This window comes from Bos taurus, chromosome 8 (assembly GCF_002263795.3).
Source record: "Bos taurus isolate L1 Dominette 01449 registration number 42190680 breed Hereford chromosome 8, ARS-UCD2.0, whole genome shotgun sequence".
Lineage (NCBI taxonomy): Eukaryota > Metazoa > Chordata > Mammalia > Artiodactyla > Bovidae > Bos > Bos taurus.
The window spans coordinates 62,268,117-62,340,205 of record NC_037335.1 but is presented as its reverse complement, the minus strand read 5'-3'; the positions used below and the strand labels follow the sequence as shown (position 1 = coordinate 62,340,205).

Sequence of the window (72,089 nt, the reverse complement as noted above, 5' to 3'; positions counted from 1 at the left end):
TCCATTTTTCTCTTCATCTTGGTCACATTTTCCCCTCCTTTCTCAAATATATGGATCATAATAGCTATTTTAATGTTCTTTGCTAAATCCACCATCTCTATCACTTCTTGATTTGTTTATAAAGATTACTTTTCCATCTGGTTATAGAGAGTATTTTCCTACTTCTTTGCCTGTTTGGAAATTTTTTTATTGGATGCTGGACATGATCAATGTCACAATGTTGGTTGCTGGATATTGTTGTATTCCTTTAAATACCATTGGATTTTGTTCTGGAGCCCAAATTAGTTGGATCTTTTCAAGGCTTGAAGCACAGCCATTAGTCTAGGGTTAATTTGGCCTCCCCATTAAGAAACAGCCTTCTGAGGACCCTACTTGAAGGTCTTTCTACTCTGGTTGATGGGAACATAAAGAATTCCTAGTACCATACAAACTCCAGGAACACTTCTGCCTTTTCTTGTCTGAAAGCAGACATCTTTGCTTAGGACTTCAAATATAACATTAAAGGAAGAAATTGTAAAGGAAAAGAGTGGTGGGTTTGACAACAGAAAAATGTAAAGCCTCTTGCTTTGTTTTTCTCTTTAATTCACTTCAATTCAGCTGCTGTTTCTCATTGATTTGCGTGCCAGTTGATAGAGGGAGAATATCAACGGGCCCTGGCTCTGGAGGCAGCTCCACCTATCACTGAGCAACCAGAGGGGGAAATTCTCCTCTCTGGGCCTCAGTCTTCTGATATGGAAAAGAACGGGCTAGACAAAGTGTTCCCTGAGACACTTTCAGCCTTAACACCCTACAGCATGGCCAAGTAGGACCAGTTTCTTGGTCATCTCTTTGCCTCTGTGATCACAGACTCCAGGGATCCCACCTCTACCTCAAAGCAGCCTCCTTATTCCTATTTCCTTTTTAAATATAATTTAGTTTTTATTTGATTTATGGACTCAGTCCCAGTCACTGAACTTCATTTGGCTTGGACGGCTTATTGATTTTCAATAACAGTGGAGCAGAAGAATAAAGAGATGACAGCAGCACTTGGCTGCAGACCCAGGGCCCGCCGAGAGAGGCAGGAATTAATCATCTCTGGGGTGATCATTCAGGCTGTCCCTGGCAGGACAGCGACCCAAGATGCTCAGCCCGCCTGGGATGGCCCAACAAACCACGCAATGATTGTCTGCCTCCAATAACATGAGCTCACCAGACTGCCCTGCCTGGGTTCTAATTCCAGCATCATCTGATGTAAGTCACCCATGCAGCTTCCTCACCTCTAAACAGAGGGCTTTGACAGTGTTCCCAAGGCTAGCTAAAGGGAAGCAGGACCATTTGGATCAACAAGGAGGATGTTATCATGCATAAAGGTGCCAACATTAAATAAATGAATGCAAAGACAGATGATCAAAGGTGAAGAGGATGCAGATGAGCCAAGTACGCACACTGATGTCAGTGTGGCGTTTCCTGGCTGCTTGCAGCAGCTGCAAACAGCAAGGCTGATCTATTTTTACTTCCCTAAAGATATGTACCAAGCTTTCTTTTGCCTCTGGATCTTTGCATATGCTGTTCTTTGCACAGTGTTCCAGGTTTCTCTTTGCCTGGCCAAATCCTGCTTCTCCTTTAGGGCTACCGCCTCCTCTGGGAAGCCTTTCCTGATTCCCCTCACCCTACCTGTGGCTAGATGCCCCCATGTCATGCTCCCCCAGATTTCTGTGCTGATCCTGGAAGGATATTCATCACACTGTATCACATCACATCACACTGTACAGCAATTACATCAACAATGTAATAGTTCTTTGTTACAGTAATAACTATGGTCTGTTTGCTTAACTATATCTCCTACTTAACTCCCAGCTCTATGAGGTCAGAAACTATGCCTGCTTTGTTCATCTAGCATCCTGGTGTATTAAAGATAATAAATATTTGCTGGATAAACGAAGGATAACTGAAAATAATGATTTTCAAAGTTACTCATTGATGCAAAGAATATTTATTGACAATCAATTACATACTAACTTTGTGAGGAGGTGTTAAAACCATTAATTGCTTTAGTTTAATCCTCTCTACATCCTTTCATTGTATGTGTGGTAAAATATTCAGAGAGTTGAGGCAACCAGCCCAAAGTCACACAGCCAGGATCTGACCAGGAATCTGAGTCTCCTAATCCCTAACTCCAGTTCTGCCCCTTTCTTACTAGAAGAGCTCAACTGGTCCCTTCCTTCTCTTTCAAAGACTCCATAGTTTTTTCCTTTGTAAGATGAGTGGGTTGAATCAGACCACTGGTTCTTAATCTTTGAGAATTGATGAAAGCTCTGAACTGTAACCCCAGGGAGAGGCACATATGCACTGAAAAATTACACACAATTTCATGGGTTGAGAGACCCCCATAAAACCTAGCCACAGCCCAGAGCTCACCAATCATGAAGGCCTTGCCAGCTCTCATAATCCCTGTACAATCTATGATTCACCCACTGACATCAGTTTTACAAAGTGGCAAAATTCTTCCATTTGTCTTTCAATGTCTCAACCTCACCTCTCCTCCCCAACTTGGCTGGCAACACTTCCTCCCTGCCATGAGACCCTATTAGCCCCCAGACCTTAGAGCCCCACCAGACTGTGGCTATCATGCTGAGTCCTGCTCCTGATTTATCCTCCTTGGTGTCTCTCTGGGTGAGAAGTTGTGCATAACAGCAGGACTCAGCTCCTGGTAGAAGAAATGGCCAGCTTCAGTCCTTAACAAATAAAACCACTACCATTCAGTAATTCCCATGGTTCATGAAAAATGTGATTTCCCTGCTGCAGCAAATGCGGAGGGTGGGAGACGTAAAAACAGCCCCACTTTGGTCTATGGAAGAAACCGTAACAATATAAATCAGTAAGATAGATAACCTTCTCCTCTATTCATTATCTGGGCAGGCCAGAGCTAATGTGTTTGTTCGTTTGTTTGTTTTAAATCCTTTGTTATCAGCCACCCATCCATCCCCTTTAAGGATGGCTGCACTTGTCTGAAATCCACCAGGAACACTGCAGCAAAGAAACAGAATTTTCAGTTTCTGAAGATATTACAATTCTCTAGGATCTTAAATGTCAAGCCAAGAATTTTACCCCACAGGCCAGTGAGTCTTACATAGGGGCATCCAAGATGGGGTAGATCCCTGATGAAGGTGCTGGGGAGGGTGGTTTAACCAGAGAATCATGCTAGTAAGATCGTTCTGGTTGTGGATGAGGATTCAGCAGAGGGACAGAGAAAAATGAGTGTGCAGGTTGGGGATTGTAGGCAGAAGCCTGATTCAGTCAGGGAGAGGGCTCTTCTTGTTCCTTATTATTCCTACAATGAGAACAATAAGTTGGCATGATGCCAACTAAAACTATATACAGATAGGACACTCCATCACTCTGGAGTATTCAAGGAAATGATGGAAGCCGTTGGTGGAGTTTCTTGGAAGTCCCTTTGCCCTTCTCCATGTCTTTTTCTTCCTGTGTAGAATGCAGTTGGGATGCTGATGCTACAGCTTGTGCAACCACAAGGAAAAGGTCAAGAGAACCACACAGACTTTAATTCTGAAATGCTTGAATTGCTGAGTCAATGCCAAACACTGCCTGCTTCTGGACTCATTATTTGAGAAAAGTCCCTGTGGGGATGCTGTGGAACATCAAATGGAGAAGTTACGTAGACAGGTGGATGGATAAGTCTGGAGCTCTGGAGATTCATGGGCACATACTTAAGGGTGATGGAAGCTGTGGGGGTGGTTTGATGACTCAGGGAGTAGATAGACGATAGATAGATCGATACACAGACACACAAGAAGGTGGTCCTGGAGAACATCAGTCTTCAGTGAATAGGCTGAAAGAAAGGTAACTGCAGATGCAGAGAACTGCCAGAAAGGGGACACCTGGAAACTGTGGGATCCTGGGGACCAGAGGAGGACAGGGACTCCGGAAGTGGTTAGGAGTATACGTGACCAAGGGTCAGTGGTCAACCCCAGAGAAGAGGACTTGGTGGTGATCCTGACGGGAGCTACAGGGACAGGACAGCCTGATGAACCCTCATGAAATGTCAATGCCAGTCTGCCAGAGGACCCCACTGTGCCCCTAGCACCCCTCTGTAGGACCATGGCCACCTCATAGCCTTTTAGCTCCCAGGAAGCCACATAGAGAGGACCATGGAAAGAGAGTACTTTGTTCCCGGACACCTTGACCAGGAGATATTTTGGATATGATTACTATGCACATGTTTTCTCCCTGCTCCCCGCCTGTTTTCAGGTGTGCACGTTGGTCTTGTTGGATTCGATTCTTTGCTTAAAAGGGACAGAACTGGGTGCTCAACCCTCACTCTGCCTCATGCTCTGTGGGCCTCAAGCAACTTACTCAACAAGCTGAAGGTAAAGTAGAGGCTGGAGCCCAGGCCTTGTGATTCCAAATCTCCCCAGGCCTCAAAACCCATGCCTGAAACATTTCCTAGGTCAGGCTTTTAACAAACACATTGGAGGTTGGCATGCTGCCGATGTTTTGCTGGCTTGGGATGGGTACCAGGTTATTTTTTTTTTAATTGGGTACTCCATCATGTAGAAAAACATGTCTTTTTAGGGGGTAAAACATCTGGAGTTACATAGCATGAAAAGAGACTAAAGGCCAGGTTACACACTCAACACACAGCTCTCAGGTTTTAATGATGCTCAAAGATTCAAAATGTTCAGCAAATCTGTTTGTTGCTCTGACTTTCAATGTTTCCCTGGGGAGCTGCCATTTATTTTTTTCTGTCTTGTTTAACCCAGTAGGATTCCTAGGGAGGGATGTATCTCCAAGAGCTTGAACAAACTCCACAGGAAAGCCCCAGATCTCGCAGATTCTAAGTTACAAAAATATGCTTCTAAAAATAGAGTTTGCTGGCAAGAACACAGGGCTTGGCCCACTCAACCCAGCCCCACAGGCAGCCTTTGTCTTGATGTCAGGTCTGCAGATCACTGGAAAGAGCAGCCCATATTGAAGAATGTTTGGGGATTTCTGCTTAAGGGCATAGCAGCAGTCAGGAAGTCCAGTGATGAGTAGAAAGCTGGACACAGAACAGGGACATAACAAAGGGGGAGCTTTACAGGGTTCTGAAAGCTTGGACAGAGTTTGATCAGAGATTTACAAAGTGCCGGTCTTGGAGTTGGAAACACAAACTCCAGTTCCAGTTCACCACTGATTGTCTGGACGAACTGAGAGCCTCTTCCCCTCTCTGAGATTCAGTTTTCACATCTATAGGCTAAGGATGATAAATTCCAAAGCCCTACGTGCTTCCAGGGCTGCTGCTGAAAGCTGTACAGATGTGAGAAAGAACCGATCCTCTCGTGACAGGGCTCTGGCTAAGCACGTCCAGACAGCCTGAGGGGCTCCGTGGGCAGCTACAGAAGACTCTTCTGAGCAGAAGCACGTGTTTTCCTATGAAAAGGACTCTTTTTATTGAGGCCATTTCATTTAAGCAAAGTGTTCATGAAGATTGTGTTGGGTTATTTCTCAGTGCCTGGGGGTAAGCTGGGAACAAGAGCACCCCCCACCCCGTCTCATCACCACGGGAGTAAGCCTCAGAAACCCAAGTGCGGAAAAGAGACACCTGACTTTCTTTGGTTGCAGGAACTAAAAGGGACTAGAATTGATGGCCTATGTTTGATGTGATTAAATATGCAGAAAAGAGATGTGGTGGGAGGGGGGAGGGGGCTTGTGTCCAAGTAGAGAATTGGCCTTGTCTTCAGTCATCCAGTCAAGTTATCTCTCATGCTTCTGTGTACAGGGGACAAACCTGTCTTTTGTGTTTAGAAAACATCTTGTGCCTTGAGAATTTCTGAAACGTGTGTGTGGGCACCTTTGTGCACAGAGGGTGCATTTGTGGGGTGTGCATTACATGTATATGTGTATACTGTATGGGTATGTATGTGTATGCATATGCATTTGTGTGTATGTGTGTTTTTGTATCCATGTACATGTGTGCACTCACATGTTTGTGTGTGTGCACACGTGTGCATATATATTCACTCTGTCTCATGAGGAAGGAGGTTTGCTCAATTGCACCAGGGCCAGGGGATAATTTAATCAGCTCTGGGTCTTCTTGTCCTACACGCTGAGCTATGGAAATGGCAAAGCCTTTCCAAACCTGAAATACAGAGTAGTTCATTTTCAGGTTTTGCCATGATCCGGTGGTTCCTGAAATGGCTAATGGCTAAAGGCTTTAAGAGGCAGCATCTGCATCCAGCAGGGTCAGTGTGGCTGTGGGAGTAGTGGCCTGGGGGTGATTTAGGATAGCTATTTGGAAACAGCTACCATTTCCAATAATGCTTGAGAAATTGCCTCTCCTGAGAAATTTCAAGAGGGCCCAGGAACAGTGATGGAGGAGGCTGGGGGGAAATGCAGATTCCTCCTGTCTGAGCAGCATGGCTGTGGGTGTCCAGGAAACCTAGTGTTCCAGATACCTCCAGGCAAACCGGCCGCATCGATTGTGCTGTTGCCCACCCCAATCTGTGCACGTGCGCATCTCCCTGCACCTCCCGCCGGGTCACCCCACCACCACATCTATCTGATGAAATTAGTACTTGAAATACAATAAAGTGATTAGTTCACTTGACTGTGACAAACATATTTAATCTCGACCGATCGATAGTGTCAGAAAACCAGCACCATTAGTTAAATTATCTCCTGGACTCAGAGAAGCAAACAGCCTAATTGAAGAAGGCAAACTCCCAAGGCCTCCTTTTCAGCCCAGGCACTAAACACCTTGTGGTTTTGGAGGGCTCTGATTTGAACTTCAGCTGTAACCTGCTTTCTCTCCAGCCACTTCTGCCTTGGCCTCAGTTTCCCTATCCATCAGTATAGTGCAGAGAAGAAGAGGAAAGACTATGGAACTAGGCTCAGTTCAAATCAGCACCACCACCTAGCTGATTGTGGGCAAGTGACCTACCTTCTCTGTACCTCCATTTCCTCATCTGCAAAGTGGAGTTATCGGTACTAGTATCTGGTCCTCAGGAGGGGCACGTGAAAGAGGTTTGGCTTGGATTCTCCTCAAGGCCCTACAGGGCCACAGTTTGACCACTTCAGCTCCTTCTCTCTCTTAGCCTCAGTCTCTCCGTCTGTAAATGAAGAGGTAAGATGAGTCGATTGGAAAGGCTCCTGCAGCCCTGCTGTCCCATGAGCCTCAGAGCTTAACATCCGTGTTGATGCGCATGGGAGTTACTAAAAGTAAGCCAGGGCCAGGAAGGCTAAGTGATCTCAAAGCCCAAGGGAGGATGCCTTTAATATAAAGTAACTAATGTTTGTGGACATGGTAGGATGGGGAGTAGGGAACCATACTTTCTCAGTGTGAAAGAAAATCAATTTTGTTTCATTTTGGCCCAAGAACTCTCAAATGCCTGATAACCACAGTGGGTCTGCTGGTACCGAAGGAAGTATCTCACTCACTCACTCATTCACTCATTCGTTCATCCCATGTTTGCTAAGCATCATCGCTATGGCAGACCTTGTACTGGGAGCGAGAGACACAGGGAAGGCCAGTGAGTTGTGTCTGACTCTTTGCAACCCCATGGACTGTGGTCCACCAAGCTCCTCTGTCCAGGAGATTTTCCATGGACAATGGCAAATTGTCCTCATCTTTTGTCCTTTGTCCTCTGTATCCAGTGACTCACAGACACATGAACAATTACTTCTAGTAGTATGTATTAGTTTCCAATGACTGCTATCACAAATCACTACAAACCTTGTGACTTACAGCAATACAAATACATTATCTTACAGTTCTGAGGTCAGAAGCCCAATATGGGTCTCAATGAACTAAAATCAAAGTATTAGGAGGACTGTGGTTCTTCTTGGAGGTGGTGGGGGAGAATTCAATTGTTTGCCTTTTCCAGGTTCTAGAGGCTGCCTGCATTCCTTGGATGATGGCCCCATATCACTTGACCTCTGCACCCATTGTCACATCCCTTTTCAGTCTTTTATACTTCTGCCTCCTTCTTACAAAACCTATGAGTAATTGGAGCCACCTAGATAATCCAGTTAAAAATTCTAGATAAATTTTTTTCCAGTAGTCATGCATGGATGTGAGTTGGACTAAAAAGAAAGCTGAGCACTGAAGAATTGATGCTTTTGAACTGTGGTGTTGGAGAAGACTCTTGAGTCCCTTGGACTGCAAGGAGGTCCAACCAGTATATCCTAAAGGAGATCAGTCCTGAGTGTTTATTGGAATAAAACTCCAATATTTTGGCCACCTGATGTGAAGAGCTGACTCATTTGAAAACACCCTGATGCTGGGAAAGATTGAAGGCGGGAGGAGAAGGGGATGACAGAGGATGAGATGGTCAGATGGTATCACTGACTCAATGGACATGAGTTTGAATAAACTCCAGGAGCTGGTGATGGACAGGGAGGCCTAGCATGCTGTGGTCCATGGAGTCGCAAAGAGTCAGACACGACTGAGCCACTGAACTGAACTGAGATAATCCAGGATGCTCTTCTCACTGCAATAGCCTTAACTTAATCACATCTGCAAAATCCCTTCTGCCATGTAAGATAATACATGCGCAAATATCAGGGACTGAGACCTGGACATCTTGTGGCAGGTTGGGGGTGGGGTAGGGTGTTGGTTGTCATTATTCTACCCACTACAAACATCAAAGTTCCAAGGCTGGAATAAAAAGAAGATTAGGAGTAACTTTTCTCAGGAAGACTTAACGTTTCCATTTGAAGTGGTCCTTGGGAACCGTCTTATACTGTTAGTGAGAATATGGTCAGTGGGTAAATGATCCACCTGCAATATAGAAGACACAGGAGACACAGATTCAGTCTCTGGGTCAGGAAGATCCCCTGCAGAAGGGAATGGCAACCCACTCTAGTGTTCTTGTCTGGAAAATACCATGGACAGAGGAGTCTGGTGGGCCACAGTCCATGGGGTTGCAAAGAGTCAGACATTACTGAAGTGACTGAGCACATTAATAGAACTACCATATAATCCAGCAATTTCACCCTTGTGTAAAAATCCAGGAAAAAAATGAACCCAAATGTTCATAGTAGCACTATTTACAATAGCTAAGGAAGACATGGAAATAATCCAACTGCCAATCAACAGATGACTGACTTAAAAAGATATGGTACATATATAGTACAATGGAATATTCTGTGCATGTGTGCTCAGTCATGTCCAACTCTTTGCAACCCCACGATTATAACCCATCAGGCTCCAGGCTCCTCTGTCCATGGGATTTTCCCAACAAGAATAATGGAGTGGGTTGCCCCTTCTCCAGGGGATCTTCCCAACCCAGGGATCAAACCCGTATCTTCTGTGTCTCCTGCTTTGGCAGGCAGGTTCTTTACCACTGAGCCACCTGGGAATCCCCACAAGGGAATATTACTCAGCCATAAAAAAGAATGAAATATTGCCACTGCAGCAACATGGATGGACAAGGAGAATATTATACTTGTGAAATATGTGAGACAGAGAAAGGCAAATACTGCTGCTGCTGCTGCTGCTAAGTCACTTCAGTCGTGTCCGACTCTGTGCGACCCCATAGACGGCAGCCCACCAGGGTCCCCCGTCCCTGGGATTCTCCAGGCAAGAACACTGGAGTGGGTTGCCATTTCCTTCTCCAATGCATGAAAGTGAAAAGTGAAAGTGAAGTCGCTCAGTCGTGTCCGACTCTTCGAGACCCCATGGACTGCAGCCTACCAGGCTCCTCTGTCCATGGGATTTTCCAGGCAAGAGTAGTGGAGTGGGGTGCCATTGCCTTCTCCGAGACAAATACTATATGTTATTAATTTTATGTGTAATCTAAAGAATAATACAAATAAATGTATTTACAAAGCAAAAACAGACTCACAGACATAGAAAACAAATTTATGTTTACTAAAGGGGAGAGAGGTTGGGAAAGGGACAAATTAGGAGCATGGAATTAACAAACTATCATACATAAAATAGAAAAATAGCAAAGATTTAGCTTATAGCACTGGGAATCATATGCAATATATTGTATATAATAAGAATAATGTTTAATAATCTATAATGGAATATAATATGCAAGAAAATCCCAAACTGAATCACTATGCTATGCACCTGAAACTTACACAATGCTGTACATTAACTATACTTCAATTAAAAAAAAAAAAGAAGTGGTCCTTGAAGCATGCATAGGATTCAGGACTCTGAGCAGGGCAAAGAATATTCCAGGTGATTAGAATAATAGCAGTGAAGGTCTGAGGTAGGAGATGGCACAAAATGTCTGGAGAACACCATGCTTGGAAATAAATGACTGAGACAGGAATAAGGAAGGGAATTCCGCAGAGGCGGGAATATGGAAGGCCTCATATGGCTTGCTTCAGTGACAGGAAACCACAGAAAGATTTTAGACCAGGGAGCAGTCACATCAGACTTGAATTTCATAAAGATTATTCTGGTTACAGGGTAGGGGACCAAGAGGACGGGGGGAACCTAGGTCAGACACACCAGCAAGAAAGCTGCTATGGAGATTCAGATGAGATGAGGAGACCCGAATACAATATTGGCAGGGACAGAGTTGATTGGGTGAAGGAAAAGAGAGGGCTTGAATGACTCCCAGGACTCTGGGTTGGGTGACTGGGTGCAGGGCAGAGCTGGGGCCCCTAACTAAGAAAGGCATCTTATCTCTAAGTCCTTTCTTCAGGATGGCTACAGTCTGGGTCTCGGGAGCGCTGTCAGCTGCTCTCACGCTGCTGTCCCCACAATGACTGGGGGACAGCCACTCCAGATCTGGCTAGTCTCCCCAGGTAGACTAGGGGAGCACCCAGGCTCAACAGCCTCTGGCATTGCCACACGCTGCAGACTAAGCGAGGCCCACGCATCCTGCGAGGAGAGGTAATTCACACTCTCTAGGACGATATTCACTGGAGGGAAATCCACATGTTTCCAATTTCTCTGTGGGTCAGACTGATAGAATGTTGGACTGAAGGTGATTTCCAATGAATCTGCTGTGTTGGGTGTGGTGTGTTAAGAAAGGAGAATATTCTGAACAATCCCTTCCTCGGGGGGAGCTTGTGGTGAAAGGGACTCAGTCCCCAACCCTGCTCCGATTCTCCAGGCTGGTGGATTTGAGAGTTACATGAGTTAGATCCCTCCCTTCCAATCAGTTCCATTCAGTAAGAAACGGGACGCCAGAGTGGTTAAGACACAAGCTTTGGGCTCTGGCAGCCCTGGTTTCTAAGTTCCAGCTCAGCCTCTCACCAGCTGGGGGATCTCAGCAGGTTCTTACAGACTGGCCATCAAACTTACCCTCTTTGCAGTAACAGAGGGAAGTGCTAACACTTTGCCCTTTGCATCCTGGGGCCTCTCCTGGACATCCCATAACCCTAAAGCTCCCTCTCTAATAGGGTTCTATCTAGGGGAGGGGAAAGAGCAATTAACACTTTTCCATTCCCTGGGGACTGGCCTTGTCCCCTGCCAATTATTGCATCAGGACCCACCTGCTCTTGAAAAGGGTGACCAATTATCAGGAATAAGTGTGAAATCGAGTCTGCTGCCTGGAGCCTCATTACCTACCTCTTCATCAGCCTGCAGGGCAGGGGGGCCCAGTCTTTGCTTCCCCTCCAGTGGGGGGAGGATCCAAAAAAAGATGATGGATTTTTCTGAGTGTTTACCCAGCCTCAGGAAGGAAAGGGGCTCACTCTACATTGTCACTGGAATTAGTCAGGGGCTTGTGGTTTTATTTTTTTAAATTATATATGCATGCCTCTGGCAGATAATACATTTAGATATTTGTATATCTATATTTCCTTTAACTGTATTTTCCTCTCGGTTCCAATAAGGACCCAACATTCCCTCTTCCTCAAGCCTGGAGGAGCTGCTCGTGGCATCCTTTCTTTCTTAGTCTTTGTTTTCCAAAAACCTGAGCAAGGGAGGAAGGGAGAAAGGAGCTGGCCTGGGAGAAGGGAGATTCCTCAGTAGCCCAGTGAGGAGCCATGAGTCAGGCCCACTTCCCCGCAGTGCCAGGGGAGGTAACAGGCTTCAGAGGGAAATGGCTGAGTACCTCCAAAAGGGCTGAATTCTGCCTCATCAGCATCCAGGCTCAGTGGCCACAGGGCAGTTTGCAGTGACCACGTGTGGGCCAGGAGGGGCAGCTTTGGCAGACTGGGCTAAAAGCTGTTCTTTCCTTCTTGAAGACACAGCTGTGGCAGACAGTATTCTAGGTACTAGGTACAGAGCAATGAAGAAGACAGAAAAATCCTCTGCTCTTATAGTGCTTCATTTTTCAAACATAAATATATGATTTAGTAAGAGCTAGTAATAAGTGCTACCAGCAATAACAAACAAAATAAAAACCACAAAAACCAAACTGGGTTCAGATACAGAGAGTGATGGTGGAGGTCAAGAAAGATTTTTCTGGAGAGAGTAGGTTTGAAATGACATCTGATGGAAAGAGAAAGTGTGTCAGTTAAACTATACGTAAAGAGCATTCCAGACAGACAGACAGTAAGTGCAGAGGCCCTGGGGTAGGGTGCTAGCATGTTCTAGGAGCATTGAGATGGTTAGGTAGATAAGGAGGAGTGACAAAGGTAAGCTTGGTAGGAGATGAGGTTGGACTGGGGGAGACAGAAGCTCCTCTGTTCCAGGTCAGACAAATCTGTATGTATACCCTGAGGCCTGTAACTTTCCATTTATAAGCTTGAATTTCCTCACCTTCAGCATGAGGCCAGTGACACCTTCCCTGGTGAGAATGATGACAGGGGCTACTGTAATTCCCGTGTGTATATTATTGTTTAATCTCAGTGCTTCCCCTCACCGTGCTCCCATTCCTGCACTAGAATTGGATGCTGTTGCCACATCCACTTTGAGCCTGTGAGCGGGGCACCAGTGGGGTGGAGGGTTGAGCCTTTACCAGTAATTACCGCTCCCAGGAAGCCCTCTTGGCTCGACTCCACACTCAGCATGGTGAGGACGACAGCCACTTGTCAGAAGCTTCCCAGAGAGACCACCTGGAAATGAGACCAGCCCTGACTGAGAGCTGCACTGAGGGGGGAAGGGCGTGCAGGCCCCTTTGTCATTAGGCAGCCAGAGCTGGAGGGATCGCTCCGGTTTAAATTAAGGATTTAATGAGATGAGGCCAAATTAGATGCAATTAAAAAGACACTTTAGAGCTGGCAGACTACCAAGAGAGGCAGTAATGACTTTCCTAGAAGGGAATCCCACAGGCTGGGGGTTGGGGGAGACCAGGAGGGCTTGGTTTTCTACTCCTGGAAGCATTCAGGGTCGGGGATGCGAAGATAAAATGGAATCAGTCATTGGCAACGCCAGTGCCCAGCAAGGGCTGGAAGACCCTCGGTTGTCTGCCCAGGTGTTCCCTGCAATACTGCCTATACTTACAGTTTCCAAACTGGAATTTGGGGAGCCCTGTAGGATCCAAAGAAAACCTTTAATAACTTCCCCAAGCATTGTCTAAATATACTAATTTCAATAATTTATTTATTTATAATAAAATTTACTTTAATTATTTTAAATATTGAAGTGAAAATGCTATGTAGGCGCCCAAATTTTAGCTCACGGAGACCACCAACATACTGTGCAGTGCAATTCCCTGTTAACCTCAGGATTAAGCTTCTGTGGCCTGGGCCTCCCTGTGGATTCTAAGCAGAAGCTCCGTTGCTTGGGAAGGCTGCTCACCCACCTCACCTTCACTGTCCACCCCGGGTAATTCAGGCCTGGACACGAGCTCACATGTCACAATGTCCTGCAAGCCCACTCCTAGGTGGCTCAGGAGAAGCACTCAATGAAGTATTTTCTCAGTTAAAGGCTTGCTCCTGACACTGCAGAAAGGCTTAGTGCTATCAGGGGAATGAGTAAAAGTGCCAGAAATCTTGATACTATCGTGTGGGAAAAAATCCTTGAGTTGTCAGAGTAAGTTTGGCACTTCTTGTTCAACTTTCTTTAATTCCAATGGACTTTGCTTGGCAATGTAGGGTCCCTCTGTCATTCTGCTTACAATTCTAGATAACATGTTTGGCATGGAGTTGCATCCTAAAGTTTGGACTTCACATGCAAAACAAAGTAAATCTGACTGTTCAGAGAGTTTGAATAAGAGCTATCAGAGATGGGCACTGACATCTCCGTGCATCAGAGATATCTGATGTCTCACCAGAGATGAGGCACTGCACTGCATCTCTGCAGGCAGGAGATTTTCTTAAACGACAACCCAGAACATCCTTCAAGGTACATTTGAAAGTATTTTTTTGCCAAACAATATTTAAACTAGGAAACCAATTCATCATCTCCCTCCAAATGTAATACTCACCGTTTAAGGAATGAGAGTTGGGCTTAGGTATTATTAATAATTCAATCCTGAAATAAAATAATTGCCTATTATTCTTCTTAATGTTCCTGGATCAGTTTAATTAGAGAATGTTCTGAGATTGAAAAGTAAAGTATTTTGAAAGTCTGTTACCATGTGCAACTGTTTTTGGGGCTGGATCAGGATTTTAATAATATAGCAAAACCAAATCTATTGGATACTGATACTGGATTGCAACTATTATTTATAATGCTCAACTTCAAATTGTTTAGGTTATTGAAATAGCTTCATTATTCTCGTTGCTTAACTTTAGTGCTTGTGTGTTTGAACTGAAATATGCATTTATAAGTCACTCCTGTCAGCTTTATGTAATGGACTTCTACCAACAAATGTGTTTGAACATTAGTGCTGAAATGGTAGGAAACCACTGACTTACTCCAAGCCCATCATGATAAAATCGGGAAACACACCCCAGAGAGGCAGGTGCAGAGGCTGTTCATTCAGAACCAGAGTCAGCGGTGATCTGGCTTAAACGCAGGATCCCCTGACCTCCAACTGTACAGAAGCCATCAGGACTCAGCTCTGTCTCCTGCCTCCACCGGGTCCAGGTCTCCTCCCTCTCCCATCCTTCCCTCTCCACCCAGGGCTAAGCTGTGATTAAGTTCCTTCCTTCAAAACCCTGGGGTGGATCAGAACAGCAGGTTCCACTCCCTCTCCCTGGAGCCACTTTGTCAGTTCCATTGTGGAGCAATCTGGTGGCCCACCCCACCCCAAACAAAGATGCTGCATGCAGAGCACAGAGGACTCTCACACTGGGGTGCCCGGGTTCAAAGCCCACCTCCCCCTCTTACTAGACCTAAACTAGGTATGGCAATATGCCTGCCAAGGAGGGAAGTTGTGAGAATTTAGGACCCAATCTATGTAAGGCACATAGGAAGTAGTCAATAACTCTTAGCCTTTATTATCCATTTTACCAGAAGAGATTGATGTCAGATGTCCTTTTTAAAGAAAGATTTGGCTGCTAAGGAATGCAGGAGGGAAAAAAAAAACTGGCTTTAGAACATAAATTTAAAACATTTTTGCCCTAGCGTTTGAAGTCTTCAGCCTTTTCCACCCCTCTTCATATGCCCACCATGCCCACCGCAGTAGTCTCTCACTGCCCCCAAAGTGCCCTGCCCCCTCAGGCCTCCATATACATGTGTGTGATGCTGCCTAGGCCTGAAGGAAGACTCCTGCTCCCCTCTCAGGGCCTACCCCTTATTTTATCTCCTCCCAGAAGCCTGCTATGATCCCTCCTAGCAGAGACCCCAGAATTTCTAGAGAAAAGTTCTACAGGGCAGCACTGTATTTGGTGCGTGGGCTCAGGGCAGGTGGATTGGGCAGGGGCATCAGGAGATGACTAAAAGTTCTGCATAATTTGTCCACTGTCTTTCCTTAGATTGTGTGTTTATTTGGGTTGACTTTGTGGGGCTGACGGAGGTGATGGGGAGCTGAAGCATCTCCTCACTCCATTACAATGAAGTTCTGCTTTTCCTGGGTGCTCTGAGCACAGGGCTTGTCCTCATCTTGTGGTGGAGCTTGCGTCTGGGCTCCACATGCTCCTGCTTGTGTCCTTCCCTGCCCTCTACTTTGGACTCTGGACCCGCCAGCCACAAGGCATGACTAGCTCAGAAGCTCCCTGAGAACAGCCACTGGCACCCGGAACATCGGAACTCATGCACTCCAACACCTTGGCTCATTTCACAGGTGAAATAACTGAGGCCAACAAAGGATGGAGGGCTTTGCCTGGACCATGTATTAGGTGCTCAAAAACACTTTATGTTTGGAGCCAGGTAGAGGGGTGTGCTAGGAGACCAGAAGTCAATAACAGTTGGACCAATAAATCAAGCAGTAGACAGTGAAATAAAACTAACTCCAGAATGCATTGAACTAATCAATAACACCTGATTGCCAGTTACAAACTGCAAATACCAGATACTAATCACCAAGCCCTCAAGCCAATAGACAATTGTCATCTAGTGCAGTGGTTTTCAAACTCCACCAAGCACCAGGGTCACCGGGAGGGTGAACCCACAAATCTGGGCTTCATCTTCAGAGTATCTGACTTCATAGGTCTGAGGAGACGCCCAAGAACTTGCATTTCTAATAAGTCCCTCTGCTCTCCATGTCCCTTGCGCTCAGAAGTGGGGAGAGCGCCTGACCTGGGGGTCAGTGAACTGGATTCTAACTCGGGCCCAGCCTCTGCCTCCCTGTGAGACCTTGGCAAAGTACCTTCACTCTGGGCCTCAGTCTGTTCATCTTGGGGATGAGGAGCTAGGCTTTGTCTCTAGGGTAATTTCCAGAGCTTCGTTTGTCTGCTACACACCCAGTAACTGAATCCCTTCCCCGTGGCAGGCTCTGTCCTAGGTGCTGGGGGTATAAAAGGCGTCCCTGAGACAAGGATTCATGTACAAGTGATTTATTAAGAAGGTGCTCTGAGGAAAAGCAGTAAGGAAATGGGAAGTAGGAGATTGGGAAGAAGTGATTTCTAGCTAAGTCTCATGGAAAGTGGCTTCAGCCCAATCCCATAGGGTGCTTGGAAGTACAAGCCACATCTCAGGGTTGTCCTGTCCCAAGACTAGAGAGCTGGGCTCATTTCTGCACCTGCAAGTCATTAGCTAAGGAGAGGCTGAATTCCCAGGCACTTCAGTCTGTCTGCCATTGTGGGAAGTTTCCAGTAGCCTGGAGCAGGCTGCTGAGGGAGAGTCACAGGTGTGGACCACTGAAAGCAGAACACAAGCGGCAGGGGAGGAGGGGAGCACAGAACCAACCAAAGGTATCTGGGGAGCACTGGGTGGAGCCCCTCCACTGTCCACTCTCCTGTCCCTGTATTCCAGGAGCTCACGGGGGTGGGGAGAAGGAATTTATTTGCCTAAAGGGAATTTCATATTTACAGGTGATCTGGGGTCATTAATTGTCTCCAGTTTTCTGAAGATCACCGGCAAAATGAGGAGTTATAAACTAGGAACTGAAGCGTGCCCGGGAAGGAGGGGAGGCACTGAGCTTGAAGCATTATCAAGCCTCATTTGCATCTCCCACTCCCCACCCCCAAATCGCGCTGCTGTCTGCCTTTTGCCCGCAGGATGGTTAAGACAACCCAGGAATCACAAGGCTCTGGCTCCCCACAGACTAATTGCAAGCCTGGGATAGCAAATGGACTGATTTCCCCAGGGACATAGACATGTTTTCATAATTCTGACAGTCTCCTTTCATCTTACATCTCTAGCAGAGCTGGGATATTAATCAAGTCTTTTCCATTCTCTCACCTTTGGTTTGGGGGTAGAGGGGCTGGAATGGGAGAAGAACAGGGGAGTGAGGGTGCTAAGAAGGCTGTCTCTAGGTGACATAATTGAGAATCTGCAGACAGGGACTTGGTATTCTCAGCTAATCTGGACACCCAATCCTAATACTTATGGAAAGCTTGCAGGCTCTCAGAAACTAAGAGGCTGTTAGTTCCCAAGCCATGGCTTCCAAATGGGACTCCTCTAAGCCCAGCTTTGCAAGAAAGGACTGCCAAATCCTCAGGAGGGAAGAGGCAAGCAACTCTGTCCATTCTCCAGAGTATGGCCTTCCAAACAGACGCCACCTGAGAAGACATCTGTGACTGGAAAAGAGTTCTAGATGCACTGACTTGGTCAAGCCATTTTTGTTAGGCTGCAGAGCCCGGTGCGGGCAGAGCAGGGTCCAGCAAGCTGGTGCATAGCCTGGCCTGGACCAGAGCTCCTGGCTCCGGTTTAACTCCCTTTCCTTTACTATCCTTCCCCTCCACTCCTCTCCCCCAAATCTGAAATTCAAAGCATTAGGCCTGAATAGACCTGGAGGTGATGCAGTGCAAGCCTCTTCCTGCCATCACACGCCTGGGCACTCTCCCATCCTCCTGCCTTACTTGGGACTCACCCAGCCTTGGCTGGCTCATGGCCTCTTCTCTCATGGAAGTCCATCTGGACTTCATAGAACTCTGTTACAAAAGTCTTCCTCCTATCGGTCCCCAAACTGCCTGCCACTCAACTTTCTCACTTTGCCTCTGGGAACACACAGAACACAGCTCTTCCCCTCTTCTGGAACAGAGCTCTTTAGATAGCAATAGTACCGACAGCCATAATAGGACCTTACTCCTCAGAAAAGATTTCTATTAGTCTTTCCCACTCAACTGCTACCTTATGGACCCTTAATAACAGCCCCAATTTTTCACTGCCGTGCTATTCACATAGTATTTTTACTTTCTTTTGCCTCTTGTTCTCATGAGAACACTGTCCAATATGCACAGTAAGGATCCTATCAATCCATTTAGCAGCAGAAGGACTGGGATTCACTTAAGATCCCACAGCACAGCTGGACTCCAAAGTTTTCCATTTCCTTAGAAGAACACTTGGGTGCTGGGTCTCTGTGGCTGTAGGGCCTCTTTCCCTCATTTAGCAGGCATCCCTGTTGCTTCCTTCAGGGCCCATCCAACCTTGCAGGCCCCCTAATTGGGGTGACATTGAAATGTGTGTCTGACTCCTGTGGCTGTGATATTTAAATCGTCTGAGGCCCACATGGGAAGGTGGGGAGGTGGCTGCACAGCTCTGAGAACCTGGAATCTCAAGTCTGTGACTATCCATTCCCCTCCTCCTCAGTGTGGCTGCCTGCAGTCATGTGGACCCCAGTGGTTAAATTCCATGTGCAGAGCTAGGGCTCTGATGTCTGACCTTCAAATATAGGGCAGCTCTGGCTGGCGGGAGGCAGCTGGGAGCCACTTACTTATAATGCCAGCTGACTCATTTTTTTCATCCTCTCGGCCAATTGGTGGGTGAATTAATTAAGTAATGCAGCCAGAATGAGCAGCCATAGGCTTCACTTTGCCTGCCTAAGCATCCTCCTGTTTTTAACTCTGTTAGATGGACCAAGGGGGTGGGGATTTAAGTGAACTGGGTTTGACTCCTAGTTTAGCGACAGCAGCTTGATTGTATTGCTCTAGACAAGTCCCCTTTCTGACCCGGACCTCAGTTTGCTGGTTTTTACAATGAAGAGATTGGACGCAAGGAGTTTAAGGAGGCACTTCTCAGGATGTCATTCTTCATAGCCTCATGCATGAATGAGCTTCGTAAATGGAAATGACAGATACAGAAATGATAACTGATGGCCTGAGAGTTGCATCTGTCTCTTGATGTGTTTTATTTAACAAATATACTGCTGTATAGGGATACATTTTTATTTTTATGTATTTCAATGGGAAGTATTAGGTCAGTGTCAAAATAATGGTGGTTTCAGACCATGAATTTTAAATCATTATAACTAGGCTCAAACACATTTTTATTAATCAAAATAGGAACCATTAGAGTCAACATTTCTTGCCAATGAGAAATAAGTTTGTTTATTCCTGTAGCATAAAAACAATCCGTGTTTCAGGATTCAACGAACCCTTGGAAAGCATCTTCTGCCTCCTGCTAGTTGAGAGAGCGCTCTCCCTGCAAAAAGTGGCTGAGATGTTTGAAGAAGTGTTGGTCAGTTGGCGAGAGGTCACGTGAATATGGCAGACGAGGCAAACCTTTGTAGCCCAATTTGTCCAACGTTTGGAGTATTGGTCGTGCAATGCGCAGTCGGGCCATGTCGTGGAGAAGAACTGAGTCCTTTTGGTTGACCAGTACTGGCTGCAGGCACTGCAGTTTTCTGTGCATCTCATCGATTTGCTGAGCACACTTCTCAGATGTAATGGTTTGCCAGGATTCAGAACCCTGTAATGGATCAGACCGGCAGCGGACCACCCAACAGAGACTATGACTCTTTTTTGGAAAAAGTTTGGCTTTAGAAAGTGCTTTGGAGCTTCTTCTCAGCCCATCCACTGAGCTGGTCATTGTCAGTTATTCTATAAAATCCACTTTTCATCGAACACCACAATCTGATAGAGAAATGGTTCGTTGTTCTTACATAAAATAAGACGACACTTAAAAACAGCTCACGAGGCAGCCACTTTTCAGTTTTTCACCTTTCCACCTTGCCCCAAATGCTGAACGACCATAGAGTGACCAGCGTTGAGTTCTTCAGCAACTTCTTTTGTAGCTGTAAGATCAGCTTCAATTATCCTCTCAGTTGGTCCTTGTCAGCTTCTGATGGCCAGCTACCGCACTGCTCATCTTCAAGGCTCTCATCTCCTTTGCAAAACTTCTTGAACCACCACTACACTGTGCATTCATTAGCAGTTCCTGGGCCAAACTCATCGTTAATGTTGTGAGTTGTCTCCACTGCTTTATGACACATTTTGAATTCAAATTTAAAAAATCACTCAAATCTGCTTTTTTGTCTAACATCATTTATGTAGGCTAAATATTAAAAAAGCAAGTAAGTTATTAGCAAAAAGCATAAAGCGATAAATGTGCATTAAAATGATATATAACATAACCACATTTATTTAAGAATGTATTCCAATATCAAATGACAAAGTTGAATAAGACAAAACCACAATTACTTTTGCACCAACCTGAAAAAGCAAAATGGCTGCCTGGGGAGGCCTTACAAATAGCTGTGAAAAGAAGAGAAGTGAAAAGCAAAGGAGAAAAGGAAAGATATAAGCATCTGAATGCAGAGTTGCAAACAATCACAAGAAGAGATAAGAAAGCCTTCCTCAGCAATCAATGCAAAGAAATAGAGGAAAACAACAGAATGGGAAAGACTAGACATCTCTTCAAGAAAATTAGAGATACCAAGGGAACATTTCATGCAAAGATGGGCTCGATAAAGGACAGAAATGGTATGGACCTAACAGAAGCATTAGAGGTGGCAAGAATACACAGAAGAACTGTACAAAAAAGATCTTCATGACCCAGATGATCACAATGGTGTGATCACTGACCTAGAGCCAGACATCCTGGAATGTGAAGTCAAGTGGGCCTTAGAAAGCATCACTACGAACAAAGCTAGTGGAGGTGATGGAATTCCAGGTGAGCTATTTCAAATCCTGAAAGATGATGCTGTGAAAGTGCTGCACTCAGTATGCCAGCAAATTTGGAAAACTCAGCAGTGGCCACAGGACTGGAAAAGGTCAGTTTTCATTCCAATCCCAAAGAAAGGCAATGCCAAAGAATGCTCAAACTACTGCACAATTGCACTCATCTCACACGCTAGTAAAGTAATGCTCAAAATTCTCCAAGCCAGGCTTCAGCAATATGTGAACCGTGAACTTCCAGATGTTCAAGCTGGTTTTAGAAAAGGCAGAAGAACCAGAGATCAAATTGCCAACATCCACTGGATCATGGAAAAAGCAAGAGAGTTCCAGAAAAACATCTATTTCTGCTTTATTGACTATGCCAAAGCCTTTGACTGTGTGCATCACAATAAACTGTGGAAAATTCTGAAAGAGATGGAAATACCAGACCACCTGACCTGCCTCTTGAGAAATCTGTATGCAGGTCAGGAAGCAACAGTTAGAACTGGACATGGAACAACAGACTGGTTCCAAATAGGAAAAGGAGTATGTCAAGGCTGTATATTGTCACCCTGCTTATTTAACTTCTATGCAGAGTACATCATGAGAAACGCTGGACTGGAAGAAACACAAGCTGGAATCAAGATTGCAGGGAGAAATATCAATAACCTCAGATATGCAGATGACACCACCCTTATGGCAGGAAGTGAAGAGGAACTCAAAAGCCTCTTGATGAAAGTGAAAGAGGAGAGTGAAAATGTTGGCTTAAGGCTCAACATTCAGAAAATGAAGATCATGGCATCTGGTCCCATCACTTCATGGGAAATAGATGGGGAAACAGTGAAAACAGTGTCAGACTTTATTTTTCTGGGCTCCAAAATCACTACAGATGGTGACTGCAGCCATGAAATCAAAAGAAGCCTACTCCTTGGAAGGAAAGTTATGACCAACCTAGATAGCATATTCAAAAGCAGAGACATTACTTTGCCAACAAAGGTCTGTCTAGTCAAGGCTATGGTTTTTCCTGTGGTCATGTATGGATGTGAGAGTTAGACTGTGAAGAAGGTTGAGCGCCGAAGAATTGATGCTTTTGAACTGTGGTGTTGGAGAAGACTCTTGAGAGTCCCTTGGACTGCAAGGAGATCCAACCAGTCCATTCTGAAGGAGATCAGCCCTGGGATTTCTTTGGAAGGAATGATGCTAAAGCTGAAACTCCAGTACTTTGGCCACCTCATGCAAAGAGTTGACTCATTGGAAAAGACTGTGATGCTGGGAGGGATTGGGGGCAGGAGGAGAAGGGGATGACAGAGGATGAGATGGCTGGATGGCATCACTGACTCGATGGACATGAGTCTGAGTCAACTCCGGGAGTTGGTGAAGGACAGGGAGGCCCGGTGTGCTGCGATTCATGGGGTCGCAAAGAGTCGGACACGACTAAGCAACTGAACTGAACTGAACTGAATAATACCTGTTGCAGTTTGGCCCAGCCCCCATCATTCCCTGTTTTCCAATGCCTGGTCCTCTTGGGGATCAGTCTGGCCTCTGAAGCCATTTGAGTTTGCAGCCCCTGGTGCCAGTCAAATCATTTGCTATGGACAGGACAGTAAGAGTGCAGACAATAACAGCCACATTTGTTTTATGCTTCCAGTTTAATCAAACCATTTTCTATCTATTGAAGTATTTGGCTTGATGCTAAAGTGCGTATGCAATTTCATGGTCTCAATTTCCTTATTTTCCCATTCACAGAGAACTGTGGTGAGGATCAGCATGGTCATGTATGGTAGAGATTAAATTTATTATTCTAAAAGCCACTTGCCAGAATCAGTGCCTTTCAAAGATGAAAGCTAAATTCACCTTAGTAGATGATTGCTTTTTTTGGGAAAACACATCATTGGACCTTTTACCAAAAGTAAAGGCCCAGCTAGGACTTGGTTTTGGAGAGTGGGAGATGGTGATGGAGGTTGTGATGGATGAATGGAAACAAAACCCCAATACATAATATACAATAGACATAATACAGTAAAATTAGGTCGTACTTGGGTAAAGAGTTTGTGAAGATAACTGATTCCAGGTTTCTTGAGATCTCAAAAGCAAGATTTTGAGGGGACCTTAAGATGTGGGAGAGAAGACACAAGAAAAGGCTTTTGTCCCCAAGCAGGAGAAACCTGAGTAGCATGGACCAAGGGAGACAGAATCAGTTAGTGATTCTCCAAAAAGTTACAGCTTCTTTGATGGTAATACTAATTTTTAAAAATTAACAATGAGAAATTGACAAATGTGTTAACACACTAGGAGTCACCAAAGTACAGCCCATGGGTCAAATCCAGCCCACTGCTCATTTTTGTACTGAATGCAAGCTAAATATGGTTTTTATATTTTTAAATAGTTGGAAAAATAAAAATGTGAAAATGATATAAAAATCAAATTTCAGTGTCTATAAATAAGATTTGTTGAACCGTTGGCCACTCATTTGTTTCTGCATTGCCTGCAGCTACTGACGCCATACAGTGGCAGAGATGAGTACTTAGGACAGGCTATATGTGTGGTGCTCTCTAGTTTACAGTCACCTGGGTGGATGGGCGCAGAGCCCTTGAAGGAGGAATCATCACTGTGGAAACTCACTGTGGTGTTTGGGGACCATTCTTCCTAAAGTGCAAGCTCCCTGTCAGGAAGGAAAAATAGGAAAGAATTGGGGATTCAATTAGGTATTGAACAAAGTGATTCATTGGATTAAATTAGATGCAACATGGTTGGCAGGGTGGAGTAGGGTGATGTTCATAGACTCAAGTCAGAGAAATAATTTAGGTGATGGTGTAACTTGCACCTGGGGGGCCTGGGTTATGAATCCAGCTCCATTTGAACCACATGGACTCAGAGTCCCCTGATGTCACATGAAAAAGTACCTGAGAGGTATCACCCAGCATGATTATGGCTCTAAGTCTCCTGTGCCAGCCGCACCTCTGAACAACCAGCAGAGGTTTCCCTCTGAGACTACCGGTAACTAGAGCATGGCTGTGAATGAGTGACCAGGAACCTCAGCTCACTTAAAATGAGAGTGGTATTTCCGGAGAGGTGACTTCGATTTTCTTGAGCTGAGAAAGCTGTTCCCTTAGTGAAGAGGGGTCTTTTTAACCCCTGGAAGGTACAAATTAAATACAAAAACAACAAAGTTAACAGAACCCATAATAGTAATACATTTGTGTTTAGTTCAGTAGTGGCCTGTACATATTTGCAGGCTTTGTGATATATATGAGAATTTGGCATATCTGAGAGTTCATCATAAATGCATAATCAAGCAATTGATTTTAGACTTGCAATTTTAAATTAAAGGTTGTAAGAGAATTTGATTAGTTTTGTAAACAGTACTAGAATGTTTATGAGAACTTAAGAATCACCATATTTAGGATTTTGATTTATTAAATTTACAAGAGTAGTTTAAGTGCTTGAAAAGGTTTTGCTTGTTAGGTCAAGCATGTAAAGTGCTCGGAATGAAAACAGGATGCATCAAGCTTATAAATGCACTTCAAAATGCTTAACAGAACCTAATGCAATAAATTGTAAATGAGACAATTTAAGGGAATTTGGATTTACAATTAGGATAGTAAAATTTGAATTTAAACTTAGAGACTAGGGAAAAATGTGTTGTTGTTGTTTACTTTTTTTCTGCAACAACAACAAAAAATTATCTTTGGTCATGAAGAACTCCCTCTGACACTCATGTCTGAAAAGGAATCATCGTTTTTCTCCATTCCAAACATGGGTTCCAGAAGTTGAACAGCACTCAGGTGTCCAGGTGAGGGTCCTGGGGCACATTGCTCTCACTTTTCACCTCTCTACATCTAAATGCTCAGTTGCTCCAAGTCTTATCCAACCCTTTGTGACCCCATGGACTGTAGCCCGCCAGGCTCCTCTGTCCATGGAATTTTCCAGGCCAGAATATTGGGGCTAGGTTCCTCTGTCCATGGAATTCTCCAGGCAAGAATACTGAAGTGGTTGCTGTTTCCTACTCCAAGGGATCTTCCTGACCCAGGGATCGAACCCGTGTCTCTTGTGTCTCTGCATTGGCTGCTGAATTTTTACCACTTCACCACCTGGGAAGCCCCTACATCTAAATAGCTCCCAGCAATCTAGACCCCATTCATATCATGGGACCTGCCCCCTAGCTCCCTCTGCCTCTCAGACTAGCCTTCCACTCACCCAGGTCCATCTCATGGGGTCTCCCTTCCTCTGGTCTTCTCTCCTTTTTCTTTTCTTCCTTCATGACAATGAAGAAGACACTAAGAGAAGAGGGGATCTCTTGCCTGCCTGACTCTGGCTGCCTTTGTACATCTGCTGACCCCTAGTAGTCCCAGAAGTCTGTTGAGAGACATCCTCTGGGTCCTTCGTCTTCAGAGTTGTAGCTTCCTGCCTAAGACAGCAATGTCATCTCCATAAGCCCAGTTGCTGGAGACTTACTGTTGGTGGTCACTGGCCAGTGAGTGTGTGTTAGGAAAGATGAAGTCTCCTCTCTCTGCCCATCTGCTTCTCCTGCTGTACCTCTGATTTGGTGTGAAGGCCCTGGAGAGGTTGAGGGTGACAGTAACTGCTTTCTCTGGATCTTCCCCCTGCAGATGACTTTTCTCAAGGATCTTGTCACCCAACCTAATTCTGAACTCTTAGAAGGCAGAGCCCTATCTCAACCATTTCTGTCTCCTTTAAGGCAGAGATGAGCATTGACTGGAGGCTAAGAAAGTAAGGACAGGACCCTATCTTTTGTTGCAAAAGCACAGGAGGAAGAGCATATATTCAGCTCCATCATGGGCTTCCTGTGTGAGCCTAAGTAAATCATCACCCTCTCTGGGCCTGGTTTCCCCTTGCCCCTTAAAGAGCTTCTAGGCAGCTTTGCACACTGAGACGCAATTTAGTCTGCTAGCCTTACTAGCAACAGCAGACAATGTCAAAGTATCTATGAATAGAAGAATCTGTGAAGTCCACAAACAATAAACGCTGGAGAGGGTGTGGAGAGAAGGGAACTCCTATACTGTTGGTGGGAATGTAAATTGGTACAGTCACTGTAGAGAACAATAATGGAGGGTCCCTAAAAAACTAAAAATAGAGCTATAACATGACCCAGCAATCTCACTCCTGGGCATAAATCCAGAAAAAAAAAAACATGGTCTGAAAGGAGATATGCACCCCCAAAGTTCATTGCACCACTGTTTACAATAGCCAAGACATGGAAGCAAACTAAATGTCCATCAACAGGGGAATAGATGAAGAAGATGTGGTACATATATACAACGGAATATTACTCAGCCGTCAAAAAGAACGAAATAATGCCATTTGGAGCAATATGGAGGGACCTAGAGATTGTCATACTGAATGAAGTCAGACAGAGAAGTAGAAACATTGTATGACATCCCTTATATGCAGAATCTAAAAAAGAAATGATGCAAATGAACCTACTTACAAAACAGAAATGGATTCACAGGCTCAGAGAACAATTTTTGGTTGCTGAGGGCAAGGGATAGTAGAGAATTCAGGTGGACAGGTACACACTGCTATATTTAAAATGGAAACCAACAATGACTTATTGTATAGCACAGGGAACTCTGCTCAATGAGGCAGCCTGGATGGGAGGGGATTTTGGGGGAGAATGCATACATGTATATGCATGGCTGAGTCCCTTTGCTGTCCTCCTGAAGCGATCACAACATTGTTAATCAGCTACATCCCAATACAAAATAAAAAGTTACAAAAGAATCTGTGAATAAATTATAGTACATACATAGATCGTGTCAGTCAGGGTCCAGTCAAGAGATAAAATATGCAGCAGCTATTTTCTCCTACATCATTCTGTTATGAAAATTTTCAAACATATGGGAAAATTGAACAATCTGTAAAGTGAATACTCATATACCCAAACTTGGCCTTACTTGCTTTATCATATATCTATCCATCTTATTTTTGGATGCATTTCAAAATAAGGTGCAGACAGAAATATGCTTTACCTAGAAACACTTTAACATGTATATCATTAACTAGAATTCCATATTTGTTTATAGTTCTTTTTAAGGTAAATTTTCATATAACCAAATCTAAATTTTGTCTACAATTTAATAAGCTTTGCCAAATTCATCCACCTGTGTAATCTAAACACTGTCATCAAATATAGAACACACTTCCGTCATTGCCTTTCTCTGTTACTACCTCCACCTGCAAACACTGTTCTGAATTTTTCCTACCAGAACTTAGCCTGTTCTAGAACATCATCTAAGTTGCGGCATACTGTGTAAGGCCTCTTTCAGTCAACCCGGTGTTTTTAAGATCTACTCAAATTATTGCATATGTCAGTAGTTTGTTTCTTATTTTTTGTTGTATCATATTCTTTTGTATGGATATACCACCATTTGCTTGTCCATTCTCCCATTGATGGACTATTTGGGGATATTTCCAGTTTTTGTCTACTTCTGAATAAAGCTGCAAAGAATTATTTTTAGACAGTTCTTTCTGAGATCATACATTTTCATATGTCTTAGGTAAATCCCTAAGATTGGATTAGCTGGTCCACAGGGTAGGTTAATGTTTAGATTTCTAAGAAAACCCTAGTGTTGCCCATACCCAGACCCCACCAGGACCTGGCCCAAGTCCCCTCCTATTCTCTGCCCCAGTGAGATGCCAGCCTGCAGGTGCCATCACTCTCCCTTCAGGAGCGAATTCTCTCTCAGGGTCCTCCTCCCCATTCAGTCTTGTCATCTGATCTTGGTCAGGTCACTAGGCCACCAAGTGCACTTCATTAACTACAACATGGGGAAGGCCTGAGAGTCTCCATTCTTTTCATTCCAGGAGGCGTACACTATGTCGCTTCAGTCGTGTCCAACTCTACAACCCTATGGACTGTAGCCCACCAGGCTCTTCTGTCCATGGGATTCTCTAGGCAAGAATACTGGAGTGGGTTGCCATGCCCTCCTCCAGGGGATCTACCCAATCCTGCATCAAACCTGGGATCAAACCAGCATCTCTTAAGTCTCTTGCACTGGCAGGTGGGTTCTTTACCATTAACGCTACCTGGGAAGCCCCTAGAGCATATAGATGTTCCATAAAAATTAACTATCATGGTGAGGTCTCTCCCCACAGTCTAAGGGGCAGGGCCCACATCCCTGTGTCCAATTCCTCTCTGTAACCCACATATTCCAGCCCCCACAGTGGATCCAAGGTTGCAAAGTGCTCAGGACTGTTTGCTGAATGCAAAAATTCATGAATGCATGGAGGTCATTGGAAGTCTTGTCTTCCGTGAGCACAGGACTTGAGAGAAGGAGAGTCTGTGACACACTGGAGCTACCTCTGCCTCCAGCCAAGTGCACACGCACCGCTCAAGCCCCTTCCTTCTTGCCCTGACCCTTGGCCAGGGGAGCTGTAGGCAGGCCACCGTGGAGCTGAGTTTTCCTACAGCCCTCAGTGGCTCGCCTGCCAGCCCAGAACTCCTCTTTGTTAAGACTGTTTCTTAAGTCAACCCTTCTCAGTCAGGACACTCTTCAGCTAATGATGTCCGTGGAGAGAGCAGAGGCTGCAATGCATGGCCTTGCCCTAGGAATCAGCCCCGGGGAGAGCAGTTTGCCAGGGGCACTGTGACCCTGGAGTGGAGTGAAGTTGACAAGCACATCCCAAGTCCTGAGAGTCAGGGCTGGAGGAGTCTTTGCTGATATGTGCCAAGCCACCTCCTCCTTGTACGGGAGAGGGCACAGCCAGGCCTGGAATCTAGGGCTGCTGACCACCCTACCCCCACTCCTCACTCCCCCAAACACACACGAATCTCACACTTGTGCAGGCATCAGAATCACCTGGAAGGCTCATCCTTAACAACTGATGGCCCCATCCCTGGCTCCGATTCAGTAGGTCTGGAGTGAGGCCTAAGAGTTTGCATTTTAACAAGTTCCCAGATGATGCTGTTGCTGCTAGCTGGGGACCACACTTGGAAATTGTTGTTTTAGGAGGCTGCCTTGTGCCAGTATTCGTGGGCTTCCCTTGTGGCTCAGCTGGTAAAGAATCCACCTGCAATGTGGGAGACCTGGGTTCAATCCCTGGATTGGGAAGACCCCCTGATGAAGGGAAAGGCTACCCACTCCAGTATTCTGACTTAGAGAATTCCATGGACTGTATAGTCATGAGGGCGCAAAGAGTCAGACACAACTAAGCGACTTTCACTTTCGCTTGTGCCTAGAACCCATGTTCGGAACCCAAGAACACGGTGCCAAGGAGGCAGGGATACAACTGCCATTTGGAAGGAAGCAGAAAGGACCCAGCTGAAAAAACTCGAAGGTTCTACAATTTGCCAGCCTCAGGGAAAGGTGGGGGCAAGGGGGCACGGTTCAGACTAGGTGAGGCAAGGTGCCTAGGCAACAAAACTTAAGCAGACGTCCCTCTGAGGCTCCTGCAATGTGTCCTAGTGACTGCCTGCTTCCACCAGGCCCAGTTCTTCCCCTGGGAGACTGACAATACCCACTACCCTCCCCAGTCTGGTAGGTTGGCAGTGCAGCCAGTGTTTTCACGAGCAGCTGCCTTCTGTGGGGTTCAGTGTCCATGTGAACCTCCTTTTTGTTTAAAGCAGGGCATTTAATACCCTGGGCCAGGAAGAAGTGACATATTGTGTGAGTGTGTGTGCGTGTGTGAGTCTGTCTATGTGCCTTTGTGTGTCTGAAGGAGAGACAAAACAGAAATGGTGTCAGAGAAAGAGTTCTGCAAGGGCATACAATGATGTGTAAACTTCCTGGTCATTTAAGTGTGCCTCCTGGACCAGCAGCATCAGCATCACCTGGAGAGCTTTAAAAAATACGGAAGGCCAAAGATTCTCAACATTGATAATTATTAGAGAGATACAAATCAAAACTTAAATGAACTACCATCTCACACTGGTCAGATGGCCATCATTAAAAAGTCAAATAACAATGCTGGAGAGGGTGTGGAGAAGAGGGAACCTTCCTACTCTGTTGGTGGAAAATGTAAACTGGTGCTGCCACTATGGAAAACGGTGTGGAGTTCCCTACAAAGCTAAAAATAGGGTTGTCATGCGATTCAGTGATCCTACTTTTTTGGTATGTATCTGGACAAAACTACCACTCAAAAAGATACATGCACTCCTATGTTTATGGCAGCTCTATTCATGATAGCCAGGACATGGAAACAGTCTAAATGTCCACAGAGAGGTAAATGGATAAAGATGTGGTACATATATACAATGGAATACTCAGATCAGATCAGATCAGTCGCTCAGTCGTGTCCAACTCTTTGCGACCCCATGAATCGCAGCACGCCAGGCCTCCCTGTCCACCACCAACTCCTGGAGTTCACTCAGACTCACGTCCATCGAGTCAGCGATGCCATCCAGCCATCTCATCCTCTGTTGTCCCCTTCTCCTCCTGCCCCCAATCCCTCCCAGCATCACAGTCTTTTCCAATGAGTCAACTCTTCACATGAGGTGGCCAAAGTACTGGAGTTTCAGCTTTAGCATCATTCCTTCCAAAGAAAGGTGATCTCCTTCCAAGGCTGATCTCCTCCAGAATGGACTGGTTGGATCTCTTTGCAGTCCAAGGGACTCTTAAGAGTCTTCTCCAACACCACAGTTCAAAAGCATCAATTCTTCGGCACTCAGCCTTCTTCACAGTCCAACTCTCACATCCATACATGACCACAGGAAAAACCATAGCCCTGACTAGACGAACCTTTGTTGGCAAAGTAATGTCTCTGCTTTTGAACATGCTATCTAGGTTGGTCATAACTTTCCTTCCAAGGAGTAAGTATCTTTTAATTTCATGGCTGCAGTCACCATCTGTAGTGATTTTGGAGCCCAGAAAAATAAAGTCTGACACTGTTTCCACTCTTTCCCCATCTATTTCCCATGAAGTGGTGGGACCGGATGCCATGAACTTCGTTTTCTGAATGTTGAGCTTTAAGCCAACTTTTTCACTCTCCACTTTCACCTTCATCAAGAGGCTTTTGAGTTCCTCTTCACTTTCTGCCATAAGGGCGGTGTCATCTGCATATTCGAGGTTATTGATATTTCTCCTGGCAATCTTGATTCCAGCTTGTGTTTCTTCCAGTCCAGCGTTTCTCATGATGTACTCTGCATAGAAGTTAAATAAGCAGGGTGACAATATACAGCCTTGACATACTCCTTTTCCTATTTGGAACCAGTCTGTTGTTCCATGTCCAGTTCTAACTGTTGCTTCCTGACCTGCATACAGATTTCTCAAGAGGCAGGTCAGGTGGTCTGGTATTCCTATCTCTTTCAGAATTTTCCACAGTTTATTGTGATGCACACAGTCAAAGGCTTTGGCATAGTCAATAAAGCAGAAATAGATGTTTTTCTGGAACTCTCTTGCTTTTTCCATGATCCAGTGGATGTTGGCAATTTGATCTCTGTTTCTTCTGCCTTTTCTAAAACCAGCTTGAACATCTGGAAGTTCACGGTTCACATATTGCTGAAGCCTGGCTTGGAGAATTTTTAGCATTACTTTACTAGCATGTGAGATGAGTGCAATTGTGCAGTAGTTTGAGCATTCTTTGGCATTGCCTTTCTTTGGGATTGGAATGAAAACTGACCTTTTCCAGTCCTGTGGCCACTGCTGAGTTTTCCAAATTTGCTGGCATATTGAGGGCAGCACTTTCACAGCATCATCTTCCAGGATTTGGAATAGCTCACCTGGAATTCCATCACCTCCACTAGCTTTGTCCATAGTGATGCTTTCTAAGGCCCACTTGACTTCACATTCCAGGATGTCTGGCTCTAGGTCAGTGATCGCACCATCGTGATTATCTGGGTCGTGAAGATCTTTTTGTACAGTTCTTCTGTGTATTCTTGCCATCTCTTCTTAATATCTTCTGCTTCTGTTAGGTCCATTACCATTCTGTCCTTTATCGAGCCCATCTTTGCATGAAATGTTCCCTGATTTTCTTGAAGAGATCTCTAGTCTTTCCCATTCTGTTGTTTTCCTCTATTTCTTTGCATTGATCGCTGAAGAAGGCTTTCTTATCTCTTCTTGCTATTCTTTGGAACTCTGCATTCAAATGTTTATATCTTTCCTTTTCTCCTTTGCTTTTCATTTCTCTTCTTTTCACAGCTATTTGTAAGGCCTCCCCAGACAGCCATTTTGCTTTTTTGCATTTATTTTCTATGGGAATGGTCTCAGCCATAAAAAGAATGAAATAATGCCATTTGTAGCAACATGGAAGGACTTAGAGATTATCATACTAAGTAAAGTAAGTCAGAGAGAGAATGAATAGAACTACATGTTAACACATGTGAAAGGTAACAGATGACACAAATGAGCCTATCTGTGAAGCAGAAACAGACTCATGACATAGTGAACAAATCTGTGGCTGCCAAAGGGGAGCAGGATGGGAGAGGGATGGATTGGGAGTTTAGGGTTAGCAGACAAACAATTATAAAGACAGTAGATAAAGAATAAGGTTCTACTATATAGCACAGGGATGATATTCAATTTCCTGTGATAAACCATAGTAAAAAAAAGAATATGAAAAATTATATGTGTGTGTAACTGAGTCATTTTGCTGTACAGCAGAAAATATTGATACAATATTGTAAATCAAGTACATTTTAATAAAAAAAAAAGTTCTGAAGCCCAAGTTACACTCTAGAATCTGCATTTTAACAAGATCCTCAAGTGAAATAGGCACAGGAACATTGGGATCATCTGTAGGGTTTGTTTTTTTTTTAATAACACTGATGCCTGTGTCCTACCCCCAGAGACTTTGATAGTCTCCTAGATTCTGCATGAACATGGGTTTTTAAAACCTCCTATGTGGTTCTAATGAGCTACAAAATCCCAGGACCATCAGTGTAGACAGCCTTAGAGGTCTTCAGAATTAGTGTGGAGACATCATGACACAGTGGAACTCATATGGCATTTTAGAATCTAGGATATGATTGGTAATCCTGACTCTGCCACTAACGAATTACGTGGGCTTGGTTCACTTTCTCCCCTCAATTTCCTCAAAGTAAGATGGGAATTTTAACAATCTCTCTAGAACAAGATACTTGTGATTATTAGAGCTTTAAGGGCTCTCAGTTAACATTTAGCTCACATAGCTTCCATTTTACCCTTGAGAACGCTTAAGACTTTTCTAGGCCTTGGTTTCTCCACTTATAAAATTGGAACTTAAACCACGAAGGGCCTTTCTCCAGTGCACTGCTCATATTCCTGCCTTTGTACAATGGTTCTCCATTCAGTGCTTCCGCCGCTCCACCCAGACATGGCTCAGGGTTGTCATTCTTCTCTGCACCCCCAACTCCCATCGCTTTAAACTTCAGGTTTCAGGTCAGAGTTTACATCCTGAAAGGAGCCTTCCCTGACCACCCCCTTCCAGTCCAGGGCCCTATTAGTCACCTGAATGTCCCTGCCCTCTCCTGCCCTTTATCATGGAACATTATAATTGTCTAAATGGTCTGATGCCCAGCCAGCTTGTGACAGCCCTGCAAACACTCTCCTCTCCATCTCTACCTCGGATCCCTGCTAGGTATTCCCCAAATATTTGCCTGAAAGTTGAATGAGAGACCATCAGTTGAGGTTGTCATCAACTAATTTCACAACTAACTCTTTTTCCAAACACATGACCTTTACCAGTTTGATTCAACTCAACGTTTAAAAGGACACATGTACACCCGTGGCTGATTCCTGTCAATGTATGGCAAAAACCACCACGAAATTGTAAAGTAACTAGCTTCCAATTAAATAAGTTTAAAATAAATAAAAATAGATACCACAATTCAAAGAAAAAAAAAAAGCTAACTAAAGTATAAGGAAGACTTCCTGACATTAACCTCAGTTATCTAACTGTTGGAGGAACATAGTTTTCTGAATGGAAAAAATCAGCTGAGTTATAAGCCAAACTAGATCTTGAACACGGAGAAGGCAATGGCACCCCACTCCAGTACTCTTGCCCGGAAAATCCCATGGGTGGAGAAGCCTGCTAGGCTGCAGTCCATGGGGTCTCGAAGAGTCAGACACGACTGAGTGACTTCACTTTCACTTTTCACTTTCATGCATTGGAGAAGGAAATGGCAACCCACTCCAGTGTTCTTGCCTGGAGAATCCCAGGGACGGGGGAGTCTGGTGGGCTGCCGTATATGGGGTCGCACAGAGTCGGACACGACTGAAGTGACTTAGCAGCAGCAGATCTTGACCACAGCCTTTCACAGGCGCACCACAGTTTGCAAAGCACTCTCATGTCTGCTGTCTCCTTGTTGGGAGGATGGCAGGGCAGCAATTATGACCATCACACTAGAGTACAATTGCTTGAGTCTGTTTTGTTTACTGAGACTTCCTCAGCACGTGGTAGGTACACAATAAATATTTGTACAATAAAGGAACCTCTATCTGATAAAGCTTAGGGAGACTGAGGAGGCCCAGGGCTGCTAGTTCTTTGAATGTTTCCAAAGAACTAGAAATCCATTTCTCATGTTAAATCTTCTGGTTTTTAAAGATTGGTCACTAACTTGAAATGTTAAAAATTAAAACAAAAACTCATCAGAGGCCTCAGTCTGATGGGGCAGCAGTTTATAACCTCTGAGCAAGGCCAACATCACAGGTGTTTAGGGCTTACAGTCAGACTGAATCACCAGTCCAACCTCATCTTCCACAGCTTGCCTTCTTACACAGCAAACCCCATTCTTCAGCTCCCACTTCTACACCTCCACTCCACTCCTGCAGCTCCCACACCTGAAGCTGTGCCAAGCTCCGTCCCTGCCTCCAGCATCATCCAAATCCCACCAGAGTCTACAGGATTTTATGGGGACTCCACCTTGGAAACCTGCCATGCCCTCTCTGTTCCTAGCTATTTGTGACCCATCTCCAGTCTCTTGTGGAGACTCCTGGGGACAGCAATCTTTGATTCATCTCTATGCCCTTCTATCAGGGTTCCCAAAGAGCCAGTCCAGAGCGAGTGTTCAGGAAACAATAGCGTGGCTGACAGATCCGGCAGCATTCATCCCAACATAAGTGAATTCCTCACTTGGAGCAGAAGGATGGATAATTACAGCCTGGCTTTAGCAATCTGCTATGCATTCACCCCTCAGGGTGTGTGAATTGCTGTGAAATTGTTATCAAGAGGAAAGCAGAAAGTGACTCTTAAAGGGAGAGTTAAAGGAAGGAAGAAAAGCCTTTGTAAGCTCTTGCATCTCTGCTGACCTTTGGGCCATGGAAAGAAGGCTGCTGCCATCAGGAGGCAAAGGTGGGACTCCTGACCTGCTCTGATGTGACTTTGGGCAGGTGCCTTCCCCTGTCTGAACAGTAAGGGGCAGAACCGGATCACCACCCAGGGTCTGCTGTGTGGCAATCAATGGGATTTACAGGATCCCTGGTTAACGTGATCTGGGGGCCACAATGACTGATTTCTGGCTGTTTCTCTCTCTCTGGGGCCTCCAGTAGGGAAAGGGCAAAGCCAGGAGCTACCACCTGAAGCTCATTAGCCCGCCTGCCCCCACGTCCCCTGGAGGTGATCACTTGGTGAGGTCCTGAAGGCCCCCAAATGCTTCTAGGCTGATGGAGATCTGGCCACTGGGCAGACCCCAAGATGACTCCTGGAGCAGCAAAAAGCAGGGCTGTGATAGTTAGTACCTGCTGGACCTTAACTCTGGACTGCTGGACTAACATGCTGGACTAACACTCTTTGAGCCTCAGTATCTCCATCAGCAAGATGTGAAAAATATATGCAATTCTGGGTAGTTAAGATTATGACACTTACAAGTCTAGCACAGAACCTGGCACATGGCAACTGGCTAATAAATGTTAGGTCTCTGTTTCATGAGACTTGATTTGATATGAACAGGTCAGCCTTTCAACAAAGCCCAGAGAGTTCTGTAGACTCCAGGAACTTGGTTTTATCTTCAGTAGGAAAGACCCCAGCCCTACAGTCTATAGTCTAAGGGAAACTCATTTCAGAAGACAATCAGGTATAGGATGGTGAGTGTAGGAAGGAGAATTGAAGAAAATTTGTATCAGGGGATAGAGGACCCAAAATCCCTCAGGACTGTGAGTCCCCGTGGGCTCCAGTCCAGGGGATATCTCACTTGTCTGCAACCATCCCTGAGCAGGCAAGACCTAAGTTCTAGAGGTCAAGGGCCAGTGGGCAGAGCCCCAGATTCTAAGCAAGGCCCAGCTGGCACTTCCTCATGGCAATGACTGGTGGCCCCATGAGAAGGGGCCCTGGGGAGAGTAGAGCTACAAATGAGGGAAACTGCAGGGCCACAGCCGAGAGAAAAGCATCCAGAGGCAGGGTCAGAATCCAAGTTTCCTGAGTCCTTCCTGGGACTCTAAGGAGAGGAAACCAGGAGGAAGGATTGGGTAACAGCTTTGGGCACACAGACACAAGAACTGAGAGAGAAGAAACCATCACGAACATCACCCCCACCAAATGTGCTGCTCACCAGTGCCGGGTGTTGCCCCTTCTCCAAACAGGCCTCAGTTTAGCATCACTGGCTTTGATCTTAAAAATTAATTACCAGAGTCCTGCCTACTTTTTAAAAAGTCTGAGTTTATACATTGATATATTCTACATGCTTGTTTCCTCTCAGCCCTTCCTTCTCATTCTTCTAGTGCAATGCTTGTTCTTCAGCTGTACCCTCAGATACGTGGGACGTAGTAAGTGTCAACCCATGTTAATAGATAAACAGACTCTCTTATTTTAGAGCATGTTCCCTGGCCAGGCCCTGTGCCAGCAGCTGGGGGAGCAGAGATGCAGCTGTGTGATTCCTTTGTCCTGGATCACTACCCCTATGGCTTAGCACCCTCAGCCTCCATGCTTGGCTCCCTTGACTGGGGGTCTTGCAGGGAAGAATCTCTACACTATTCAGCCCCACTCCGATGACCCAGGATCCACCCCAAGCAAGGGCTCTGAAATCTTGGAATTAGGTGAGTAGAGAAGCAGATATTTTGACTCTGATGAAAAGTCAAAAGCAGAGTGGCCAATAAGCTAGAACTGCTACCATCTCTTGCTGTCTGTCTCCATCTCTCTGTTTCTCCCCCATCTGGGTACCTTCCCTTCTGGGTACCCCCCCCCCTACTTCCATTCCTTCTCCCTCTCCCCTAACAGCTGCCTCTGGTTCATAAACTTGCTCACATTTTTTTCCCATGGGTTAGCTTAGACATAAAGATTAGCTCTCAGTTATTTACCCAATGAATAGCCAGGATGACTGGTGGCAATAATCAGCATAAAATACAATTGACGAAGGCTAAAACTCCACTTGGTGGAAATTTCATTGACTAAAAATTGACCAAAGCATCAAATCTTCTTGATGTTGATTTGCTAAATGTAACTCAAGAAACTTGAACTTGGTCGAAACAGTGACCAAGAAAAGAAAAGCTACAGTGGCATATGGTGCCATGAGTCCATTTGAAAAAAAAGAAAAAGAAAGAAAACTGATTGATAAACCAGTCTTCATGGTGAAACAATGGCCTCGGCTGAAATATTTTCAATAAGATTTGAGAAAAGATAAAGAGGAAAATGGACCAAAGAATTCCATTAACTTTAAGATGCTGGCTTTGAAAAATAATTTGTCCATAAAATTAATTAGTGCTGATATGATTCTTATTGAAATACTCATAAGAGTGGAGTCAAATGCCCAGACTGGGGGTGCAGAGGGGGAGACATGGATGAGTGGGCTTGGCATGCTGTCTTTGTACTCGCCCCACTGCCTATGATGAGTTGGCCCAGTTCCTCCTGATTTGTAATCATCACTGTCTTCTAGTGGTTTTGTACTTCCAAAGCAGTTAAGTTTTTACACTAATCGCTGCCTCCTTAATCAATTAATGAGACTTAAAAGGTCATTTATCAATGGAAATTGCAACTGGAATCACCAGAGCACTACACTGGCCCACAGATACTAAGGAATTGCATCCTACGTTGATAATTGTGCCCTGGCTTTAATGAGATTCTTATTAACATATACATTATTAATTAGACCATTAATGCAGATGTCATATTGAGTCACACCAGGATTCCCGATGGCTCACATGGTTATTAAACCTTGCTAATTTGCACAAGGAATTAATATTATATTAAAGGTTCTCTCCACCATGTATACTAAATTAAATGCTTACTTTCAACATCTCACCCACCACATTCACCTATACTTGTTAAAGAGAGGCATAAGAGGGGAGCATTTTCATCCCAAGACTTGAGAGCTTCCGATTTTGCAAGTACCTTTGGTATCTGTAAGTAGATAGGGAAGGAAAGGCTTAGGGAGTGGGAGGGGAGAGAAACCCCTCACATCTCAGAAAGAACCTCCTAGTATTTAATTAGCAGGGTTTCCTAATGTGTCTAAAATAGAATATTAAAATTGTTATAAGTATCATTTGTTCATTGTAAATAATTTAGGAAATATACATAAGCAAAAAGGAGGAAATTTTCATCACCCAATCTCTCAGCACTCGGTAATTACCACCCGAAACATTCTCATGTGCCATTTTAGCCTATTTTCTTAAATAGATACGCTTTCAGGCAAATAGAATACGCTATATGTTGTTTTATAACTTGCCTTTTTAACTCCATATTTCGTGAACAGTTTCTGGTATCATTAAATGTTCTAGAGCATCATGAATTGTCATGTTACCTAATCGCTTTCATTTTGTGGGATGGTCAGCTTGATAAACTGGTTAGGTTACAGTCCCCGGTTATTCAGTCAAACTCTAAACTAGGTATTGCTGTGAAGGTATTATTTTGTAGCTCTGATTAAAGTCCCTAATTAACTGTAAGGGAGATTATCCTAGATAATCTGGGAGGGCCAGAGTCAGCCAGCTGGAAACCTAAAGAGCACATCTAAAGCTTCACTGAGGAAGAAACTGCCCATGGACAGCAGCGTTAGCTTGTGCCCTTCCCAGGGGCCTGCCCTACAGACTCACCTGACCAGAGCCCCCAGTTACACAAGCCAATAAATCTGCATACATATACCTCCTCCTGGTTCTGTTTCTCTGGTTGAACCCTGACTGACACAGGTTGTGCAGATTACATGATTATATCATAATTTAGTTAACCGATTCCCTGTTGCTGGATATTGTACTGAGTTGTCTTGCTGTCAATTTGGCACCATCAATCCGCTTACAGACTGGAACTACATTTCCCAGTATGCTGTTTCCTGAATGGTTCCAGGATGGAGACCGCCGGTGAGAGCAACCTGTGCAAAATCTGCAAGTGAGATGCCAACAGGAAGCCATTGTTATTGGGACAGCATGGTAGTCAGACATAATGGCAGAGTCACCGGGCATGGTAGATTTAATAGATGCAGTAGCTTTGCAGACCTCTTCATGAGCTCCCGTCCCACAGACCCATCTTGTGGGCCATATGAATACAGCTTCTCGGACTTTCCCACAGGTGCTATCTGCACCACCTGTGCCACCTGTAATTCAGGTGGAAGTGGTTAGCAACTGCTTCTCAGACCCTTCAGCTTCCTCCTTCTAGAACCTCACTCCTCACTCTCAGATTTGTATAAGCCTGGGCTTCCCAGGTGGCGCTAGTGGTAAAGAACCTGCCTGACAACGAAGGAGACTTAAGAGATGCAGGTTTGATCCCTGGGTCAAGAAGATCTCCTGGAGTAGGAAATGGCAACCGATTCCAGTATTTTTTGCCTGGAAAGTTCCATGAACAGAGGTGCTGGGCAGGCCACAGCCCATGGGACTGCAAACAGTCCGACACAACTGAGCACACCAACTCCTATGTTAAACCTCTTATTCTTGTAATACTTGCTAGGCTCTGTTTTCCTGACTGAAATCACTAGAGGTTTGAAAAACAGACTCTTAAGGAGGAGAGTAAGGAAATCTCTCACTAATATTAGAATAAGGGCATTAACGACACTGTTGCTACCTCATTGTAATCCATGGCATAAAGTGACAGAAAATTTGCTTAGATTATTGCCTGCCATCATCTGAAGTCAGGTTTCTGTAGAAAGAAAGTCAAGGCACCAACTAGCTCTGCAATAGAACATTATAGTGGAAATAAAGCTTATAAGGACTGTGGGGTTAGTTGGCTACTTCTAATTGTGCTGAAGAATTTGAAAATAGAAAATGATGACTTCAGGCTTTAAGTTCCCAACTCAAGGATACATATTTGCTTCTATCCCCATGACTTTGGTTCTTTGGCATAGACATCTTGTTTTCCAAAGGAGGATGACTTCATTTAAAGAATATAGCAGTGGTCCACTGGGTATTACTGGAATGATTAGTCCTGATTACCAAGGGGAAGTTAAGTTGCTACTTCACAATGGTTCTGCTGCTGCTGCTGCTGCTGCTAAGTCGCCTCAGTCATGTCTGACTCTGTGCGACCCCAGAGACGGCAGCCCACCAGGCTCCCCTATCCCTGGGATTCTCCAGGCAAGAACACTGGAGTGGGTTGCCATTTCCCACTCCAGTGCATGAAAGTGAAAAGTGAAAGTGAAGTTGCTCAGTCGTGTCCGACTCCCAGCGACCCCATGGACTGCAGCCTACCAGGCTCCTCCGTCCAGGGGTTTTCCAGGCAAGAGTACTGGAGTGGGTTGCCATTGCCTTTTCCGTCACAATGGTTCAGTTCAGTTCAATTCAGTCGCTCAGTTGTGTTCACCTGTTTGTGACCCAATGGACTGCAGCACGCCAGGCCTCCCTGTCCATCACCAACTCCCAGAGTCTACCCAAACCCATCTCCATTGATTCGGTGATGCCATCCAACCATCTCATCCTCTGTTGTCCCCTTCTCCTCCTGCCTTCAATCTTTCCCAGCATCAGGGTCTTTTCAAATGAGTCATCTCTTCGCATCAGGTGGTCAAAGTATTGGAGTTTCAGTTTCAACATCAGTCCTTCCAATGAACACCCAGGACTGATCTCCTTTAGGATGGACTGGTTGGATCTCCTTGCAGTCCAAGGGACTCTCAAGAGTCTTCTCCAACACCACAGTTCAAAAGCGTCAATTCTTTGGCACTCAGCTTTCTTTATAGTCCAACTCTCACACCCATACATGACTACTGGAAAAACCATAGCCTTGTCTAGATGGACCTTTGTTGGGAAAGTAATGTCTCTGCTTTTTAATACACTGTCTAGGTTGGTCATAACTTTCCTTTCAAAGAGTAAGCATCTTTTAATTTCATGGCTGCAGTCACCATCTGCAGTGATTTTGGACAAGGGGTCCTGCTATAAATTAAATGTTTGTGTTTCCCCAAAAATTCATAGTTGAAATTCATCACCCAAGGTGCTGGTATCTGGGGGTAGGACCTTTGGAAGGTAATTAGGTCACAAGGGTGAAGCCCTTATGAATGGAACCTCAAAGAGCTCCCTGGACCCTTCTACCATGTGAGGTTACAATGAAAAGACAGCCATTAATGAGGGAGCAAGTCCTTACCAGACACTGAATCTGCCTATACCATGATCTTTGACTTCCCAACCTCCAGAACTGTGAGAAATAGATGTTTGTTGTTTACATACAAGAGTCATGGGCATTTTGTTACAATCACCCAAATAGGCTAAGACAAGGGATTAAGAGGAGTCTTTCTGGGACCCAGGAGATTTTCTGGATGTTTTCTAATACTCTCCTGTCCTGTGGTAGAAGTGCATGGAAAACATCAGCATAGTCTAATGACATAGACTCCTCAGGAATGACGGTTTGAATGATTCCACCAGACAAGGAACCATAACTAGTCAAAATGCTTGCTAAGAGCAAAAGGGATTAAGGAATGGGTAGTTTAAAAAAAGAAGTCAAATTCCTGCTACAACCACATGACCCATTGCCAAAACGGGAATTTGTTGCTTTGTTTCTTTGCTTTGGTATGAGTGTATTTATATGTGTTAATCATAAAATGGGAAATACTTGCTTTCTTCTTTCTTTGATTTTTCTGTTCTCCCCTCTCCCTTTCTTGTTTAGCTAATATGCAGTGCATTAATAGTGTTTAATCCTGTATCTCCATATTAAGTTACAGCAGGTGACCCAGCTAGATGAGCAAACATCATCCAGAGATGGATACAATTTCCTCTGGGACTCTGTGTTTCCTCTGTTGGCAGGAGGAGTGAGCAGTGAACTTGTCCTCAGTTGTACCCAGGAGAGATGCATCGTTTCAGGTGGGAGTGTGCTGTCCTTACTGTTTCTACTCAGAAATCAGCCTTAGAGAAAGCAATGTGTATGGATGCCAAGCTGACACTCTTCTGGATCTTCCAGCAACCACTGCTCCCATTATCATCAGACTGGGAACTACATTTCCCAGAATCTCCTTCCCTGTAGGGTTTGTGGGATTAGAGTTCCATTCTCCAAGCAATATGTGAACCGTGAACTTCCTGATGTTCAAGCTGGTTTTAGAAAAGGCAGAGGAACCAGAGATCAAATTGCCAACATCCGCTGGATCATGGAAAAAGCAAGAGAGTTCCAGAAAAACATCTATTTCTGCTTTATTGACTATGCCAAAGCCTTTGACTGTGTGGAACACAATAAACTGTGGAAAATTCTGAAAGAGATGGGAATACCAGACCCCCTGACCTGCCTCTTGAGAAATTTGTATGCAGGTCAGGAAGCAAAAGTTAGAACTGGACATGGAACAACAGACTGGTTCCAAATAGGAAAAGGAGTACGTCAAGGCTATATATTGTCATCCTGTTTATTTAACTTATATGCAGAGTACATCATGAGAAACGCTGGACTGGAAGAAACACAAGCTGGAATCAAGATTGCCGGGAGAAATATCAATAACCTCAGATATGCAGATGACACCACCCTTATGGCAGGGAGTGAAGAGGAACTCAAAAGCCTCTTGATGAAAGTGAGAGTGGAGAGTGAAAAAGTTGGCTTAAAGCTCAACATTCAGAAAATGAAGATCATGGCATCCGGTCCCATCACTTTATGGGAAATAGATGGGGAAAGAGTGGAAACAGTGTCAGACTTTACTTTTTGGGGCTCCCAAATCACTGCAGATGGTGACTGCAGCCATTAATTAAATTAAAAGACACTTACTCCTTGGAAGGAAAATTATGTCCAGCCTAGATAGCATATTCAAAAGCAGAGACATTACTTTGCCAACAAAGGTCCGTCTAGTCAAGGCTATGGTTTTTCCAGTAGTCATGTATGGATGTGAGAGTTGGACTGTGAAGAAGGCTGAGAGCCGAAGAATTGATGCTTTTGAACTGTGGTGTTGGAGAAGACTCTTGAGAGTCCCTTGGACTGCAAGGAGATCCAACCAGTCCATTCTGAAGGAGATCAGCCCTGGGATTTCTTTGGAAGGACTGATGCTAAAGCTGAAACTCCAGTACTTTGGCCACCTCATGCGAAGAGTTGACTCATTGGAAAAGACCGTGATGCTGGGAGGGATTGGGGGCAGGAGGAGAAGGGGACGACAGAGGATGAGATGGCTGGATGGCATCACTGACTCGATGGACGTGAGTCTGAGTGAACTCCAGGAGTTGGTGATGGACAGGGAGGCCTGGCGTGCTGCGATTCATGGGGTCGCAAAGAGTTGGACACGACGGAGTGACTGAACTGAACTGAAGAGAGGAATTCTTGGAAGGCAGAAGTGAAGCAGAAGCCATTTCTCTCAGGCAGCAGCCAAAGTCATGGTCAGATGTGGCAGCTTCAGTGTCTCACACCATAGTCCCTCTTATGTGGATGTATTCGGGGCTCCTCAGGCCTCTCTCTCTACTCCCTCCCCGCTCACCTGCTATTTCTTCAGTGTAATCTGCTTAGTCACTGACTCTCCTGATTCCCCTTCCAGATCTTCACTGCTCAGCTCCAACATTCAGAAATTGGGCATTCTCGGATACTGGCCTGGCTACATTATCTTGAAGGCCCCTAAGTTGTGATTTTCACTAAATTCTCCAACAGGGGAAATAGTATTATATATATATATATTTTTTTTTTTTTTTTTAAGGAAAGTATAGAAAATGGGAGCTTATGGGAAGAAGCACTAAAAATAATTAGCTGCACAAACAGATCCTTCACCAGTTTTCATTTGGTGAAGTTTTCATTTCAGCCCTGAGGGCTAACTTGCCCCCCAGGGACATTTGGCAATGTCTGGAGGCCGGTTTGGTTGCCACACAGGGTGAAGGGGCAGGTGGATTGCTCCTAGTATCTGGTGGATAGAGGCCAGGAATGCCACTGAATATCTTGGATTGTATAGGACAGCCCTCCGCTACCCACCCCAACAAAGGATTTTTGGCCCCAAACATCAGTTATCCCTCTGTTGAGAAGCCCTGCTCTGGTACCTGCTTTGGTTTTACTCTTGACCCTCTGATTCCACATGTTGTCTAGTAGGAACACCTTAAAGAAGGTCCAGGAGGGAGGGAGGGAGGAATGGAAGGAATTTCAATGTTCCAAAAGCTAAGCATACAGACTCCCTGATTTTAAAATGTCCCCTTATTGTTATAAGGACCCTTAAAATGTCAAATTCTCCAAGTTGAGTCTTCAAAAGCATTCAATTACAAAAAGTCAATTTGGCTCCAATTATCCAAGTCTCACCCACTGGGTGAAGCAGTTTTCCTCCCTACCTAAGACACACAGCACTGTCCCTCAGAGGCCCCACTGAAGTCCATAGGCACCTTAAAGCAAATTAGAACAAGCCGCCCCTCACCCAAGTACAGTTTTAAATAGGTACACTAATTCGGATAGAAATTTGAAGAAGAGGATTTATTTAGCAAAAACAGAACTATGTTCAGCAGCGTGGAACTGAACTTTATTTTTCATACAAAGTTAAAAGCACATTGTATTTCCTTCCTGATCACTTGCCCAGTTCCCATCTTGAGAGAGGCAAACTCCATCTAAATTATTTCATCTGATTGATGATTGTCATTTATAACCTTATTGCTACTTCTGCTAATGGCAACCCACTCCAGTATTCTCACCTGGAGAATCCTAGGGACAGAGGAGCCTAGTGGGCTGACGTCTATGGGGTCGCACAGAGTTGAACACGACTGAAGTGACTTAGCAGCAGCAGCAGCAGCAGCAGCTACTTTTATATTTTATAATATTATTGTTACTTTCCTTTGGAAAAGGTATATGGATTCATTACATATTCTAATGTATTGTCTGTAGATTATAAGACAAAGTCAGGCTTGTATCTGCTGATACTTTTTAACTTGACCTGTCTTTATACTTAGAAAAGTCACTTAATAGTAGGCTTCCCTGGTGGCTCAGATGATAAAGAATCTACCTGCAACGAGACCCATGTTTGATCTGTGGGTTGGGAAGATCCCCTGGAGAAGGAAATAGCAACCCTCTCCAGTATTCTTGCTGGAGAATTTCATGGACAAAGGAGCCTGGCAGGCTCAGTCCAAGGGGTTGCAAAGAGTTGAACACAACTGAGCGACTATCACTCACTTATTTACTTCTTAAAAATAATAATTGCAACAAAGTCATGTTTTAAATAAACAAATCAGTTTTAGAATATAAAAGAATACTTAAGCTGTACACCTAAGATTTGTGTACCATGTGTTCATTAAACCAAAATTAAAAGGTCAAAGTAAATAGAAAATTTGAGTTTTTATTCACAATAATTAGAGGTACACTGAAATCATTTGTTCTTAAGTTGTTATACATTGTATCAGATATATCTCCTACCCCACCTCACCCTTCTTAGCCACTTGTTTACTCCAGCTGTTTCTGAGGCAAAAAGCCCTGTTGAAACGTCACCTGAGAACTACCCTGTGTCTCCTGTTTTCTGCTCTAGGACTTTTCTGATGTGGCCACAGAGATCATTAAGACAAATGTTCAAACTCTGAAGTACAAGAGGGTTAATTCAAGAGTAATTCAAGAGTAACAACTCTTGACCCAAGGGGCATGGACCCCAGTGGAGAAATACTCCCTTCTTCCGCCCCATGGCGTGCATTCCTCATGGTTCCTCAGGGTCCCAGCCAGATGGAGTCCAGGTGCTCACAGCAGATGCCACTACATAACAGGGACCTCCCTTCCTGCTTCGCTTTTCCCAGTCCCCTGGCACCAGTTTCCCCAAATGAACCAACCTCTGCTGTTTATGGACATATAGGCCACGACATGGGCTTCCCTGGTAGCTCAGCTGGTAAAGAATCCACCTGCAGTGCAGGAGACCCTGGTTCAATTCCTGGGTTGGGAAGTTCCCCTGGAGAAGGGATAGGCTACCCACTCCAGTGTTCTTGCCTGGAGAATCCCCATGGACAGAGGAGCCCAGTGGCTCCTACACAACTGAGCAACCAAGCACAGCACAAGCCAAGACAGGCATCTTTCTTTCACAGAAAAAAGTATTTATGATCATTTTAATGCTTACTTGCCCACATATCTTGTTTTCTCTAGAAATGATCATTAGATTTGACCCACTATAAATCTTGAGTAATTTAAAATCCATATTTATTTGACCAATTGTTTTTTTATAAAATTTACCTAGGGATGAGGCAAGCACCCATCTCCCGCTTCTTATGTGGCATCTTTCCTGTTATTTTTTGTCTTTGTGTTTTAATATCTTTTTGACAAACCCAATGGTCATACTCTGGTCTTGATTCTGGATAGAATACATTTTAATCTCAAGAAGCTTTGTTCTCCACTGGCAACCAATGTTGTCAAAGTTAAATATATTCTGAGAGCTGCAAAAAATATTCAGGAAAGCATCCAGTAAATTACTGATTCAAGTGTATTGCTAAGTGGCAAAAGGAGACTTTAAAAGCAGTTTAAGGTTTTAGTTCCTCACAGATCGATGCTTCATCAATAGCATAGCGATCAATTTGTTGTAAATTTTCACAGAGTTACAGTTGTTCAAGCTCATCACAACTCTTCAAATTACATATGTCATTTGGAAGAATGAAAGGCCATGATATTTTTCAGCATTACAAAACTTTCTTCTTTTTAAAAAGAAAACGACTTTGAAATGTTATATGGGTCGCAAATGGGTTAATCATGGATTCATGTTAAATTGAGTCTTTTTCTGATTGTTTTTCTTCATGTTCCCCTCTTTAGAGAAGTTGGCATCATTGGTCTCTAATTTGTTTAGCATCAAGAACGTATTCTTCTTAAACATCATCATTTAATTTTTCCTCAAGGAATGTTTTATTTCCTTTGATGCTTTAAAGCATTTTGCATACTGATTTTGGTTCCTGCATCCTTTTACTTATACTAGTAATTTTACAGAAAACATCGTGTCAAATTGGTATTAAGAAAATGAAAAGTGGGTATTTTTAGAGTATGTCTGAGTTTGCATTCTGCAGCCTAATTGTTACAAACTAGGCTTTTTGATTATAAGACACATTTCTTCTTCAAAAGTAGAATTGGAACAATAGTTATCAACCTGGTTAGAACAAGATATTTTACTTCCATCTGCCAGAAAATTGTCATGAAAATATTTATGCTACTCATATTTAGAGTGAAAAAATTTATAATAATAATATTTTCTAATTTCAGAATAATTAAACTGCTTACAAGAGAAGTGGCACCCTAAGACATGACAGCTTTGTACAGTACACATCTGAATAACCACATGTGGGAGCCCCGTGGACAATGTATTTTCTTAGCATTGATGGCCCTTCCTCCTGTAAGCTGGCCCCAGTCTACCTTTGAAGCCGCTTGCTTCACATGGTTCCCCTCCAGCCAAATAACCATTCCCTGTACCAAGACTTTGCTCATGCTGCTCCCTCTGCTTTGGATGCCTTCCCTGCCCTGACCCTGCCTAACGACACCCTCCGATGTGGGGACCTCCCTCCATCAAACCTCCAGAGCTCTGTTTACAAGTCATTTGAGCCTAACTCCTGACCTGAATGTGAACTCCAGGGCAAGAAATAGATCTGCTCTATCTCAGCTTCCTAGGAGTCAAGCCCAACACACAGCAGGCTTGAGAAAATGAGATGAATTGAAAAAGGCCTAGAATCCAGGAAACTGTCTGAGGACAGAGGCATTTCTTGGTGGTGGCACTGGCTGCTGTATACTTAGTAGTGTTGAAGTGATGACACACTGATTCTCTGAGGACTCTCCATGGGAAAGAGGGTCCTCACCTGGGAGCAGGGAGGCAGGGACTATGAGGAATAACCTTTCTGAATAATAACTCCTCTGAATAATAACCCCTCCAGTTGAGCTCTCCTGTGGACCCTGGGGCCTTTGCTAACTGCTTCAGCAATTTAGCACTTGTTGAGCACGTGTTGTGTCCTAGGTCCTCAGATAAACCAGACACAGACTCTGCCCCAAGGAATTCACAACCTATTGAGGAAGACACTTGTGGGTCAGTGATGACAGCGCAGTGTGTCTCTGTTAAGTGTTTATTAGATGGAAGGGCTAGATTTGATGCAGGCACAAATCAGGCAGCACCTGGAGGAAGTGACATTAAAGCTAAAGTGAAGGTTAGGGAGAAATTTCTCAGGGGAGAAAGCCTAGGGTGAAATTCCAGGAAGAGTGAACAGCATGTCCAAAGATATAGCCTTGTGAAACGATCTAGTTTTTCTGGGACCTGGGGGTCATCTGGTGTGACTGGGCAGCCGGATAAGGGTATCTGTAAATAGTGGATGGATTGAGTTGTGCTTAGCACAGTGACTGGGTCTGTTGAATTAAATTCACAAATGTTTGTGGCACAGAGCAGCAGAATGTTGGTGCTGATGAAATTTATAAACCATCTGTCCCAGCCTCTCACCGCTCACCCTTCCTTCCCTGTTCCTGTTGTTTAGTTGCTAAGTCATGTCTGACTCTGCGACCCCATAGACTGTATACAGCCCACCAGGCTCCTGTCCATGGGATTTCCCAGGCAAGAATACTGGAGAGGGTTGCCGTTTCCTTTTCCAGGGGATCCTTCCAACCTAGGGATAGATACTGAGTCTCCTGCATTGGCAGGTGGATTCTTTACCTCTCAGCCACCTGGGAAGCCCATTCCTTCCTTACCTGACCCCTGTTTTCTGTTAACAGGCAAAGGGGCTGAGGATGCCTGATCTCATTTATCATAGAAAACAATGTCTCTGAACCATCTCACCTGTGCTAAAAGTTTTAACTTTTTGCTTTCAAACCAGTCCTCTCTCCTAAGCTCTAGACCTGCTCGGCCTTTGCCTGCCAATATGCCTATGGTGATTCCACATGCACCACAAAATCAATATGTCCCATGTCCCCCCAATTTGTCCCTCTACTGAGCTCCTACTTCATCCCAGGTCCCTTACTTAGGAAACCTGGGGTTATTGTGGACCTTCCTGACTTTTCAAAAACTGAGCTGACTCCTGAGAATAGAAAGTAAAGTAATGAATGATTCCTGAGCTTATTATTTTTACATCAGTAATAAATTCAATTTTGCAAGCTTACAATAATAATTTGAAAGAGACGCATGCAGAATTGATCTGAAAATGCAGCTTTCAGCAAAGTACACAAATACTTGCTGAAATAGCCAGATTATAAATTCCATACACATCGCAGTGTTATTCCAGGAGCAGCATCCCCTCCCCATCAGGTTGGACTTGCTGACAGTCCACCTGGATCATACTTTCCTGCCTAGGAGGGGTGGGATCTGTTTCAAGGGCTGCAGAGGGGCTAGTGAGTACCTGAGGGTCACAAGACTCAGCTTCTTCTTTCTCCATCTGCGATGGTGTTGAGGTGTTGGATTAGAACATCAGAATGAAGATCCTCAGGCTTCACTGGTTCAGTAGATGGGATGCTAGAACATGCATTTTCAGTAAACTTCTCAAGTGATCCTGATACAGTTGGTTTACCAGCACCATATTGAACATTACCTGACTGATCTTCAAAAGCAAGGATATCATCTCAAGGGGGCCTCTGGGACTGACCCCTGTAAAGCTGTGACAGATGCCCCCCCATCCAATGCCCAGAATGGGAGCTGGTTTTTCTGTGTGACTGGATCCACTTCAAACCACATCTATGTTCCATCCCAACATGCCTTCCTCCTGAGAATGGGGCCAGCCATGCTCTGAACCAGAATAAGGAATAAACCAGCTCTCTGGGCAGTAATTTATAAGGGGCACTAAAAAATTCCTGGTAGTATAAGTAAACTTATTCCCCAGACTGTTCCTCAAGATAGAACCATGCATGCCTGGAAAGTATTCCCCTGACAACTTGATTGGTCTGGCTCTAGATGCTACTCTGCCTTCTCTGGAGGTGATATAAGTATCAGGGCTCCTACCGGCAAGCAGAAGAAACAGTCTCTAGCTGGGATGACACAGTTGTGTTGCTCTCCATTCTCCCCCTCCCTAGTTGACTCCTAACTGTCCACAACCAATCATTTCTCAGGCAAAATTACTGAGACCCAGAGAGAGTCATAGATAGAGAAAACCAGAGACTGCAGGAACCCAGGCAGGAGCAGGCAGCATCCCTTTTCCAAGATGGGGTTTGGGACCAGCTTGCATTTGAAAGGGGCTAAATCAGTCAACTTTTGCCAACAGCTCTGAAATGTCATTGACTCACAATAAATATTTATTTCCAGCTCACATACAGATCCACTGTGGGTCAGCTCTGGCTCTTTTCCATTCCATTCTCATTTTAAGATCCGTACTAGATGAGAACACCTTACTTTAGTCCCATGGAAGAAGGGAAAGAACAATAACAGAAGTATCTGACAGCTCTTAAAGCTGCTACTTAGAACTGGCATATGGCATTTCCCCTCAGTTTCAGTGGCCAAAGCAAGTCACGTGGCCAAATCCGATCTCAGTGAGGTGGGGCAATCATGATCTCACAAGGAGGGCAGTAAACAAGGGAAACAGTTACACAATTTGCCACAGAGCCATCCCATCAGAAGCCGCAGCAGCAGTCCCCAGGCTGGGTCTCCTGCTCCTCTGACCTACACATCCTCCAGGTTTGTCCCGTTTCTCTCGCTCCTTATAAACTTTTCCTAGGGTTTGGCTCAGCGGTCCTAGTCCCATTTTATAGATGTGGAGACTGAGGCCCACAAAGGAGCCTCAGATCACCAACTCCTCCCTAATGCCTTTTCCTAGACAAGGGGCTCCCTGCCTACCCCATCCTCACTCTTGCCTACCCTGAGTCTCCAGAAATACCTGCTCTCTTTGGAACACTGGTGTATGCCTGCTATCAATCTATGTGATGCTCGCTTAGTCTCTCTATGAGGTCAGTAACTGATAAGGCAGAGCTGGAACGGGAGCTCTCCAAACTCCAGTGTTGAGCAGCAAACCAGTTTTGCCCGGCTCCGAAGCTCGTGTCCTGCCACTGCCCTCATGTGACCTCAATCCCTTCCTCCTCAGCCCCAGCCCACATTCACGCCACCTGGGGTGTTGTCCCAGGTCAGGATGTCACAACCATGGGACTCTTCCCTTCTCACCAGCCTGAACTAATCTTTAGTTCAGACCCATAAAGCTGGCCCTTCGGCTCCCATTGCCAAGCATAGAGATGAGGATAAATGCGGCTGTCAGCGGCTTCCTGCCTCTTTGTTTTTTAATTTACTTAGAGTTGGGCAGGAGAGATGGCAGGAGAGGAAGCAGATGGCTCAGTGTGACAGATGGGCTCCTATCCAGTGACACAAGGACAAGGTGAGAGAAAGCATGATCAAGAGAAAACACAGGCTCTGCATGAGAGCACGTGTTCACGGCTCCTGTGCCAGGATGCCAGTGCTCCGGCCAGCTCGCTGGGCTCAGGGTGTTGGGCTGGGGCTCCAGGCGGCCCAGCCCCACAGTGTCACCTGACAGTGAGGACCCTGGGGCCCAGAGATGGTCTCCAGGTGATGCGCTCAAAGGGCACCTGACTGCATGCGGTGAATGTGTGCATTCACCCATCATGTACGCATGATGGGTGATGCCTGTGGCCTGGCTCCCAGGCTTTTCCCCTCTGCCCCAGTCTCACCACACGTTCTTACAGAAGTCTACCTTCAGCCCTGGCTTGCCTATGCTAACAATTCTCCAGGCAGGCTTTCAAAAGAGTGTTTCATGCCTAGAACATCCCAAGGTCCCCAGCACCTGAATGACAGTGCTAGGGCTCCAGTCCAGGACTGGGGGTTTGGGAAGGGCAGCTCCCCTCCATCTCTGTCCCTGCACCCTGAGGAGGTGCACAGGTAGAAGAAAGAGACAACAGGGGGTCTTTCTGGTGGCAGAGGTTTTAGATCTCGCAGCACCCCACCCTGGTTATGTCACGGATGGAAAACAGTACTGAGTACATGGGCGGCTACTCAAAGGGGAGGGGAGCATATGATAAAATACCCTTCTGTTCTCCTGGGTAAACTGGAGAGATTCAGGCAGGACAGGTGGCTGCAGCAGAACTGGGGAGCAGGGGCTACCCCAGATTGTGGAGCTCAGCACAACAGTGAGAATTTGGAGCTCCCAGGACAATCAGGAGGAAGGGGAGAATAAAGGACACGTACTGAGGAGTTGAAGCCCAGAGCCTGCACTAGCAAAATGCAAGCTTTTTTTTCTCTTCTAGGGAAGTCTGATTTTGCAACACTTGTGGAAAGGGTTGCATCTCATTAACAGCACAGGAAAGAAACAACATAGGAGAAAGAAAAGGATGATCCAGAAATCAGATTAACTCAGAGCTAAAGGTGACCATGGTTAAAGAAGTCCCCTCAGAATTTAGAGAAATCTCAGGGACCGTTGGATCCTCCTCAGAATTAGGGATTGGGGGTTTGAATTGATTGTAACGTAAAAGGCTGTATTGGAAGCACAGAATTATGAAGTTCATTTTGTAAGAGAGAGAGAAAGGTGGAGATGGGGAAACTGCTTTCTCCAGGAGCACTGGAGGCGAGTGGGGAGGATCTGAGGATGAGCACGTGTGGGTCATAGGACCAGCCCACACCCCAGCCCTTTCCATCTATACCATGTGTAATCCTCATGGGAACCTTGGGGCCTGGTGGCTATTCTCACTCTCATTCTACATATGAGGAAAGGGACTCAGCAACCAAGAGACTTGCCCACAGCCACCCAGGGTGTAAGAGGAGGATCCAGGATTCAAACTCAGGTCTAGCCCATCCTAAAAGTCAGCTGTTTCTTCTCCTGGAAACCAGGTTCCTCCTGGACATGATATTCTTAAAGGTAGAATGAGGAATTTCTCCTCACTGACCCTGTAGTTTTCTTCAGCTGCCCCACATGAGCCACGTGATGTACTTGTCATTTCTGGAGCCCCTACGGCAGGGCTTCAGAGGGTGAAACATAGAGGCACTGCCCACCCGGACCAGCAGCCAAGACCTTAAGCCGAGGGCCCTGGAGGTGTAAGCACTTCCCATCCTGACGTGCCCAAGCTCCCTTTCACAAAGCAGCCCAGAAGAAGGGCCATCCTCACAGTCTGAGAAATGAGGGAGAAGGTGGGGGACAGGGATTCTCTCAAACCATATAGGTTCCTGAAGAATAAAGACTTCTGTATCTATTTCCTGAGGGTGCTAAAACCAGGCTCTGCAATCAGACCAGAGGAGTCCAGAGGTGAGCAAGGCAGGAACCCTGACCTCCAGCCTGAAATCTCCTCTCAGTCAGGATCTTGGCAGCAAGATCCCTAAATCCCTTCACTGAAGAGACTCTGGCAAAGAGATCATGTGCAGGGATGTGAATAGGATGGTGAAGGACCCAGAGACTCATGACAGTAGGAGTCATTCCACCCCAAGGCCTGGAGGGGTAGAGGGGAGAAATGATGTTTGCAGAGTCTCGTAAGAGCTGAAGCTGAAGCTACCTGCTGGAAGCAGTCATGGAGGGACCCAGACCCTGCCACAGAGATGATGCCAGAGCAGGACAGGAATGGGCAAGAAATACCTAACCTCTCCTGTCTTCCACCCTCCCATCTCCTGTGCTGCCTCCCTAGACTGAATCTAACCAGATGCTGAGGGCAAAGGAGACAGTACATTCCATGGAGGTCAGAGGCTGGAAATGAAGGGGAATTGCAATGGAGAAGAAACATCAGATTTCTCCCACAAAACCCTCCTGATCAGAGCTTGACAAACCCCTTCTTATTTATAGCTTGGAGGTGGAAATGAGAACCTGAAAGTCAGAAGCAGGCACACTTGCTTCACTGCCTCATGCTTCTAGAAAGTTGTTGACTCTCACACTGACCCGGAGCCCCTTGGGCCCCCTTATCTCCAACAAATGTGAAGATCATTGTTTAGGTTGGAGACTACGTTCTCCATCCCCTCCAGCTCGGCAAGCTTATCCTGGGTAGCACCAGGGTCTGCCTTGACACTAGACGTTCCCTTCATAAGTGTTCTGAGGACTTGAAAGAGAGTCAGCAGAAAGAGCTGTCTTCATGGATTTTCATTACACTGAAAATAACACGAGTCTCCAATTAAACACAGACCTTTTCCCTTCCCGTTGAATTTTCTCCTCTCCCCTAAGTCCTGCTGTAGTCTGGGACCAGCCACTAGAATTCAAAATCATCCCTAGAGAGAACTAACTTGGAAGCTCTAAGTTACTGGAAGAGGCACAGGTGATTCTTGAAGCAATGGTCTCAGTGACTTTGAAAGAAGAGGATACACACGAACCAGAGACCTGCCTGTCACCCTCCATGAGACAATGCTGCAAAGATTTGCTGATTTCAGTAGATTAGCAAAGCCACATTGCTATCAGCCAGTTTGTCTGTACTCAGCACAGATTCATCAAACCCAATATTATTGTAATTTTTATATCCTACAATTTGCATGTTCCATTCCCCTGGTCAATGACTTCACATCACACTTGCTCACCTCCAAGTCCCTCAAATTCTTTACATCCCTCTCAAGAGGCATCACCATCATTCATTCATTTATTCAAGACATAATTTGAAACCTACTTTGTGAGTATATTTATGACCAGACACTGGAGCTACAGCGGTAATAGAGACAGACTTGACCCCTGTCCCTGGGGATGTTTTCTTCATTATGCAGGCTCTTCCATCCTTGACCTCTCCCTGAGCACTGGCTCTGATGATCATATCACATTTGACCTTCAGTGATGATCTCCCCAGTCTGTGTCTAGTCCCTCCCTCCAAATCATGAGCTTCTAAAGAGACTGCACCTTCCTGTTTTAACCAGCATAGCACCAAACATATGTGAGATTGGAATCCAATCACTATCTTTCAAGCAGCTGAAGTCAGTCACTTAACCTTGGTCTTATATGTATAATGGGAGACAGTACCTCAAGGTTTCCTGAGTTGATGAATGTGAAAGCACTTTTCAAACCGCAAAACTCTAAGAACTGTAGCCCGACCACTCAAAACAGTTAACAGAAAAGGAATTTCGTCCAGCCCTTTTGCAGATCAGGGTTGCAATGTGCTCCTGGGTGTATCTTAGCCATTTGAGAGACAAAGCAAGTGCTGTCGAATCTGCCACCCACACCCCCTCTCCCTGCAGTTAAAAGGCGGGTCAATTACCATTGGCTTATTTGTAATCATTATAGTTGTCTCGAGTTTTCTCTGCTGATTGCTTGGGTTAAGAAGCCCCTAATCAGTGGAAGAGGTGTGGGGGCTTGAGAGTGCCTTTTGTCTGCGGCCCCCATCCAGTCTTGCCTGGAAGCTGGGGGGAAGGGGGATGACAGGAAAGGGGTGCCCGTGGCACCCTTTCTGTCCTTGGTATGGTATCCAGAGACTTTGTGGAGCCTGGGAGGTTTTTCTGGGCTGACCTCTGAAAGAAGAGCTAGGGAGATAATCCCATTACAGAAAGGGACCCTGGAAATTTTGATTAATGTTGATGCATATCGTCAGTATTTCACCTTCACCAAGGCAGGTTTTTCTCACTTTTTTGACATGAAAACAGACAGGTGGAGTCGTTTTGATTTGGGCTGCCTCGTTTCTTCCCCAGGGAAGCTGCCTCCTCTGGCTTGCATGATAATTGAATTTCACGGATGGAATCTTCCACATACTTCTCAATTAGGGATGTGTACAGGCAGTGAGATTTTTCAGGTGTTGATCTGTGATTGTCACCCCTCCTTTTTTTTTTTACCTTTAAATTAATCTTCTTAATTTCTGCCAGCTGTAAATCCAGTTTTGCTAAATAGCATTATTCTGACTTAAATGATCTAATCTTTGTCGTAAACTGGGTACAGCTGAAAGTCGTGTATGTGGGAGGCTTCCTCATTAATCACAGCTGACAAGGAGTCAGAAATTAAGAAACAAAATTGTCTCTGAAGGCAAAATGGGGAAGGATTGGGAAAAGCAGCCAACTTGGGGTGATGACTGAGTTGGGAGGGCAGGGGTGAGTCCCTGATCCAATTGCATGGCCCTGGTTAAGTCTTTGTTCTCTTGGGGCTTCAGTTTCTACCTCTGGGGGGAAAAATGCAGGTGGGGATGAGACAGGGGCATCAGATCAGCTCAGTCCTCCTGGACCTTTTCAGCCGCGACGTTCTCTGAATCTATACGTGGGAAATGTCACCAAAGTGACATCTCGGTATTTAAATGCACAGCTGTTGTTGACTCTCAAGACTATCTAGAGGACCAGCAGTCTCACTACCTCACCACAGCATTCTTCAAAATGAGGTAGGCAAGATGATTCTAGGTAGAAAAGGGACACAGACTTGAGTGCCCCAGGAGTTCTGCGTCCCTCTGGAGTCTTCCATCCCCCCTGAGCAGAACTGTCTGTCTGGCACAACACATCTTAAATGCCTCCCTAATGCTGGTACCCCTCCCAGGTTATCTGAGAAGGAGCATTCTCAGACCCAGATCCTCTCTCAGGCGGCAGATCCAGTTAGAATCCAACACTTGTTTGGTGGCAGTGTGTGTGGTTTGTTTTTAATCCATGTAGGGTAGAAATCATTTCCTTTTAAGACATATTTACTAGGGAGCTGATTTTGAAGAATATTAAGTTAATGCAGAAGTTGTGTGGCTATGGCAAAAAATTAAAAGTAGCATGTAAATGTCTGCTTTTGCAGTCTCTGGAGAAGTATTTAGACTCTCAGCAGTGAACCAGGCACTCTTCAGGCCCTGGGAAGACAGGTGAGTGACACCTCTAGGCCCTTAACCTCCCTCCCAACCCCCCACGCCATATCTTGAGTGTCCAGGTTATGTTTCCGTTCCTTGCACAGCCCTCCATCCAGGCACTAATCCCGGAAACCGGCAACTTCATAGCCCTTGGATACCCAGGCTGTCACCACTCTGCCTGCCTGTTTGGGTGACCAACCACCCTGGGGGAGTTTCTGGAATGTAGGGCTTTCAGTTTTAAAACCAGGACAGTCCCAAGCAAGCAGAGACAAGCTGGCCCTCTGACCAGTGTTCCCAATCCTAAAGCAATGCTTCCCTCCACCTTCTCTGTCCTCCACCCAGTGGCTGCAGCTGCAGGTGAATCAGCCTCCCTTCCCCAGTCCCCTAGACTGGCAGTCATCCAAATTCTGGTCTCTGCTTAGCACTGCCTGTCAGTCTTGTGTAACCCTCCCCCACACTCTCGAGAGCTGTTTCACACTTCTCCTGCCCTCCCCAACACTCTCCACCGCCAAGTTTTCTCCACTGAGATGAGACCATGGAGAGCAGGAGCACCAACGACCACTCCTTGCCTCCCATGGTACATGCATGCAGTCCCTCCTCCTCGCTCTGTCCTTCTGTCCTCCTTGCTCTCTCCTGTATCTGCAGTCACTTCCCTCCTGCGGGAACCTTCTCCTCAACTTGATAACACTCCTCTCAGTACCCTTGCACACCCTCTACCACGCCCTCTTCTCCTCCTGTTCCTATCAAATAGCTCTCAGGAGCTCTCTCTACTTCCCTGTCTCACCCTTTCTCATCATCCATCACATAGTTATTGAATAGAGGGCAACAATTATTTGTTTAGTCCTAATTCAGTGGGTTTGTATCAACGAGGAATCAACCCAGTTGATAATCCTAAATCTCACAGATTCTAAGAAATTTCCCCATAACACACTAAGAATTGGTAGAGCTATAGGATTCAAAATCACATTTTTCTTCTCTTCACTCACTCTTCCACTTCCGCACTTGGGCTTATACCTTCTCTAAAACAACTCTCTCCACACCTCAGATTCCCTGCTAATGGCCAATTCCAGTGCCTTTGTTTTGAGTGTTTTATAGATACCAGCTCATTTGAGCCAAACTACATATGTGTTGTTACAGTAAAATGATACATCAACCTAGTAAGATAGGTAATCTTTCATCCCCATTTTAGAGCTGAGGAAATAATAACAGAGAGGTTAACAAACTTGTCCGACACCACACAGCTACATGTACCAGAGCAGATGATTCAGAAGTCTGTGCCCCTCACACTCTCCTCTGGCACTTCCCCGTTGCCTTCACTTCTGCTGTCCATTTTCTTCCTCCTAATCTTTGTCCCCAGCACCTGGGATAGGATCTGACACCCAGAGGGTGCTCAACAAATCCTTGTGGGCTGAACTAAGTGAACATCTGCAGCACACTCAGGGAAGTCACCATCCAGAGGTGGAAGACCACAGCAGTCACCAAGGTGTTGGAAAGTAAGCAGCACAGGCTCCGAGGACTCTGACACCAGTGATGAGAAATAACAGTAATGGTCATGACGACAGTGCCCACTATTTGTTGAAGTCTAATATACACCAAGAGATATACGAAATAGTTTTTCTGTTAGCTCATCCAGTTCGAAACAACTCTTCAAGATAAGTATTATTCTTAAGCTCATTTTACAGATCAGGAAAAGAAAGTTCAGAGAGGTCCCCAGGGTAAAAAGCATATGTGGGGGACCCTCAGACAGACAGTGCAGTGGCTAGGAAGGCTTCCCAGAGGAGCTGCCTCCTGAGTAGGGTTTTGAAACACAAGTAGGAATTAGTCTACTGAAGAAGAGCACAAGGGTATTCCAGGTAGGGAAGTGTCTGCAAGAGCTCAAGGTCATAAATGCATGTACCCATTAGGGAACCTCAGATAGCTGGGTTGGCTGGAGGTCAGAGAATGAGACGGGGAGTAGGAGAGGTGAGGCTTTCACAGGAGGCAGTGAGAAGAAGAGGGGAACCTAGCAGGTCACAGGAATTCCTTTCAGCCTTGATGGGGCCTCTGTAGTCTACACAGAACTGCAAAACTGTGATCATAGGCCTCCTGCCCACATCATCAGTAGACCTAGGGCAGGACTCAGGAATTTTGTGTGTGTGAGTGTATGCCTATCTTACTAATGCTCAAATATACTCAAACAGTTTTATTAAATATAATTGGCATACAATAAACTGTACATATTTTAAGTATAAATTTGATAAGTCTAAGATCCACAACACACATGAAGCTGCCACAGTCAAGAGAGAGAGTACATTCATTGTTCACAAAGGTTTCCTCATTCTTCAAAATCCCTCCCTCCCAACCCCATCCTCACTGATTTGCTATCTGTCATTATAGACTAGCTTGCATTTTTTTAAGATTTTATAAATGGCATATAATAAATATACTTTTTTGTTTGGCTTCTTTCACTAAGCATAATTATTCTAAGATTCATTTTGAGATAGATACATGTGTTTGTAGAAATAATTCATTCCCTTTTATTTCAGAATAGTGTTCCATTGTGTGACGGTACCATATTTTATTTAACCATTTACGAGTTGACGGATAAATAACATTGCTGTGAATATTTGCGTTCAAGTCTTAATAGGCGTGTGCTTTCATTTGTATTGGGTAGCTACCTAGGAGTAGGATGGCTGGATCATATGGTAGATATAAGTTTAACTTTTTAAGAAATGCCAAATTGGGCTTCCCTGATGACTGATTAGTAAAGAATCTGCCTGCCAGTGCAGGAGACATGGGTTGGATTCCTGATCTGGGAAGATCCCACTAGCTTCAGCGCAGCTAAGCCAGTAAACACAGCTATTGAGCCTGTGCTCTAGAGCCTTGGAGCCACAGCTACTGAAGCCCACATGCCCTAGAGGCTGTGCTCCACAAGAGAAGTCACTGCAGTGAGAAGCCTGCACACAGCAATTAGAGAGTAGCACCCCCTCGCCACAATTAGACAAAAGCCTGAGCAGCAATGAAAACCCAGCACAGCCAAAAATAAATAGTTTTTAAAAAACGAGAAGAAATGCCAAATTATTTTCCAAAATAGTAGTACCATTTTATATTCAAGCCAGAGGGTATTATATTCAACACCAATGAGTAATATCTCATTGTAGTTTTTAATTTGTATCTCCTTGATAAGCACTAATGATGAACATCTTTTTATGTTTTTATTTGCCACCCCTATATCTTCTTTCATTGAGCATTTGTTCAACTCTTTTGTCCATTTTTAAGTTGGATTCCTAATTTTCATATTACTGAGTTTTGAGGGTTCTACATTCTGGATATAGGTTCTTTGTCAGATATGAATTACAAATATTTTTTCTAGTCTATTGTTTACCTTTTTGTTCTCATAACAATAACTTGATCAAGTCCTATTTATCAAATTTGCTTCTGTGAATTGTGCTTTTGGTGACATATTTAAGAAATATTTGCCTAATCCAAGGTCATAAAGATTTTGTCTTATGCCTCCTTCTAAAAAAATTATAGTTTTAGAGTTTACGCTTAGTTCTATGATCCACCAAATTAATTTTTGTATATAGTATAAAATATAAATCCATCTTTGGGGTTTTGGTCTTGTTTTAAAAAAAAAAATGGATATCCAGTTTTTCTAGCCTTTGTTAAATTTACCATTTCTCCACAGCATTTCCTTTGTACCCTTGTCAAAAATCAGCTGTCAGTATACTTATATTTCTGGACTGTATTCTGATTCTTTATTCTGTCTCATTTATCTATTTGATGCCAAAATCATGATTTTTATTACTATATGTTTATAAGTCTTGCTTTCATGTAGAGTGAGCCCTCCAGTTTTGTCCTTCTTTTTCAAAAATTATGTTAGCTATTATAGACTCTGTGCATTTTAGTATGAATATTAGAATCAACATATCAATTTCTGCCAAAAAGTCCTGTTAGGAATTTGATTGGGGGTATGTTGCATTTATAGACCACAATTTGGAGAGAACTGATTTCTGAACAAAATTGGTTCTTCCAACTTCTTTTCTTTTTTAGGTTTTCTTTAATTTCTCTCAGTGATATTTTATAGTTTCCAGGGTACAAGTCTTTCACAACTTTCCTCAGACTTATTCCTAAGTATTTTATATCTTTTTATACTACAATTAAGTGGTAAGTTTAAAATTTTCTTTTTCCAACTGTTTGTTGCTCATGCATATTATAGAACACGTTGTTGTTCAGTCTCTAAGCTATGTCCAACTCTTTGCAACCCCATGGACTGCAGCAATCCAAGCTTCCTTGCTCTTCACTATCTCCCTCGATTTGCTCAGACTCATGTCCATTGAGTCGGTGATGCCATCCAACCATCTCATCTTCCATTTCCTCCTTCTCCTCCTACCCTGAATTTTTCCCAGTATCGGGATCTTTTCCAACAAGTCAACTCTTCAGGTGGCCAAAGTATTGGAACTTCAGCTTCAGCATCCATCCTTCCAGTGAACATTCAGGATTGATTTTCTTTAGGATTGACTGGTTTGATCTTGCTATCCAAGGGACTCTCAAGAGACTTGTCTAGCACCACGGTTTAAAAGCCTAAATTTTTTGGTGCTCAGACTTCTTTATGGTCCAACTCTCACACCTGAACATGACTACTGGAAAAAGCTACTGTATAGCTTTGACTGTATAGACCTTTGTTGGCAAAGTGATGTTTCTGCTTTTAATACGCTGTCTAGGTTTATCATAGTTTTTCTTCCAAGGAGCAAGCATCTTTTAATTTTATAAATTGATCCATTATCCTGCAACTTTGCTAAATTAATTTATTACTACTAGTAGCTTTTTTGTAGATTCCAATAGATTTTCTGTATAGATGATTACATTATGTGTGAACAGTTTTACATTCCCAGTCTGGATGTTTCATTTCTTTTCTTTGCCTGATTGCACTGGCTAAAACTCCAGTACAATGTTTAACAGAAGTGGCAAGAAAGGATATCTCTGTCTTATTCCTGATCTTAGTGAGAAAGCATTGTCTTTCACGATTAAGTACAATGTTAAAAATCTATTGAGATTTTATAAATGTCCTTCATCAGGGTAAGCAAGTCCTTTCATTACTTGTTTGCTGACAGTTTTTTTTTTTTTTTATCAAGAATGGATGTTAGACTTAGTCAAATTCATTTTCAGTATTTATGAGATAATAATGTTTTTCTTTTTCAGTTTGTTAATATGGTGAATCACATTGATTAACTTTTAAAAATTAAACCAACCATGAATTTCTGGGGGAAAGCTTATTTGGTCCTAACAGATTATCCTTTTAATCTATTGTTGGATTCAGTCTGTGTTCATAGGGAATTATTGAACTGTTTTTCTCTTTTTTATAATGCCTTTGTCAGTTTTTGGCATCAGAGTAAAGCTGGTTTCATGGAATGAATTGGAAAATTTTTCGTCCCCTTTTTCCCCTACTCTTAAAACTTTTTGGAAGAATTTGTGTTAAATTGTTATTTTGTCTTTCATGAATGTTTTGTAGAATTCACCAGCGTAAGAAAGTTTTTATAACTTGTAAATTCGTCTAGTCAAGGCTATGGTTTTTCCTGTGGTCATGAATGGATGTGAGAGTTGGACTGTGAAGAAGGCTGAGCGCCAAAGAATTGATGCTTTTGAACTGTGGTGTTGGAGAAGACTCTTGAGAGTCCCTTGGACTGCAAGGAGATCCAACCAGTCCATTCTGAAGGAGATCAGCCCTGGGATTTCTTTGGAAGGACTGATGCTAAAGCTGAAACTCCAGTACTTTGGCCACCTCATGCGAAGAGTTGACTCATTGGAAAAGGCTCTGATGCTGGGAGGGATTGGGGGCAGGAGGAGAAGGGGATGACAGAGGATGAGATGGCTGGATGGCATCACTGACTCGATGGATGAGAATCTGAGTGAACTCCGGGAGTTGGTGATGGACAGGGAGGCCTGGCGTGCTGCAGTTCATGGGGTCGCAAAGAGTTGGACACGACTGAGCGACTGGACTGAACTGAACTGAACTGAAATTCAATTTCTTCAATAGACAGATGGTTTTTCAGGTTAACTATTTCTCCTTGAGTAAGCTCTGGCAATTTATGTCCTACAGGGAATTTGTCCAGTTCATCTAAATTGTTGGATGTATCAGCATAAAGTTGTTCAAAATGTTCTCTTATCCTTTTATTATCTGGAGAGTCTATAGTGATACCACCTATTATTCGTGATGTTAGAAGTATGTATCTTTGCTCTATTTTCCCTGGCCAGTCTAACTAGAGGTTTATCATTCTTATTGATCTTCTCAAAGAAACAGCTTTTAGTTTCATTGATTCTACATTCTACAATGTAGAATGCTTTTCTACGTTATGTGTTCTGGCCTGGAGAATTCCATGGGCTGTATAGTCCACGGGGCTGAAAAGAGTTGAACACGACTGAGTGACTTTCACTTTTCACTTTCTTTAGTTTATTTGGGTTTCATTTGCTCTCTTCTATTGCTGTTATTAGGAGGAGTATTCAATAAATGTCATTTGGATTAAGTTGCTTAATAGTGTTGCTCAAGTTTGTCTACATTCCCACTGATTTTCTGTCTACCCATTCTATCAGTTTTTGAGATTATTTAAATCTCCAATAATTTTTTATTTTTCTATTTCTCCTTTTAGTTCTATTACTTTTGCTTTATGTATTTTCAAGCTTTATTATTATTCACCTAACATTCAGGATTATATTATCTTGATTAATTGATTCTCTCTTATAATCATAAAATGACCTTCTTTATCTCCGGCAATATTTTTTGCCCTGAAATATACTTTGATATTAGTATAATCTCTCTAGCTTTCTTTTGACTAGCATTAGCATAGACTTTACCGCCCCCCCTATCCCCACCGCCCATCAATCTACTTTTAACCTATTTGTGTCTTTATATTTTCTAAAAAATATCTTTTTTGGACCACACCATGTGGCTTTTGGGATCCTCTAGTTCGCTGACCAGGGATCACAGCTGGGCCTTCACAGTGAGAGTGCAGGGTCCTAACCACAGGTGTTAGTTGCTCAGTAGTGTCCAACTTTTTGCAATCCCAGGGACTATAGCCCACCAGTTTCCTCTGTCCATGGGATTCTCCAGGCAAGAAAACTGGAGTGGGTTGCTATTTCCTTCTCCAGGGGATCTTCCCAACTGAGGGATCAAACTTGGGTCTCCTGCATTGAGTCATGTGAGATCTAGTTGCCTGACCAGGGATTGAACTTGGGATCCGTACATTGGGAACATGGAGTCTTAGCACTGGAAAGTCCCTAAACAGGCTTTCTAAATTGTCATGCTTAAGTTATGGTGTCTCAACCTCAGCACTGTTGATGTTTGGAGCCAGATCACTTCTTTGCTGTGGAGGCCATTCTGCACATTGAGGGATGTTGAGCAGCATCTCTGCCCTTCATTCACCAGGTCCAGTAGCATTCCTCCAACTAAAGACGTGTCTGAACATTGTGCAGTGACCCTGAGTGTTGAAATTGCTCTGTGTGATCAGCCCTATGATGGGGGCAGGCCCATTCCTTGTGCCTGCCCCCCAACCTTACCCCACCAGCCACACCATCTTTCTCTACTTCATTCATTGATCTCATTCATTCATTGTAAAATAAAAGACTAGAAGGCAGTTCTGTGGGACTGCTGCTCCTCAACCATGACTGAGCTGAGAATTAGCACAAATATTGCAAAAAATATCTAAACTAGGGTTGGCAAACTACAGTGAAAGTGAAAGTGTTAGTCTCTCAGTCAGTCAGTTCAGTTGCTCAGTCGTGTCCGACTCTTTGCGACCCCATGAACCGCAGCACGCCAGGCCTCCCTGTCCATCACCAACTCCTGGAGTTCACCCAAACTCATGTCCATTGAGTTGGTGATGCCATCCAGCCATTTCATCCTCTGTCGCCCTCTTCTCCTCCTGCCCTCAATCTTTTCCAGCACCAGGGTCTTTTCAAATGAGTCAGCCCTTCGCATCAGGTGGCCAAAGTATTAGAGTTTCAGCTTCAACATCAGTCTTTCCAATGAACACTCAGGACTGATCTCCTTTAGGATGGACTGGGTGGAACTCCTTGCAGTCCAAGGGACTCTCAAGAGTCTTCTCCAACACCACAGTTCAAAAGCATCAATTCTTCAGCACTCAGCTTTCTTTATAGTCCAACTCTCAACTCACATCCATACATGACTACTGGAAAAATCATAGCTTTAACTAGGTGGACCTTTGTCAGCAAAGTAATGTCTCTGCTTTTTAATATGCTGTCTAGGTTGGTCATAACTTTCCTTCCAAGGAGTAAGCGTCTTTTAATTTCATGGCTGCAATCACCATCTGCAGTGATTTAGGAGCCCCCCAAAATAAAGCCAGCCACTGTTTCCCCATCTATTTGCCATGAAATGATGGAACCAGATGCCATGATCTTAGTTTTCTGAATGTTGAGCTTTAAGCCAATTTTTTCACTCTCCTCTTTCACTTTCATCAAGAGGCTCTTTAGTTCTTCTTCACTTTCTGCCATAAGGGTGGTGTCATCTGCATATCATTAGTCCCTCAGTCATGTCCAACTCTTTGCTACCTCACGGACTGTAGCCCACCAGGATCCTCTGTCCACGGGATTCTCCAGGCGAGAATACTGGAGTGGGTAGCCATGGAATTCCCTAAAATGTTTTCCTCAAAGGCAACATATAGTTGGGGCTTGCTTTTTTATGCAACTTAGTAATCTCTTCCCTTTGGTTTAGGCATTTAGACCTATTATATTCATGTGCTTATTGATGTGGTCAGGTTTAAATCTATCATCTAGTTATTTTTCTGTTTTACTCAGCTATTCTTTATTCCCTTTTTCTTCCTTTCCTATCTCTTCTTCATTAATTATTTTATGATTCCATTTGTCACCTTTGTTGATTTATTAGCTATAACACTTTTTTGTCTTTTATTGTTTTAGTAGTTGCTTTAGGGTTTATAGAATACATCTTTAATTTATCACAGTTCCCTTCAAGTAATATATAATTTAATTTATAAGATTTTTACAATAGTATACATCCATTTCTCTACTGCCAACATTTGAGCTACTGTTTTATGCATTTTACATTTACATATATTATAAATCTCACATTACATTGTAGTTATTTTCATATTAACAGTAAAATATCATTAAGAAAATTTTAAATAATACAAATATATATTGCATATACTTACCATATAGTTACCATTTTGAACACTATTCATTACTCTCTGTGGATTCAAAATTCCATCTGGTGTCATTTTTCTTCTGTCTAATCAACTTCTTTTAGGAATTTTTTTTAGTGTGGGTGTACTAATGATTAATTCCCTCAGTATGTATATGCCTTAAAAAGTCTTTATTTTGCCAATGGTTTTAAATAATATTTTTGCTGACTATGAAATTCTGGGTTGACAGATTTTTTTTTTAATCATACAGAATCCAAAGACGCTGTTGCTTATACTGTTTCTGATAAGAAATCTGCTATTGTCCTCATCTGAGTTCTCTGTACATGTCTTTTTTCTCTTGTTGCTCTTTAAAGTTTCTCCTTATCAATGCTTTTGAGCAATTATGTCATGCTACGCTTTGATGTCATTTTCTTCATTTTTCTTATTCTTGGAGCTCATTGAGCTTCTTAATCTACACCTTTATATTCATCACTATTTGTAATCTAAGAACATACTCTGTATTTTTTTTTAATTTATCAACACTTGTTGATATTTTCTGATCCAGCATATGGTCTATCCTGATGAATGTTCCATGGGCACTTGACAAAAATAAGTATTCTACATTGTTGAATGTCAAAGTGCTTGATAATGTTGAGATCTTTTATATCCTATTATTGTTCTAGTAACTGTACCAATTTCAAGGAGAGTAAAAACTATGATTGTAGATTTATCTTTTTCTCCATCAATTTTTCCTTCATGTATTTTGAAGGTCTGTTTCTGCCCATATTCATAATTAATTTTTTTTGTCTTTCTGATGAACTGACCACCTTTTCTTTAGGAAGTTTACTTCTTTATCTCTGATTAAACCTCTTGCTTCGACATCTGTATTGTCTGATTTTAACATAGCTGCTCCAGCCTTCTTGTAATTAGTGCTTTTGTATAGTACATCTTTTTTATCCTTTTACTTTCAATCTTCCTCTCACTTGTAGACAGCAGTGTCCACAGAAAGCAGATACCTGTAAACAGCAGTTAATTAACCATTTTTCTTTTAACCAGTTTGAAAACCTGTGCCTTTAAGTGAAATATTTAGTTCTACATATAGTATTATTTTTTATATGGCCACCTTTACAATAGCCCCTGTATTGTTTACTTTCTTTTTGTACTATTTTATTTTACTGTTTTTTTTCTTTTATCTTCTTTGGAGTTAAAATATCTTTAGTATTCCATTTTAATTACTCTGTTGAATTTTTTCCTCTTTCCAACATTTTATTACGAAAAGTGTCAAACCTACCAAAAAGTCAAAAAAGTTCTTTAGGAAACACTGTATGTCTACCATCACCAGTTTCTATTCCTGTAGAAAGGAATAAAAAGACTTCGTTTGGTCAACCCACCTTCCATATCAGATGCCTTGTCTCTTGATTTAAATAGGGTAGAGGTAAACACATTGAAAGGGTTGCACTAATAAAAATGTAATTCTCAGAATTTGGGAAATGAGACTCCCATCCTTACATACATCTTATTACTGTGAGAGGGAACAGGACAATCTGGACTGTGTCCAGATTGGAAGACCAGGACAAGGCTGTGACTGGATGCTGAGTAATATGAGGGAGGAACTGGCCGTGCTATACCCAGGGAAGAACAGGGGGTTAAAGAAGAGACATTTATAGGTCATAGCCTTCCAGCCTCAGGTTAGAAGAGGAAGCTGTCTTTGGGACAGGAGTCAGGACTAGATAGATAGATGCTCCAGGGAACAAATGTAGCTTCAATAAAAGGAACAACTAACAAGAAAGGGTGCCAAAGATGGACAAGACTATCAAGAGATAGTGAGCTCCCTGACAATTGAGGTTTGCAAGCTTTCACTCATTCAACAATATTTATTGAACTTCTATATGGCAGATGCTGGCCTAGGCACTGCGGATCAAGTGGTGAATAAAGAAGACTGGCATCTTGTTCTCATGAGGTGGTAAATATTAAATGATCCCACAAATCTACAATTATAAATAGTGATTCATACAGGACATGTATTCTGGCAAAAACTGGAGAACAGGATTAAATGTCTTCTAACTCTGAGACTAATGGCATAAAAACTGGAAACTGTGAAAGTGATAGTTGCTCAGTTGTGTCCAACTCTTGGCGACCTGATGGAATGTAGCCCACCAGGCTCCTCTGTCCATGGGACTCACCAGGCAAGGATACTGGAGTGGGTAGCCATTCCCCTGTCCAGGGGGTCTTCTTGACCCAGGGATCGAATCCAGGTTTCCTATATTGCAGGTGGATTCTTTACTGTCTGAGCCATCAGGGAAACACCATAGAAACTGGAAGCCCTGTATAAATGATGGTTTCTATTATTATGTTATTATTAACATTATGATTATTATTTGTTCTATTCATTCATTTCACATTTCCTGAGCACCCACTATGAGCTATGCACAGATGTAGAGCTGCATGAGATGGGTCTTTGTCCTCTGAGTGGAAGAGCTGCCCTATTAACCAACCCGTCCAATACAAGGGGGAGTGCTGTGATTAGAAACCAGGATCCCAGGGAGGCACTGGCCACCCAGGAAGCAGTTGGGGGCAAGGTGGGGAGTCCTGGGGTTGGGGAAACAGTGACGGGGTGGGGGAACTTGTTGGAGTAAGTGGGAGTGAGTTGCACCTTGAAGGACAAGGAGAAAACTGCTGTGTGTTGATTCCCCTTGTTCCCCTCTGCAGACCTCAAGGCAACTTGACAAATGTGAGGCATCCCCTTCTGTCTCTCTAAGCCCCCTCCCCATCTCCCAGCCTCATTCTCCCTACCCACTTGGTGGCAGAGGGTTTCCGCTCAGCTGGGCCCCTCAGCCAATTAACACTCTTTGCATCTGAAAAGCTCAAATCAGCTTCTCAGAGGTGTTAGAGATCAGAGTAATTAAGGTCTCTTTCTAATGCAAATCCAAAGCAGAAACTGAATGTTTGTCTCCTTCAAAAATTAGGGTTCCAAGTTCTATGAGGTAGTGAAATTCAGCAAGGGGAGGTGATGGCTTCAAGAACTAGAAGCCAATTTGTTGGGATGCTCTCCAGAAACAATTGGTTAAATTAAATAAAAATTTACTCCACACGGCAGCAGAAGTGATATTCTTTAAACATGAGTCAGATCCTGTCTCTTCCCTTGTCTCCGATGCACTTGTATTAAAATCCAAAGCCCTCACTACAGTCTCAAGGCTCCACATAATCTGGCCTTTGCCTCCCCTGAAACTTCATCTCAGGCTCCTTTATAAAGTGCTTGTCACACTTTGTAATTATTTTATTTACTGGTTGGCCTCCCCCATATCATTAAGTAAATACATCGCCGTTACTGCTCACCCTGGAGCACAATATATAAAGTTGTCCAAGTGAAAAACAGCTCGATTGCAAATCAGCACTTGCGATTTGGAATGTGCCCTAGAGCCATGCAGAACAGGGGCTCATATTCAAAACAAAGCAGCCTTCCCCTCACACCATCACCACTTCTCTGTTCATGGTGCACCCTGGCCACTGAAGTAGCATCAGCCGTCGCTGACCTCTAGCTGTTATCTCAGAGCTCACTTTTCTGGAGAGCAACTAACTGCTCTCTCTTTGAGATGCCCTGAAATTCAGCATCCCAAGCACTATTCACAAATGGCTAATTTTTTAAGTTGGACATTACTCACCAAAAACCTCCAAATGCAAAGAAAATTCCTACCGTCACGGGAACATATTTAAAGAAATCATTTACTCTTTTTCCTGTCTCCCCAATTGGAATGCATGAAGGTGGGAAACCTGTGTCTATCTTGGCCATCACCTAACAGCAGCACACAGAACACTGTCTGGCACTTGATGGGTATTCCAGGAATATAAATATTTTTAATAAATGGATTTTCTTAAACTTCTTGTGTATAGGCTCAGTGCCTACATAATGGACGCGGAGGTAGACAAAGCCAGATTCATCCTTGGAGGAGCTCATAGCCTAGTGGGGAGGGACCCCACAGGACCAAGAACTCATTTGTTCACCAAGCACTTGAGCGCCCCCTACAGTGGAGTCAGAACCTCAGTGCAGAGACACAATATAGGTAAATTCCACCTTGTGAGAGTGGGGGTAGGTGGGAAGGAAGCAAGAAATAACCATCTTCCCATTGTGGGCAATTCCCCGAGCTAGGAGGGATCCTAATACCTCCTTTAGTCATCAAGCATTGTTGGAACCAGACAGTGCTTTAAGCACAGAGATACAATGATGAATGAGGGTTACCCTAGTCCTCAAGTGAATCAGTCTAATAGATGGCAAAAATGTGCAAAGACAAAATAAAAAGACCATATCATAATATTATGTCACATGGTAGCAAATTTGAGTCCAAACCTCTTGCAGAAGTGAAGATGATTTACCACAGAGGAGAGTACCTTGAGATTTGTTAGAAAAGACAATTCCTGAGCTGGGTTTTGACAACTGTATAGGAGTTTTCCCGGCAGACAAAGGAGAGGAGAAGAGCATTCCAGGCATAGGCAAATGAGGCGCAAAGGCATGGAAACCAGCATGATGCATTTGAAGAACTGCAAGCCATTTGGGGGTCACTGCTAAAGTGTAAAGTGACAAGGGAGATATGGAGGCAGGAGAAGTAACTAGACCCAGATATTGCAAGGTTTCACCTAGACTTTATGCTTCAAGCTACAGGAGACCAGTTTTGGGGTTTAACCACGAGAATGATGAATCAGCTTTGCCACATAATAAACCACCCCAAATTGAAGTGACTTAATAATTAGTAGACCCAGACATCCTGGAATGTGAAGTCAAGTGGGCCTTAGAAAGCATCACTACAAACAAAGCTAGTGGAGGTGATGGAATTCCAGTGGAGCTATTTCAAATCCTGAAAGATGATGCTGCGAAAGTGCTGCACTCAGTATGCCAGCAAATTTGGAAAACTCAGCAGTGGCCAGAGGACTGGAAAAGGTCAGTTTTCATTCCAATCCCAAAGAAAGGCAATGCCAAAGAATGCTCAAACTACTGCACAATTGCACTCATCTCACACTCTAGTAAAGTAATGCTCAAAATTCTCCAAGCCAGGCTTCAGCAGTATGTGAACCGTGAACTTCCAGATGTTCAAGCTGGTTTTAGAAAAGGCAGAGGAACCAGAGATCAAATTGCCAACATCCGCTGGATCATGGAAAAAGCAAGAGAGTTCCAGAAAAACATCTATTTCTGCTTTATTGACTATGCCAAAGCCTTTGACTGTGTGGAACACAATAAACTGTGGAAAATTCTGAAAGAGATGGGCATACCAGACCACCTGACCTGCCTCTTGAGAAATCTATATGCAGGTCAGGAAGCAACAGTTAGAACTGGACTTGGAACAACAGACTGGTTCCAAATAGGAAAAGGAGTACGTCAAGGCTATATATTCTCACCCTGCTTATTTAATTTCTATGCAGAGTACATCATGAGAAACTCTGGGCTGAAAGAAGCACAAGATGGAATCAAGATGCCCGGGAGAAATATCAATAACCTCAGATATGCAGATGACACCACCCTTATGGCAGAAAGTGAAGAGGAACTAAAGAGCCTCTTGTTGAAAGTGAAAGAGGAGAGTGAAAAGTTGGCTTAAAGCTCAACATTCAGAAAACTAAGATCATGGCATCTGGTCCCATCACTTCATGGGAAATAGATGGGGAAACAGTGGAAACAGTGTCGGACTATTTTTTTGGGGCTCCAAAATCACTGCAGATGGTGATTCCAGCCATGAAATTAAAAGACGCTTACTCCTTGGAAGGAAAGTTATGACCAACCTAGACAGCATATTAAAAAGCAAAGACATTACTTTGCCAACAAAGGTCCATCTAGTTAAGGCTATGGTTTTTCCAGTGGTCATGTATGGATGTGAGAGTTGGACTATAAAGAAAGCTGAGCACCAAAGAATTGATGCTTTTGAACTGTGGTGTTGGAGAAGACTCTTGAGAGTCCCTTGGACTGCAAGGAGATCCAACCAGTCCATCCTAAAGGAGATCAGTCCTGGGTGTTCATTGGAAGGACTGATGCTAAAGCTG

General features: G+C 44.1%; 1 long non-coding RNA gene across 1 annotated transcript; it reads left to right on the top strand.

Moving 5' to 3' along the window:
• Nucleotides 1–50,816: 50,816 nt before the first annotated feature.
• On the top strand, nt 50,817–68,378 carry LOC104969379 (uncharacterized). Its single transcript, XR_001500857.3, has 4 exons — nt 50,817–50,917; nt 51,524–51,605; nt 56,886–56,949; nt 67,962–68,378. It is a non-coding gene; the product is annotated as an uncharacterized lncRNA (long non-coding RNA).
• Nucleotides 68,379–72,089: the final 3,711 nt, after the last annotated feature.